Raw genomic sequence first — 70,178 nt, 5'->3', positions numbered from 1 at the left:
GCTCATGTTGTAATATTAAACTTTAATGAACTTGTATGTCTCTTTGGTTTGGACAGTCGTTCAACTTATATGTAATCGATGCTATTTATTAGTAGGACCATGAATCATGCTATTAATGTGTTGCTTTTCTCTTCCGATCCTTTTGTTGCATACTTATATATTGCTTATGTATTGTCTATGAATTGCTACTAATGTTTTGTTTGGCTAGTGCATATATAGAGATGTCGTCGTATGTCGTGTACAAGGGTAAGGTTTCCGGAGTCTACGACGACTGGGAGGAGTGTCGGAGACAGGTTCACCGTTTCAGCAGTAACTGTTACAAAGGGTACACCACTAGGGCGGAGGCGGAAGTTAGATACGCGCGCTATCTAGCGGGAGAGAGGAGGGAGCGTTGGAGGAACCGGATGAAGACCAGTTTCATCGCTATTATGCTCATCATGATGACCGCAGCTCTCTTCTATGTGATGGTAGTTTAGATGATCGATATCGACTTGTAATATGAAGACAAACTCGCTACTCGCGGTCTCGAGACTTGTAATGTTCTAACTTTGGCAGACTAAGGCATAGCCTAGTGGTGGGAAGGGGCTGATGCCTTCCCACCCACCCAGGTTCAAGGCATGATACTTGCAATTTGGGTTTGTTGCACCAATTATACTGTAAGGGGTTCCCTTACAGTCTTTCTGTTAAAAAAAATGTTCTAACTTTGTTCGGTATTTTAAATTCGGAGACTAATATGATGAATTGTATTCGGAGACTAATCTTCTATTGTATTCGATAAATCTGCTGTTTATATATTGTGCTGTCTATATTCTGTGCAGTAATATGTTTTGTAACCTGTGCAAATATCAGAAAAGAAAAAAAATTCCTAATATTCATACTAGTGGCGCACCACCCAGCACTTTAGTGGCGCACTGCAAAATGCACACTAGTGGCGCATCATCAACAAGTGCGCCATTAGTAAGCCAGAGCACATGGGTAAATATGGCCCCCTGGGAGGCATACTAATGGCGCACCGTATGATATACTAATGGCGCACTCCCTCGTGCGCCATTAGTATCCGGTATACTAATGGCGCACCAGGGGTGCGCCATTAGTATTAATTACTAATGGCGTGATGCTAGTGGCGCACATGTAGTGCGCCATTAGTAGCCAAAACAGGTGCGCCACTAGCAGGCCTTTTCCTAGTAGTGCACCACTCCGCCTTAGCCCTGTCGCCGCCCACCCGAGCTCGCCCATTGCCACTCATGCTCGTCGGCCACCCATGCCAACCATGCTTGCCCCTCGGCCGCTCGTGCTTCTGCGTTGATGGCTGTAGCTCTTCCACCGATCGGTTCCAGCGCGCGGTCACCGTGGTTGCAGCATCCCTGCGTCACCGCCTCCGCTCGCCACCATCGTCGGCCTGTACCACCTTGTTCCAAGCAAAAAAAAAAGTCAGCAAGCAAAAACTCCAATAGTTGTGATTTCACAGTAAATATCTTGCTTGTCGCATAAAAAATAATTACTAGTTCCAAAAATTATAGTTGATCCCAACCAGTTCCAGAACCGGTCAATAGTGGTTGCAGCTTTTCGTCAGTTGGTTCCAGCAAAAAAAGCTCCCCGATTGCAGCACCGGAGCCCGTCGTATCCACCGTCAGCAACTGCTGGTTGCAGCAACCATGGCCGCTAGTTCCAGCATCACCGGACTCTGGGTCGCAGCTCGCCGTGCACGGTCGCCCCTAGATGTGTTCCAAGCAACCGTCAGTTCCAGCCGGTCTCTTCCAGCAACTCCTGCGACAGTGTCATCGCCACCGCATCGCAACCATGCGCGCGGCAGGTGCTCGCAGTTGTATCATCCCAATGCTCGCATCCGGGGTGGGCCTCTGCTTCGAAGCACGCGGGCGGTCGTTCCCTCTTGAGCGTCAGAACAGAAGTGGGAAGATAGCGGGCACGAGTAGTGCGCCACTGAGCTTTGCAAAGGGTAACCTTATTTAGTCGTTTTGGTTTTTTTTAACCGAGAAGTTGCATGCTGGTTTTCCCAATGGGAATTAAAGGGGTTTTCGCCTGAGTAGTTGAGGGTCGTGGAGAGATACCGCGAACAGGCCCTACACTGAACAAGCCCTAACTATGAACTTTTTTTTTCTATTTTGCTTTTGTGTTTCTCGCACTCTGCTCTGGATTGTATCCGCGAGACTTTATATGACTTCACTGCATGATCAATAGAATGCCACGTTTCTAAAAAAACACTAGTGAAATCAAGATCAACGATTGGAAATTGCTAAGTGCTAACTAGTGAAATCAAGATCAACGATTGGAAATTGCTGGTTGATCCTGAGGTCTTGTGCATCCGGATAGTGAAACAAAAATAGCAAATAAAATAAATAAATTCTATTTTCCTTTTTGGGAACAAGTTTTCTGGGTGCCGTGCAAAATACCGTGAAGACTAGAATAGGAACAGAGGTTGATGTGTCTGAACGTATAGCTAGCGATGGAAAATCTCATGACCTACAATTAACGCCTTTTTTCTCTACCTTGTGTGTATGTTATAAATTCTATTCTAATTCTGAAGAGAGAGCATATATTAGATAGATAAAACACATATACATGAGAAAATAGCTATTCCCTGTGTGCCATATCCTATATACCTAAGAGATTCATCCCCACTATCCTTTGACATGCAACCTATCCACATCATCAAGTAGGTCCACCATTTAAAAACTTTCCCACTAACTCTTCATGCGCACACAACTTATCACAAAATAACCATTAATTTTTCTTTTGTGCACTCTCAAGCAGCCACGTCATTCTAGGTTTCTCTTGCTATCCAACAGTGGCCTCATGATTGATAAGCGACTTATTTATATAGAAAATCAAATTATGAGTTAACTCACATTTTTTCCTATGCGACCAACTCTTTTTTTATGAATGCACATCTGTATTTGCTACATTGTTTTAGGTTTAGTCAAGGGTGGAGATGTCACCACTGTCTCTACTCAACGTTGTTTTGTCAATAAATTAACCGAACAAAAATCACACTCATTTTTGTTTTTTCATCTAATATTCTTAGATGTTTAGAGTAAACAGTACTTCTTTCAAAAAAAATTGTCATCAAATTATACTATGTTTCATAAATTTTCTCATGTTTTAAGACATCATCAAATTATTTATTAACAGTTCCTGCAGTAATGCGCGAGGCATCATCTAGTTATTAAAGTGTTTTTGACACTCCCTCCGTCCCATATAAAAGCGATTTTGACACTAGTGTAGGGTAAAGAACGCTTTTATATTATGAAACGGGGAGTAGAAAATTCATGAAAATTTACAGTTTATACACTCATTTTGATGAACAGCTCCGCCACTGTAATCCTCTAACAGGAGGAGACTTTGTAGCTTGGGAAAATTTTAGGCAGAAGGAGCAAATAAGGACGACTTTGAGCGCAGAGCGTGCCATAGAACTTTTTTTTAAAAACAATGCAAACGCTTATATACACACGCATATACTCATCTTTATGAACGCACACACGTACACCCTACCTCTATGAGCACCTTCGAAAGACCAAGAAATAGGCATGCATATTATCACACAGACACACACCGAAGACACAATGCATGCATTTTCCTAAGTAGGTACTGCTGCCTACTACTTTCACATCATATATGATGTACAGGGCAACTTCATAGCAGCTCAAGCTGGAGATATACAAAAGAGATGAACCCACACTTGAACTTGGCTAACACTAGCTTGTTGGGTTACACGTACGTACCACAAAAGGCCACTTCTTGTAGCTACTCCTACTCGATCCAACTTACTACTTGCTGCTACATACTACTCCTATGCATTGATGCGACCACGAACGCGCAGACGCGGCCGGCCGGCAGGCGGGCGCGTTGCCTCCTCCCCTGCTCCGTAGTTAGCTAGCTAGCTAGCTAGGCGGCGAAGGCGGCAGCCGCCGCAGCAGCGCCGGCAGTGCGAAGCAGCTCGAAGTAGAGCTGGGGGTTGGCGAGGAACGCCGCGCGCGAGATCATGAACCCCGCCGCGCCAGGGGCCTTCATCATGGCCACCGCCGCCGGACCAGCGACGGGCCAGAGGAGGTACGCGCCCACGGCGCCCGCGCCGACCAGCACCGCCGCCTTGACCGCCCTCATGCTGAAGGCCGGCATGGATGATCTGATCTTCCGGTTCCTCCGCCTCTGAAGGCTGGCTTTGTTTGCGTGGACAGTGGTGGCGGTGCTCTGTATACGTGCGTGCGTGAGTGCTAGGCGAAGAGGGCTGGCGCGTTTATATAGAGGTGGAGAGGGCAGCGCCATTGCTCACCGGCCGCCGAGCTCATGCATGCAATGCATGCACCGCGCGCTTCCAGTGGCGTCCAGCTCTGTCCGTTGGGGACGCGTGGAGACCGGGGTGTACTTTCTTGTTTCCATTCGGTTTGAGAAACTACAGCGGCAAATATTATTTTCACTGGATTTTTCTCATTAATCGCAACGTGGATGGGAATGCACTCTCTAGCTGTATCTCGTGGATAAATTTACGTTTGAACTATGACACGGAGAACTCAAAACACCTCAACACGGCTCAACCACGATGACCCCATATGTGTACCGGATATGAACACCCAGAACCAGAGGTGTCGGTCATACCAAACATGACTTCCGTCCAAAAAACACGGAATAAGGACCCTTTTTACGTGGCTGCTATAGATTCCTTAGCAAGAACGTTTCTTATCTACGTCAAAACCACAACGTGATATGCCAATTTCTATTTACCCTTCATAAGAACTCTTTTCATCGAATCCGATCCGACTAAAGTGGGAAAGACAGACACCCGCTAGCCACCTTATGCAACTAGTGCATGTCAGTCAGTGGAACCTGTCTCACGTAAGCGTACGTGTAAGGTCGGTCCGGGCCGCTTCATCCCACGACGCCGCCGAATCAAGATAAGACTAGTAACGGCAAGTAAATTGACAAAATCGACGCCCACAACAACTTGTGTTCTACTCGTGCATAGTAACTACGCATAGACCTAGCTCATGATGCCACTGTTGGGGATCGTTGCAGAAATTAAAAAATTTCTACGCATCACCAAGATCAATCTATGGAGTTTATTAGCAACGAGAGGGGAGTGCATCTTCATACCTTTGAAGATCGCGACACGGAAGCGTTACAAGAACGCGGATGAGGGAGTCATACTCGTAGCGATTCAGATCGCGGTTGATTCCGATCTAAGCGTCGAACAACAGCGCTTCCGCGTTCAACACACGTGCAGCCCGGTGACGTCTCCCACGCCTTGATCCAGCAAGGAGAGAGGGAAGGTTGGGGAAGCCTCCGTCCAGCAGCAGCACGAGGGCGTGGTGGTGTTGGAGCAGCGTGGTACTCCGGCAGGGCTTCGCCAAGCTTCGCGGGAGGAGGAGGAGGTGTTGGGAGGGGGAGGGCTGCGCCTTGGATGTGGTGCGGCTGCCCTCCCTCTACCCCTCTATTTATAGGGTGAAGGGGAAGGGGGGCCGGCCCCCTCCAGATGGATCAAGAGGGGGGCGGCGGCCAAGGGGGAGGGGGCTTGCCCCCCAAGCCAAGGGGGCGCCACTTTTAGGGTTCCCCCCCAACCCTAGGCGCATGGGCCCTAGGGGGGATGGCGCCCAGCCCACTTAGGGGCTGGTTCCCTTCCACAAACAGCCCATAAGGCCCTCCGGGGCAGGTGGACCCTCCCGATGGACCCCTGGAACCCCTTCGGTGGTCCCGGTACAATACCGATAAACCACCGAACCCTTCCGGTGACCGTATGATGACTTCCCATATATAAATCTTCACCTCCGGACCAATCTGGAACTCCTCGTGACGTCCGAGATCTCATCCGGGACTCCGAACAACATTCGGTGACCACGTACAAACCTTCCCTATAACCCTAGCGTCATCGAACCTTAAGTGTGTAGACCCTACGGGTTCGGGAATCATGCAGACATGACCGAGACATCTCTCCGGCCAATAACCAACAACGGGATCTGGATATCCATGTTGGCTCCCACATGTTCCACGATGATCTCATCGGATGAACCACAATGTCGAGGATTCAATCAATCCCGTATACAATTCCTTTGTCAATCGGTACGTTACTTGCCCGAGATTCGATCGTCGGTATACCGATACCTTATTCAATCTCGTTACAGCAAGTCTCTTTACTCGTTCCGTAACACATCATCCCATGACCAACCCCTTAGTCACATTGAGCTCATTACGATGATGTCTTACCGAGTGGGCCCAGAGATACCTCTCCTGTTGGAAATATGCCCTAGAGGCAATAATAAATGGTTATTATTATATTTCTTTGTTCATGATAATTGTATATTGTTCATGCTATAATTGTGTTATCCGGAAATCGTAATACATGTGTGAATACATAGACCACAACATGTCCCTAGTGAGCCTCTAGTTGACTAGCTCGTTGATCAACAGATAGTCATGGTTTCCTGACTATGGACATTGGATGTCATTGATAACGGGATCACATCATTAGGAGAATGATGTGATGGACAAGACCCAATCCTAAGCATAGCGAAGATCGTGTAGTTCGTTTGCTAGAGCTTTTCCAATGTCAAGTATTTTTTCCTTATACCATGAGATCGTGTAACTCCCGGATGCCGTAGGAGTGCTTTGGGTGTGCCAAACGTCACAACATAACTGGGTGACTATAAAGGTACACTACGGGTATCTCCGGAAGTGTCTATTGGGTTGGCACGGATCGAGACTGGGATTTGTCACTCCGTATGACGGAGAGGTATCTCTGGGCCCACTCGGTAATGCATAATCATAATGAGCTCAATGTGACTAAGGAGTTAGCCACGGGATCATGCATTACGGTACGAGTAAAGAGACTTGCCGGTAACGAGATTGAACAAGGTATTGGGATACCGACGATCGAATCTCGGACAAGTAACATACCGATTGACAAAGGGAATTGAATACGGGATTGATTGAATCCTCGACATCGTGGTTCATCCGATGAGATCATCGTGGAACATGTGGGAGCCAACATGGGTATCCAGATCCCGCTGTTGGTTATTGACCGGAGAGGCGTCTCGGTCATGTCTGCATGTCTCCCGAACCCGTAGGGTCTACACACTTAAGGTTCGGTGACGCTAGGGTTGTAGAGATATTAGTATGCGGAAACCCGAAAGTTGTTCGGAGTCCCGGATGAGATCCCGGACGTCACGAGGAGTTCCGGAATGCTCCGGAGGTAAAGAATTATATATAGGAAGTCCAGTTTCGGCCACCGGGAAAGTTTCGGGGGTTATCGGTATTGTACCGGGACCACCGGAAGGGTCCCGGGGGTCCACCGGGTGGGGCCACCTATCCCGGAGGGTCCCATGGGCTGAAGTGGGAAGGGAACCAGCCCTTAGTGGGCTGGGGCGCCCCCCTTGGGCCTCCCCCTGCGCCTAGGGTTGGAAACCCTAGGGGTGGGGGGGGCGCCCCCCTTGGGCCTCCCCCTGCGCCTAGGGTTGGAAACCCTAGGGGTGGGGGGGGCGCCCCTTTGGCTTGTGGGGGAAGCCACCTTCCCCCCCCTTGGCCGCCGCCCCCCCCATGCAGTTGGGATCCCCAGGGCCGGCGCCCCCCCCAGGGGGCCTATATATAGTGGGGGGGGAGGGAGGGCAGCAGCACCACAACCTTTGGCGCCTCCCTCTCCCCCTGCAACACCTCTCCCTCCCGCTAGTGCTTGGCGAAGCCCTACCGGGATCCCGCTACATCCACCACCACGCCGTCGTGCTGCTGGATCTCCATCAACCTATCCTTTCCCCTTGCTGGATCAAGAAGGAGGAGACATCGCTGCTCCGTGCGTGTGTTGAACGCGGAGGTGCCGTCCGTTCGGCACTCGGTCATCGGTGATTTGGATCACGGCGAGTACGACTCCATCAACCCCGTTCACTTGAACGCTTCCGCTCGCGATCTACAAGGGTATGCAGATACACTCCTTTCCCCTCGTTGCTAGTATACTCCATAGATGGATCTTGGTGATGCGTAGGAAATTTTAAAATTCTGCTACAATCCCCAACAGTGGCATCATGAGCCAGGCCTATACGTAGTTACTATGCATGAGTAGAACACAAAGCAGTTGTGGGCGTAGATGTTGTCAATTTTTCTTGCCACTACTAGTCTTATCTTGTTTCGGCGGTATTGTGGGATGAAGCGGCCCGGACCGACCTTACACGTACGCTTACGTGAGACAGGTTCCACCGACTGACATGCACTAGTTGCATAAGGTGGCTAGCGGGTGTCTGTCTCTCCCACTCTAGTCGGAACGGATTCGATGAAAAGGGTCCTTATGAAGGGTAAATAGAAATTGGCATATCACGTTGTGGTTTTACGTAGGTAAGAAACGTTCTTGCTAGAAACCTATAGAAGCCACGTAAAAAACATGCAACAACAACTAGAGGACGTCTAACTTGTTTTTGCAGCATATGCCTTGTGATGTGATATGGCCAGAAGATGTGATGAATGATATATGTGATGTATGAGATTGATCATATTCTTGTAATAGGAATCACGACTTGCATGTCGATGAGTATGACAACCGGCAGGAGCCATAGGAGTTGTCTTTATTTTTTGTATGACCTGCGCGTCATTGAATAACGCCATGTAAATTACTTTACTTTATTGCTAAACGCGTTAGCCATAGAAGTAGAAGTAATCATTGGCGTGACAACTTCATGAAGACACGATGATGGAGATCATGGTGTCATGCCGGTGACGAAGATGATCATGACGCCCCGAAGATGGAGATCAAAGGAGCAGAATGATATTGGCCATATCATGTCACTATTTGATTGCATGTGATGTTTATCATGTTTTGCATCTTATTTGCTTAGAACGACGGTAGTAAGTAAGATGATCCCTTATAATAATTTCAAGAAAGTGTTCCCCCTAACTGTGCACCGTTGCGAAGGTTCGTTCTTTCGAAGGACCACGTGATGATCGGGTGTGATAGATTCCAACGTTCGCATACAACGGGTGTTGACGAGCCTAGCATGTACAGACATGGCCTCAGAACACACGCAAAACACTTAGGTTGACTTGACGAGCCTAGCATGTACAGACATGACCTCGGAACACGGAAGACCGAAAGGTCGAGCATGAGTCGTATAGAAGATACGATCAACATGGAGATGTTCACCGATCTTGACTAGTCCGTCTCACGTGATGATCGGACACGGCCTAGTTAACTCGGATCATGTTTCACTTAGATGACTAGAGGGATGTCTATCTGAGTGGGAGTTCATTGAATAATTTGATTAGATGAACTTAATTATCATGAACTTAGTCTAAAAATCTTTACAATATGTCTTGTAGATCAAATGGCCCACGTTGCCCTCAACTTCAACGCGTTCCTAGAGAAAACCAAGCTGAAAGATGATGGCAGCAACTATACGGACTGGGTCCGGAACCTGAGGATCATCCTCATAGCTGCCAAGAAAGATTATGTCCTAGAAGCACCGCTAGGTGAAGCACCCATCCCAGAGAACCAAGACGTTATGAACGCTTGGCAATCACGTGTTGATGATTACTCCCTCATTCAGTGCGGCATGCTTTACAGCTTAGAACCGGGGCTCCAAAAGCGTTTTGAGAAACATGGAGCATATGAGATGTTCGAAGAGCTGAAAATGGTTTTCCAAGCTCATGCCCGGGTCGAGAGATATGAAGTCTCCGACAAGTTCTTCAGCTGTAAAATGGAGGAAAATAGTTCTGTAAGTGAGCACATACTCAGAATGTCTGGGTTGCACAACCGCTTGTCTCAGCTGGGAGTTAATCTCCCGGATGACGCGGTCATTGACGAAATCCTTCAGTCGCTTCCACCGAGCTACAAGAGCTTTGTGATGAACTTCAATATGCAAGGGATGGAAAAGACCATTCCTGAGGTATATTCAATGCTGAAATCAACGGAGGTGGAGATCAGAAAGGAACATCAAGTGTTGATGGTGAATAAAACCACTAAGTTCAAGAAAGGCAAGGGTAAGAAGAACTTCAAGAAGGACGGCAAGGGAGTTGCCGCGCCCGGTAAGCCAGTTGCCGGGAAGAAGTCGAAGAATGGACCCAAGCCTGAGACTGAGTGCTTTTATTGCAAGGGAAGTGGTCACTAGAAGCGGAACTGCCCCAAATACTTAGCGGACAAGAAGGCCGGCAACACCAAAGGTATATGTGATATACATGTAATTGATGTGTACCTTACCAGTACTCGCAGTAGCTCTTGGGTATTTGATACCGGTGCGGTTGCTCATATTTGTAACTCAAAACAGGAACTGCGGAATAAGCGGAGACTGGCAAAGGACGAGGTGACGATGCGCGTCGGGAATGGTTCCAAGGTCGATGTGATCGCCGTCGGCACGCTACCTCTGCATTTACCTACGGGATTAGTTTTAAACCTCAATAATTGTTATTTAGTGCCAGCTTTGAGCATGGACATTGTATCTGGATCTCGTTTAATTCGAGATGGCTACTCATTTAAATCCGAGAATAATGGTTGTTCTATTTATATGAGAGATATGTTTTATGGTCATGCCCCGCTGGTCAATGGTTTATTCTTGATGAATCTCGAACGTGATGTTACACATATTCATAGTGTGAATACCAAAAGATGTAAAGTTGATAACGATAGTCCCACATACTTGTGGCACTGCCGCCTTGGTCACATTGGTGTCAAACGCATGAAGAAGCTCCATGCAGATGGACTTTTGGAGTCTCTTGATTACGAATCATTTGACACGTGCGAACCATGCCTCATGGGTAAGATGACCAAGACTCCGTTCTCCGGAACAATGGAGCGAGCAACCAACTTATTGGAAATCATACATACCGATGTGTGCGGTCCAATGAGTGTTGAGGCTCGCGGAGGATATCGTTATGTTCTCACTCTCACTGATGAGTTAAGTAGATATGGGTATGTCTACCTAATGAAACACAAGTCTGAAACCTTTGAAAAGTTCAAGGAATTTCAGAGTGAGGTTGAGAATCAACGTGACAGGAAAATAAAGTTCCTACGATCAGATCGTGGAGGAGAATATTTAAGTCACGAATTTGGTACACACTTAAGGAAATGTGGAATAGTTTCACAACCCACGCCGCCTGGAACACCTCAGCGAAACGGTGTGTCCGAACGTCGTAATCGCACTCTATTGGATATGGTGCGATCTATGATGTCTCTTACCGATGTACCGCTCTCGTTTTGGGGCTATGCTTTAGAGACTGCCGCATTCACTTTAAATAGGGCTCCGTCGAAATCCGTTGAAACGACACCGTATGAATTATGGTTTGGGAAGAAACCTAAGCTGTCGTTTCTAAAAGTTTGGGGATGCGATGCTTATGTCAAGAAACTTCAACCTGAAAAGCTCGAACCCAAGTCGGAAAAATGCATCTTCATAGGATACCCTAAGGAAACCATTGGGTATACCTTCTATCTCAGATCCGAAGGCAAGATCTTTGTTGCCAAGAACGGGTCCTTTCTGGAGAAAGAGTTTCTCTCGAAAGAATTAAGTGGGAGGGAAGTGGAACTTGATGAGGTGATAGTCACCCCTTCCGAACCGGAAAGTAGCGCAACGCGGGAAGATGTTCTTGTGGTGCCCACACCGACTGGGGAGGAAGTTAATGATGATGATCATGAAGCTTCGGATCAAGTTACTGCTGAACTTCGTAGGTCCACAAGGACACGTTCCGCACCAGAGTGGTACGGCAACCTGTCCTAGAAATCATGTTGTTAGACAACGGTGAACCTTCGAACTATGAAGAAGCGATGGCGGGCCCGGATTCCGACAAATGGCTAGAAGCCATGAAATCCGAGATAGGATCCATGTATGAAAATGAAGTATGGACTTTGACTGACTTGCCCAATGATCGGCGAGCCATAGAAAATAAATGGATCTTTAAGAAGAAGACGGACGCGGATGGTAATGTGACCATCTATAAGGCTCGACCAGTCGCTAAGGGTTATCGACAAGTTCAAGGGGTTGACTACGATGAGACTTTCTCACCCGTAGCGAAGCTGAAGTCCGTCCGAATCATGTTAGCAATTTCCGCATTCTATGATTATGAGATATGGCAAATGGACGTCAAAACGGCATTCCTTAACGGCTTTCTTAAGGAAGAATTGTATATGATGCAGCCAGAAGGTTTTGTCGATCCTAAGAATGCTAACAAGGTATGCAAGCTCTGTTGGGGATCGTAGCAGAATTTTAAAATTTTCCTACGCTCACCAAGATCCATCTATGGAGTATACTAGCAACGAGGGGAAAGGAGTGCATCTACATACCCTTGTAGATCGCGAGCGGAAGCGTTCCAATGAACGTGGATGACGGAGTCGTACTCGCCGTGATTCAAATCACCGATGACCGAGTGCCGAACGGACGGCACCTCCGCGTTCAACACACGTACGGTGCAGCGACGTCTCCTCCTTCTTGATCCAGCAAGGGGAAGGAGAGGTTGATGGAGATCCAGCAGCACGACGGCGTGGTGGTGGGTGTAGCGGGATCTCGACAGAGCTTCGCCGAGCTTCTGCGAGAGGGAGAGGTGTTGCAGGGGAGGAGGGAGGCGCCCAAGGCTGTAATCCTACTGCCCTCCCTCCCCGCCCCTTTATATAGGCCCCCTGGGAGGGGGGGCGTCGGCCAGGAGCCCATCTGGATGGGGGGGGGGCGACGGCCAGGGGGGATACTTGCCCCCCAAGGCAAGTGGGGCGCCCCCCACCCTAGGGTTTCTAACCCTAGGCGCAGGGGGAAGGCCCATGGGGGGCGCCCCAGCCCACTAAGGGCTGGTTGCCCTCCCACTTCAGCCCATGGGGCCCTCCGGGATAGGTGGCCCCACCCGGTGGACCCCCGGGACCCTTCCGGTGGTCCCGCTACAATACCGGTAACCCCCGAAACTTTCCCGGTGGCCGAAACTTGACTTCCTATATATAATTCTTCACCTCCGGACCATTCCGGAACTCCTCGTGACGTCCGGGATCTCATCCGGGACTCCGAACAACTTTCGGGTTTCCGCATACTCATATCTCTACAACCCTAGCGTCACCGAACCTTAAGTGTGTAGACCCTACGGGTTCGGGAGACATGCAGACATGACCGAGATGCCTCTCCGGTCAATAACCAACAGCGGGATCTGGATACCCATGTTGGCTCCCACATGTTCCACGATGATCTCATCGGATGAACCACGATGTCGAGGATTCAATCAATCCCGTATACAATTCCCTTTGTCAATCGGTATGTTACTTGCCCGAGATTCGATCGTCGGTATCCCAATACCTTGTTCAATCTCGTTACCGGCAAGTCTCTTTACTCGTACCGCAATGCATGATCCCGTGACTAACGCCTTAGTCACATTGAGCTCATTATGATGATGCATTACCGAGTGGGCCCCAGAGATACCTCTCCGTCACACGGAGTGACAAATCCCAGTCTCGATCCGTGCCAACCCAACAGACACTTTCGGAGATACCCATAGTGCACCTTTATAGTCACCCAGTTACGTTGTGACGTTTGGCACACCCAAAGTACTCCTACGGTATCCGGGAGTTGCACGATCTCATGGTCAAAGGAAAAGATACTTGACATTGGAAAAGCTCTAGCAAACGAACTACACGATCTTTGAGCTATGCTTAGGATTGGGTCTTGTCCATCACATCATTCTCCTAATGATGATCCCGTTATCAACGACATCCAATGTCCATAGTCAGGAAACCATGACTATCTGTTGATCAACGAGCTAGCCAACTAGAGGCTTACTAGGGACACATTGTGGTCTATGTATTCACACGTGTATTACGATTTCCGGATAACACAGTTATAGCATGAACAGTAGACAATTATCATGAACAAAGAAATATAATAATAACCATTTATTATTGCCTCTAGGGCATATTTCCAACAGTCTCCCACTTGCACTAGAGTCAATAATCTAGTTACATTGTGATGAATCGAACACGCATTGCGTCCTGGTGTTGATCATGTTTTGCTCTAGGGAGAGGTTTAGTCAACGGATCTGCTACATTCAGGTTCGTATGTACTTTACAAATATCTATGTCTCCATTCTGAACACTTTCACGAATGGAGTTGAAGCGACGCTTGATATGCCTGGTCTTCCTGTGAAACCTGGGCTCCTTCGCAAGGGCAATAGCTCTAGTGTTGTCACAGAAGAGAGTCATCGGGCCCGACGCATTGGGAATCACCCCTAGGTCGGTAATGAACTCCTTCATCCAGACTGCTTCCTGTGCTGCCTCTGAGGCCGCCATGTACTCCGCTTCACATGTAGATCCCGCCACGACGCTTTGCTTGCAACTGCACCAGCTTACTGCTCCTCCATTCAAAATATACACGTATCCGGTTTGTGACTTCGAGTCATCCAGATCTGTGTCGAAGCTAGCGTCGACGTAACCCTTTACGACGAGCTCTTCGTCACCTCCATAAACGAGAAACATATCCTGAGTCCTCTTCAGGTACTTCAGGATATTCTTGACCGCTGTCCAGTGTTCCATGCCGGGATTACTTTGGTACCTTCCTACCAAACTTACGGCAAGGTTTACATCAGGTCTGGTACACAGCATGGCATACATAATAGACCCAATGGCCGAGGCATAGGGGATGACACTCATCTTTTCTCTATCTTCTGCCGTGGTCGGGCATTGAGCCGTGCTCAATTGCACACCTTGCAATACAGGCAAGAACCCCTTCTTGGACTGATCCATATTGAACTTCTTCAATATCTTGTCAAGGTATGTACTATGTGAAAGACCAATGAGGCGTCTTGATCTATCTCTATAGATCTTGATGCCTAATATATAAGCAGCTTCTCCAAGGTCCTTCATTGAAAAACACTTATTCAAATAGGCCTTTATACTTTCCAAGAATTCTATATCATTTCCCATCAATAGTATGTCATCCACATATAATATGAGAAATGCTACAGAGCTCCCACTCACTTTCTTGTAAACACAGGCTTCTCCATAAGTCTGTGTAAACCCAAACGCTTTGATCATCTCATCAAAGCGAATGTTCCAACTCCGAGATGCTTGCACCAGCCCATAGATTGAGCGCTGGAGCTTGCATACTTTGTTAGCATTCTTAGGATCGACAAAACCTTCCAGCTGCATCATATACAACTCTTCCTTAAGGAAGCCGTTAAGGAATGCCGTTTTGACGTCCATCTGCCATATCTCATAATCATAGTATGCGGCAATTGCTAACATGATTCGGACGGACTTCAGCTTCGCTACGGGTGAGAAAGTTTCATCGTAGTCAACCCCTTGAACTTGTCGATAACCCTTAGCGACAAGTCGAGCCTTATAGATGGTCACATTACCATCCGCGTCTGTCTTCTTCTTAAAGATCCATTTATTTTCTATGGCTCGCCGATCATCGGGCAAGTCAGTCAAAGTCCATACTTCGTTTTCATACATGGATCCTATCTCGGATTTCATGGCTTCTAGCCATTTGTCGGAATCCGGGCCCGCCATCGCTTCTTCATAGTTCGAAGGTTCACCGTTGTCTAACAACATGATTTCCAGGACAGGGTTGCCGTACCACTCTGGTGCGGAACGTGTCCTTGTGGACCTACGAAGTTCAGCAGTAGCTTGATCCGAAGCTTCATGATCATCATCATTAACTTCCTCCCCAGTCGATGTAGGCACTACAGGAACATCTTCCCGCGCTGCGCTACTTTCCGGTACGGAAGGGGTGACTATCACCTCATCAAGTTCCATTTTTCTCCCACTTACTTCCTTCGAGAGAAACTCTTTCTCCAGAAAGGACCCGTTCTTGGCAACGAAGATCTTGCCTTCGGATCTGAGGTAGAAGGTATACCCAATAGTTTCCTTAGGGTATCCTATGAAGACGCATTTTTCCGACTTGGGTTCGAGCTTTTCAGGTTGAAGTTTCTTGACATAAGCATCGCATCCCCAAACTTTTAGAAACGACAGCTTACGTTTCTTCGCAAACCATAATTCATACGATGTCGTCTCAACAGATTTCGACGGAGCCCTATTTAAAGTGAATGCAGCAGTCTCTAAAGCATAGCCCCAAAATGATAGCGGTAAATCGGTAAGAGACATCATAGATCGCACCATATCCAATAGAGTGCGATTACGACGTTCGGACACACCGTTTCGCTGAGGTGTTCCAGGCGGCGTGGGTTGTGAAACTATTCCACATTTCCTTAAGTGTGTACCAAATTCGTGACTTAAATATTCTCCTCCACGATCTGATCGTAAGAACTTTATTTTCCTGTCACGTTGATTCTCAACCTCACTCTGAAATTCCTTGAACTTTTCAAAGGTTTCAGACTTGTGTTTCATTAGGTAGACATACCCATATCTACTTAATCATCAGTGAGAGTGAGAACATAACGATATCCTCCGCGAGCCTCAACACTCATTGGACCGCACACATCGGTATGTATGATTTCCAATAAGTTGGTTGCTCGCTCCATTGTTCCGGAGAACGGAGTCTTGGTCATCTTACCCATGAGGCATGGTTCGCACGTGTCAAATGATTCGTAATCAAGAGACTCCAAAAGTCCATCTGCATGGAGCTTCTTCATGCGCTTGACACCAATGTGACCAAGGCGGCAGTGCCACAAGTATGTGGGACTATCGTTATCAACTTTACATCTTTTGGTATTCACACTATGAATATGTGTAACATCACGTTCGAGATTCATCAAGAATAAACCATTGACCAGCGGGGCATGACCATAAAACATATCTCTCATATAAATAGAACAACCATTATTCTCGGATTTAAATGAGTAGCCATCTCGAATTAAACGAGATCCAGATACAATGTTCATGCTCAAAGCTGGCACTAAATAACAATTATTGAGGTTTAAAACTAATCCCGTAGGTAAATGCAGAGGTAGCGTGCCGACGGCGATCACATCGACCTTGGAACCATTCCCGACGCGCATCGTCACCTCGTCCTTTGCCAGTCTCCGCTTATTCCGCAGCTCCTGTTTTGAGTTACAAATATGAGCAACCGCACCGGTATCAAATACCCAGGAGCTACTACGAGTACTGGTAAGGTACACATCAATTACATGTATATCACATATACCTTTGGTGTTGCCGGCCTTCTTGTCCGCTAAGTATTTGGGGCAGTTCCGCTTCCAGTGACCACTTCCCTTGCAATAAAAGCACTCAGTCTCAGGCTTGGGTCCATTCTTCGACTTCTTCCCAGTAACTGGCTTACCGGGCGCGGCGACTCCCTTGCCTTCCTTCTTGAAGTTCTTCTTACCCTCGCCCTTCTTGAACTTAGTGGTTTTATTCACCATCAACACTTGATGTTCTTTTCTGATCTCCACCTCCGCTGATTTCAGCATTGAATATACCTCAGGAATGGTCTTTTCCATCCCCTGCATATTGAAGTTCATCACAAAGCTCTTGTAGCTTGGTGGAAGCGACTGGAGGATTCTGTCAATGACCGCGTCATCCGGGAGATTGACTCCCAGTTGAGACAAGCGGTTATGCAACCCAGACATTCTGAGTATGTGCTCACTAACAGAACTATTTTCCTCCATTTTACAGCTGAAGAACTTGTCGGAGACTTCATATCTCTCGACCCGGGCATGAGCTTGGAAAACCATTTTCAGCTCTTCGAACATCTCATATGCTCCATGTTTCTCAAAACGCTTTTGAAGACCCGGTTCTAAGCTGTAAAGCATGCCGCACTGAACGAGGGAGTAATCATCAGCACGTGCTGCCAAGCGTTCATAACGTCTTGGTTCTCTGGGATTGGTGCTTCACCTAGCGGTGCTTCTAAGACATAATCTTTCTTGGCTGCTATGAGGATGATCCTCAGGTTCCGGACCCAGTCCGTATAGTTACTGCCATCATCTTTCAGCTTGGTTTTCTCTAGGAACGCGTTGAAATTGAGGACAACGTGGGCCATTTGATCTACAAGACATAGTGTAAAGATTTTAGACTAAGTTCATGATAATTAAGTTCATCTAATCAAATTACTCAATGAACTCCCACTCAGATAGACATCCCTCTAGTCATCTAAGTGAAACATGATCCGAGTTAACTAGGCCGTGTCCGATCATCACGTGAGACGGACTAGTCAAGATCGGTGAACATCTCCATGTTGATCGTATCTTCTATACGACTCATGCTCGACCTTTCGGTCCTCCGTGTTCCGAGGCCATGTCTGTACATGCTAGGCTCGTCAAGTCAACCTAAGTGTATTGCGTGTGTTCCGAGGCCATGTCTGTACATGCTAGGCTCGTCAACACCCGTTGTATGCGAACGTTAGAATCTATCACACCCGATCATCACGTGGTGCTTCGAAACAACGAACCTTTGCAACGGTGCACAGTTAGGGTGAACACTTTCTTGAAATTATTATAAGGGATCATCTTACTTACTACCGTTGTTCTAAGCAAATAAGATGCAAAACATGATAAACATCACATGCAATCAAATAGTGACATGATATGGCCAATATCATTTGCTCCTTTGATCTCCATCTTCGGGGCACCATGATCATCTTCGTCACCGGCATGACACCATGATCTCCATCATCATGATCTCCATCATCGTGTCTTCATGAAGTTGTCACGCCAACGATTACTTCTACTTCTATGGCTAACGCGTTTAGCAATAAAGTAAAGTAATTTACATGGCGTTATTCAATGACACGCAGGTCATACAAAATAATAAAGACAACTCCTATGGCTCCTGCCGGTTGTCATACTCATCGACATGCAAGTCGTGATTCCTATTACAAGAATATGATCAATCTCATACATCACATATATCATTCATCACATCTTCTGGCCATATCACATCACATGGCACATGCTGCAAAAACAAGTTAGACGTCCTCTAATTGTTGTTGCAAGTTTTTACGTGGCTTGTATAGGTTTCTAGCAAGAACGTTTCTTACCTACGTAAAACCACAACGTGATGTGACAATTTCTATTTACCCTTCATAAGGACCCTTTTCATCGAATCCGTTCCGACTAAAGTAGGAGAGACAGACACCCGCTAGCCACCTTATGCAATAGTGCATGTCAGTCGGTGGAACCAGTCTCACGTAAGCGTACGTGTAAGGTCGGTCCGGGCCGCTTCATCCCACAATACCGCCGAAACAAGATAAGACTAGTAGCGGCAAGAAGAATTGGCAACATCTACGCCCACAACTGCTTTGTGTTCTACTCGTGCATAGTAACTACGCATAGGCCTGGCTCATGATGCCACTGTTGAGGATCGTAGCAGAATTTTAAAATTTTCCTACGCTCACCAAGATCCATCTATGGAGTATACTAGCAACGAGGGGAAAGGAGTGCATCTACATACCCTTGTAGATCGCGAGCGGAAGCGTTCCAATGAACGTGGATGACGGGGTCGTACTCGCCGTGATTCAAATCACCGATGACCGAGTGCCGAACGGACGGCACCTCCGCGTTCAACACACGTACGGTGCAGCGACGTCTCCTCCTTCTTGATCCAGCAAGGGGAAGGAGAGGTTGATGGAGATCCAGCAGCACGACGGCGTGGTGGTGGATGTAGCGGGATCTCGGCAGAGCTTCGCCGAGCTTCTGCGAGAGGGAGAGGTGTTGCAGGGGAGGAGGGAGGCGCCCAAGGCTGTAATCCTACTGCCCTCCCTCCCCCCCTTTATATAGGCCCCCTGGGAGGGGGGGGGCGTCGGCCAGGAGCCCATCTGGATGGGGGGGGGGGGGGCGACGGCCAGGGGGGATACTTGCCCCCCAAGGCAAGTGGGGCGCCCCCCACCCTAGGGTTTCTAACCCTAGGCGCAGGGGGAAGGCCCATGGGGGGCGCCCCAGCCCACTAAGGGCTGGTTGCCCTCCCACTTCAGCCCATGGGGCCCTTCCGGGATAGGTGGCCCCACCCGGTGGACCCCCGGGACCCTTCCGGTGGTCCCGCTACAATACCGGTAACCCCCGAAACTTTCCCGGTGGCCGAAACTTGACTTCCTATATATAATTCTTCACCTCCGGACCATTCCGGAACTCCTCGTGACGTCCGGGATCTCATCCGGGACTCCGAACAACTTTCGGGTTTCCGCATACTCATATCTCTACAACCCTAGCGTCACCGAACCTTAAGTGTGTAGACCCTACGGGTTCGGGAGACATGCAGACATGACCGAGATGCCTCTCCGGTCAATAACCAACAGCGGGATCTGGATACCCATGTTGGCTCCCACATGTTCCACGATGATCTCATCGGATGAACCACGATGTCGAGGATTCAATCAATCCCGTATACAATTCCCTTTGTCAATCGGTATGTTACTTGCCCGAGATTCGATCGTCGGTATCCCAATACCTTGTTCAATCTCGTTACCGGCAAGTCTCTTTACTCGTACCGCAATGCATGATCCCGTGACTAACGCCTTAGTCACATTGAGCTCATTATGATGATGCATTACCGAGTGGGCCCCAGAGATACCTCTCCGTCACACGGAGTGACAAATCCCAGTCTCGATCCGTGCCAACCCAACAGACACTTTCGGAGATACCCATAGTGCACCTTTATAGTCACCCAGTTACGTTGTGACGTTTGGCACACCCAAAGTACTCCTACGGTATCCGGGAGTTGCACGATCTCATGGTCAAAGGAAAAGATACTTGACATTGGAAAAGCTCTAGCAAACGAACTACACGATCTTTGAGCTATGCTTAGGATTGGGTCTTGTCCATCACATCATTCTCCTAATGATGATCCCGTTATCAACGACATCCAATGTCCATAGTCAGGAAACCATGACTATCTGTTGATCAACGAGCTAGTCAACTAGAGGCTTACTAGGGACACATTGTGGTCTATGTATTCACACGTGTATTACGATTTCCGGATAACACAGTTATAGCATGAACAATAGACAATTATCATAAACAAAGAAATATAATAATAACCATTTATTATCATGAACAACTCATGAGCAACGACACGGCCCGTTTATTTTTATTATTTTATGATTTTTTATATATCTAAAATATAGTCCAATAGGCCTAAAACACCGGCCCAACATGCTGAAAAATATGCAGCCAAGTTTGCAAAACGACCCACGTGCCGACCCATTTACTAACGAGCCCCCCCCCCCCCTGGACTGTCCGATGCCTGGCACGATTAGCATGGGCCGACCCATTTACTAACTAGGCAGTGCTTGGGCCTGTAGGCGCAACGTGCGGGTCGGCACGGCACGGCCCACCTACTAACTGTGCCTCCATGGGTCGTGCCGTGCCTGGCACGATTACTATGGGCCGGGCCAGGCCAGCCCGTTTGGCCAGCTCTGATTCCGGTCCACCACAAGCACTGGTGTAGCGGTAGGAGGGAGCGGGACAGTTTTTTCCCCTTGTTGAGAAATCAACGCTTCAGTCGTGAAGACGACGACTGGGCAAAAATCCCTCTCCCCCTCTCCGCCGGCCAGTCCAATGCCTCCCTCCGCCCTCCCCCTCCCGCTCCCCGCCGCCCTCCGCGGCGGCAGGCCGTCCGACGCCCGCCGCCGGGGCCGCCTCGCCACCCTCGCCCTGGCCCTCCTCCTCGCCGCCCTCGCCCTCGCCGCCTACCTCTCCTCCCCCGGCGCCGCGCGCGCGCTCGCCGCCGCCGCGGATGGCCGCTGCGGGGGAATCCAGGGCCTCGAGCTCTGGGGCCCCGCGGTCAACTGGGGCTCCAACCACCGCCTGCCCTCCGCCGCCGCCTGCTGCGCCTCCTGCAGGGCCCACCGCCGCTGCGACTCCTGGGTCTTCTGCGGGGACCGCCGCAGGTGCGGCAACCGCTTCGGAGAGGTACGCCCCGTCCCTCGCCGGCTCCCTACCCTGCACCTCTGTACATATTTCTGCGTCCTCGTCTTATCAAGCGCTTGCGCCAATTGCGACTGCAGTGCTGGCTGAAGAAGCAGAACGATGCCATGGTCCCTTCTGTAATCGCGAGGGGGGAGGATGTCATGTGGACCTCCGGCCTGGTCTTCGGGAAATCATCACAGGTCTGTTAACTGCAATCTTCGTCGGCATTGAGCCACAGAATTTCATTTCATAGTATGTCATGAGTTGTTCTGCCGATGAAATTTCGATTCAGCTGCCTGAGTATGTGGTGCAGCCCTACAATGTAGACAAATATTTGCATGGTATATTCTTTGCTTCAAAAGGAAAGAAGAATCAAACATCGCATGCTGGAATGCTTAAATAAGAAAGAAGAATCAGACATCATATGCTGGAATGATTAAAAAGAAAGAAGAACCAATTTTTTTTTTGTTTAGAAACTATGTCAGCTGATTCTTCTTATTATGATCTTCCCTGGTATGAATCTCATCGATAATCAAAGGTCTGCAACTTAATGTAGGGAATCGTGGGGCTGGAAACAAGTGCCGGCACGCTTCGCATTCAAGTAAGTTCTATTCTCTGTCTCTACAGCTGGCCCAAGAATATTTTGAATCTGTTAAAGTGTTGAAGGACCATTTCTAGAACACTTTCAGTGTTTAGGCCTTTCGATTATCCTTTGATAACAACCAGAAGATGCTAGAGTGGCATTCACACTTACAGTGTTTGATTACTTACGAGCATATTTTCAAGCCGCTAAAGTCGTATGTGCTAAACAGAGTTTACAGAATGCTGTTTCGGCTTATCGAGACAAATGCTTTGCCATACGGATTCCCTTTTTCTAAAATGGGGAAACAATTGTGGCAGAGCCCCACCAACTGATTTTTCTAAATATCATGAGATCAATGGCTTCTCTGGCTTGGACTTATATTCCTAAATATTCATTTATCGGTTGGCTCTTATTTTTACAAATAGTTTCCCAGCAAGAATATGCCAAGTAAACATCCATTCTAAGTGATTGTTCTGTTGCTAGCCTAGGCTCCTAACCAGTGTAGCTGATAATACATTTCGTTTTCTCACATACTTCCTCTGTCCCATAATGTAAGACGTTTTTTGACACTAGTTTAGTGTCAAAAAAAGGTCTTACATTATGGGACGGAGGGAGTAGCTAATTCTGTCTTCGTGATTCCCATCAATTCGTATTTAGTCATAATAAAAGCTTATTCCCCTGGATGAGCCATTTCAGTGCTTCATCTTAATACTGAAAAGGCAGCTTGTACTTTGAGCTGACTGGAAATATTCTGTAATTTGTTTTCCACGGTATCATATACTGCATTCTTGTCCCTTTCTCTAATACATATACTCCCATTGCACCCAGTTGCTGCCTGATTGTGCACCCCATTCTGTGGATTACTTCATCGAGCTATTGCGCCTGCACAACTGCGCCGGATGCAGATTCTACCGCGCCGAAGGCCGTGGGCACCTGTGGGATGCGAAAGGAGACCACGTAAAAAATGTATGGTGTCTATGGTTGTTTAGCCATCTTGATTCTTGCATAAGAGGGAGTCCAAAGTCACATCTGTGTTTCTGGACTTACGTGTTGGTAAGGACTGTAGGCCTAATGATGGATGGTTTTTCCTTTATGTGCGACTAGGCTGCATTTGGTCCACCTTATGCGTTGCTGCAAGGGACACTGGAAGTCGACGGCGTGGCCTTCAAGGAGATGCCGAAAGAAGGGTGCTTGACCGTGAGAAGGGGGTCCGTGGCGTGGATTGGGTCAGGGCCAGAGTTCCTGATCAGCCTAGCTGACCACGCGGAGTGGAGAGACGCCTACACGGTGTTCGGGTCCGTGGTGCCGGAGGACATGGCCATCGCCGAGGAGATGTCGATGCTCCCCGCCAGCACAGACGTCTGGAGCGGTGTGACCGTCAGGCTGCTGAAGGACCCGGTGTATATCAAGGTGAAGAGAAGAAGCAATGCGACTGCCTATTGAGCTCGCCAGCGATTTTGTTCTTCTTCTTCTTCTTCTTTCACATGATGTAGCAGTAGTGCCAAAAGATAAGAACACAAAATTACATGTCCAAACAAAGAAAGAAAGAAAATAGAGGAGGTTTGGAAGAGAACTGTTACACCTGTGGTTTCTGTGCCCGTCAGCAAGCCATTTTACAGAAGAAAATTTGCCTTTTTTTCTTGATGTTTTTTTTTCCTGTTGATGATGAATGTTTGGTTTGATGTTTTTTTGTGATAGAAAGCTTGAATGTTTTTTTGGGAATAGCTTGAATGTTGGTAAGTTTTGAGAAAAAAAAAGATATTTGAAGATGGGCCGGGGAGGCCCCAAATTTGAGGCGGCCCACGGGCCTTAGGCGGTAGGGAGAGAAAGGGGAAGGAAGGGGGGAGTCGCCGTGGAAGGGGAAGTAGAGAGGCGGTCAATAGTAGACGAACGGAACCAGCTCGCCGCCGCCGCCGCCGTCGCCGTCGATGCTGCCGTTCGAGGAGCAGGCGGTGGCGGACCTCCTGGAGGACCCCAACGGAGGGCTGCTGGTGGTCTCCTCCGGCATCCCGCTCGCCTCCCTCGCCGCCACGCTCCTCCACCTCCACCACCAATCCACATCCTCCTCCGGCGGCGGGGGCGGCGGATGCTTCCTCATCCTCTCCGCCCCGGACGCCCTCAAGGACCAAATCCGGCGCCGGCTCGTCGAATCCCAGCTCCTGCAGGTCCACGACGTGGCCTCCGACGTCCCCGCCGCCCACCGCCGCGCGCTCTACTCCTCCGGGGAGGGCGCGGCGCTCTTCCTCACCCCGCGCGTGCTCGCCGCCGACCTCCTCACCGCCCACCTCCTCCCGTCCCGCGTCCAGGCCCTGCTCCTCCTCGCCGCGCACCGCTCCTCCGACACCTCCGCCGACGCCTTCATCGCCCGCCTCCTGCGCCAGCACCGCCTCCTCCCCGTCTACGCCTTCTCCGACCGCCCCCACGCCATGGTCGCCGGCTTCGCCAAGGCCGAGCGCACCATGAAGAGCCTCTACATCCGCCGCCTCCACCTCTGGCCGCGCTTCCACGTCCTCGCCGCCGCCGACCTCGAGCGCTCCCCGCCGGAGGTCGTCGACGTCCGCGTCCCCATGACGCACCCCATGGTCGGCATCCAGGCCGCCATCCTCGACGCCATGGACGCCTGCCTCAAGGAGCTCCGGCGGACCTACAAGGTCGATGTCGAGGACCTCACCATTGACAAGGGCCTCTTCAAGTCCTTCGACGAGATTGTCAGGAGGCAGCTCGACCCCATCTGGCACACCCTCGGCAAGAAGACCAAGCAGCTCGTCGCCGACCTCAGGACGCTTCGGAAACTGCTCGATTACCTTGGCAGGTAGTAATCCACCCTCACCGTACCGCCATTTTTTGTTTGGTCTACACCATAAATTGTGCACACCAATGGATAGTCAGGCATCCTCTTTATGCTCTTTAGATGATGGCTAGGTATGATGCCGTGACATACTTGAAGTATCTGGACACTCTGAGAGTGTCTGAAGGCGTTCGATCGGTTTGGATGTTGGCTGAATCAAGCCACAAGATATTTGAGCTTGCAAAAAGGCGTGTTTACCAGATTGTGAGACCGGATGGCACAAGGGTTTCAATTGCCAAGGGCACGCCAACGAAGAAGAGGAAGGTGACACCCAGTAGTAGCAAGAAAGGAAAAGAAACTGGTAGCGATTATTAGTCCCTTGGTTTCCATTCATATACTCTGTTTTCCATTCTAAAGAAAACATTTAGTATAACAGATGGTCTATGCCCTGCAGAAAATGAGGATTCTGCTCCTAACAAGGATGACGCTCAGAAGGTAAATGCAGAGGCTTCCTATCTACTGGAGGAGGTTCTGGAGGAAGCACCAAAATGGAAAGTATTACGGGTGAGAGGTTCCGTTCTTGTTTCTCAGTTTTCTTTCAAGCAGCACTCAGAAGAAAACTCCTTTATATTTTAAACTCCCTACTTACTACATAGTTCAAGTAGATTATTTATCATCTAGGCACTCTTTACCTCTATTACAAATGTTTTTACCTGATATCCTACACACATCTTTGCAGGAACTGTTGCAAGAGATAGCCGAAGAACAGAGAAAGGGAGATGGTGTCGTACATGAAGATGAAAATAATGAATGTGGCATAGTCTTAGTAGCATGCAAAGATGAGCGCTCATGCTTGCAGCTGCAGGAATGCATATCGAGAAGTCCCCAGCAGGTAACTGCAGTGTGTCTTGAATGCAGTCAGATCAATCTAGTAGCACAGTTGCTATTTAATTTTCATTGCCTTTGTGCAGATGTGTATCTATTTCTTCTTAAATGCAAGCTTCTTTCTTACTAGCTAAAACTTATCAGGTTAACCATGTGAACCCTTCATGACACTTTAACTTGTTTTAACAAGGTTATGCGAGAAGAGTGGGAGAAGTACTTGCTTGGGAAAGCCGAGCTGTTTGGATTACATAAAAAGAAGAAGAAACGATCTCAGCAACCAAAAGGGTTTGGTATCCTGGATGGGGAATTTCCTACAGGGTCTAATGAGAACGAGAATGCAGGGCCAGTAAGCATTAGCAAGCTTGAGACTAATGCCTTACTTGCTGCCGCCTCTGGTATAAGTAATTTAACTAAGGAAGCAGATGCCAAGGAGGATTCAGTTCCCAGCTGCGGCAAGAAAGGTTCTGTAAAGGGAAAAGGAAAGAGGGTGCCAAAGAAAACCCTGACAAAGAGACAAGCCAGTAAAAGGAAAAATAGAAGTACTACAGAAAATGATAGCTGCCAAGGTACTGATGTGGAAGCATCAGGCAAAACAGATGAACAGTCTGACATTAATGTCTCTAAGGTGTCTGCCGAAGATGCTCCTGCTCCAGCCTCCACCCCTGACAATGCTGAAGACTTGATTGATGCCAAAATGCTACCTCCTGTGCAGTTTTATGCCCTAGACAGTGATCAACATGTACTAGACATATGGAAACCATCTGTAATTATTGTCTATCATCCAGACATGACCTTTGTCAGAGAAATTGAGGTTTACAAGGCAGAAAACCCATCAAAGAAGTTGAGAGTTTACTTTCTTTTTTATGAGGAATCTTCTGAGGTGCAAAAGTTCGAGTCCAGCATCCGCCGGGAAAATGAAGCATTTGAATCGTTGATCAGACAGAAGTCCCTGATGATGATACCTGTTGATCAGGTGGTGTTTCAGTTGAATCTCTCCATCAATAGAAGATTGTGTACCCTAGTAGTAACTTCTGCTTGGCCTTTTACCATGTGAATGATGCTGTATAATGGTTTGATGAAATGTCTCCTACGGTTTAATCAAGTAGATATGATGTTTATTTTAACTTCTAACCACCTTTGCATGGGCAGAAAATGCTGGCTTAGACTTTATGGAAGTTTCATACTCTTCTGCCAGTACATGACACGTCTGTCTTATTTCTCTTCAGAGTGGCCGTTGCATTGGACCAACTCCGGCAAATGAACCGGAGCCTCTTTTGTCTCAGAATTCACTGACAAGAAAGGCAGGTGGTAGAAAGCCAACAGGGAAGGATATGCAGGTGACACTACTGATCCCTATTTTGATTTTGATGAAGGAACCATATGTCGTGTTTTTACTGGCTGAATTCCTAAAATTTTAGCTCTGTATTCTTCCAGGTTATTGTAGACATGCGGGAGTTCATGAGCAGTCTTCCCAATGTACTGCACCAGAAGGGTATTCGGATCATTCCGGTGACCCTGGAAGTTGGCGACTATGTTCTTTCTCCCTTGATATGTGTTGAAAGAAAAAGTATCGCAGACTTGTACCAAAGCTTTGCTTCTGGTCGTCTCTACAACCAAGTTGAAACCATGATTAGGTATTACAAGATCCCAGTGCTTCTGATAGAGTTCTCGCAAGATAAGAGCTTCTCCTTTCAGGTATTTTTCATGCTAATTTGTCATATTCAGATGGTCTCCACAAAGGGTTGTCCTATTTGTATGAGCAAATCATAATTCATTTCCATGGGAAACAAAGTCCAGTATTCATTGTTGGTTTCACCTGATGGTCTGCTTACTACTGGTGTGCTCATTTTCTTGTAGTCTGCAAGCGAAGTTGGGGATGACGTGTCTCCGACAAACATAATCTCGAAGCTGTCACTGCTAGTCCTGCATTTCCCCCGGCTTCGCATCGTGTGGTCCCGCAGCCTGCACGCTACAGCGGATATATTCATGTCGCTGAAATCAAACCAGGATGAACCTGATGAGAACAAGGCGATGAGGGTGGGCGTGCCGTCGGAGGATGGGGTCGTGGAAGACGACGTGAGGTAAAACTAACTTGTGTATCTGGATGTGGCAAATCAGATATTATAGTTACTATTGATGATATGTTATGGTTAATGGTAAAAATTTGCGTTTTCAGGGCCGAGAACTACAACACATCCGCGATCGAGTTCCTGAGAAGGCTCCCTGGCGTGACGGACTCCAACTACAGAGCGGTAATGGACGGATGCAATAGCCTGGCGGAGCTCGCGCTGCTACCGGTAGAGAGGCTGGCGGAGCTGATGGGCAGCCAGAAGGGCGCGCGCACGCTCAAGGAGTTTCTGGATGCCAAGTGTCCAAGCATGATCTCATAGCATAGCATCAAACTCTACTGGTCTGGTGAAGTGAGCTCTTGGAAGAGGAGTTCTTGTGAACTATGGGTGTTCAGAGATTGTACTCGTTAGGTGAGTAGGGCTAGGTTATTTGGTAGTGTAATCAAGATCACATTGTAAGGAGGACTGACAATTGGGTAATTGAATTCCATCCAAATCCAATGGCAAATATGTCATCGCTCTTAGGAAAGCTGGCTTAATGATGCTGTAAATAAATTTGGCTTGAGCAGGTTAGAGTTGAATAAAAGCTCTGGAACAAAATGATCTGGTTCTCTCAAAACTTGTACTGTACTTTTAAATGGAAAAAATAGAACACGAAATGCATACAAATATTGAGACACTTATTTTGGGACGGAGGGAGTATATAATATGTCACAAGACAAAAAGAACGAGTCACTAGTTTTTGGGATTTCTTCTTACCTTTCATGAAGATTTTTTTTTCTCCAACAGTAGTTAATGATATTTGATTCACAATACAAAAGTGTATTGGTGTGGATATCAGATCAAATATTCCAACTCTTTTTTCAGATGGTTTAATCTTTTGTTTGTTTGCAAATATTTTTGAAACATGCTCCACCGTTCATGAAAATATATGTATTTCAGAAGACAAAGTTCAATACATGAAATTCAAAATCGGGCAAATTTGGCAGAAGTCTTTGTAACCTTTTTAGAGAGCTTTGGTACATTTAAGGGGAAATCTACAGAATTGTAGTTAAGAGGATGAGATTAGTATGTGTGTGTGGTGGTGGGGGATTAGCTGAGAAGAGTCTGTAAGGCCTTGTACAATGCAATATGCTTAAGGAGGATCAAACCCATGTTTGATGCTTTGATGTCTCATGAAGGTAGAATATTCTTTCAGGGGAGGCGATGTTCCCGTCGATAGCGAGGTGCTTCCAGTGACTTTGTTAATCTTAAGACCCACTGACTAGTCTCTCGAAGGTGCTCATATGGATAGAGTATGTGTGGATTCGTTCATATGAATGAGTGTGTAAAAGGTGTTTAGAGAAAAAAAAATCAGTTTTTTGCTTAAGCACCGGTGCTTATGCTTGCTTCGACACTCGTGAATCGTGATATATAGATAAACACTGGCTTAAGAAAAATACAATTAATTTTATTAAACATCTCTTTAAGCATCTTACATTGTACTTCCTCTGTCCCATATCGAATGTAATAACATCTTATATTTTGGGACGGGGGGAGTATATGGCATCGCCTGTAGGTGTAGATTTATTTGTAAGAAAAATACTCCTTTTGTAAAGAAATATAAGAACGTTTATAGATCATTAAAGTAATGATTTAGACGTTATTATATTTCTTTAGTATTTTTAAGAGAAAAGGTGTCTTTTTAGGGAAAGAAGTTTGTTTTAGGCAAATTTAGGGAAAGAGGTGTTTGTGACCGGAAGCAGCACGACAGTAGAGCAGCCGATTTTCCCGGCCCGGCCCAAACTCTCCAAAACCACCGCTTTTGGTTTGGTTTCTCCCTTCCCTCCGGCCGGCGCCGCCACCACCCACCCGCCATGGCGCTCGCCGCCCTCGAGAGCTGCTTCCGCGCCGTCCCGCCAGAGGCCGTCGCCGCCGTCGTCGACTGCGTCCTCGCCTCCTCCTCCCCCTCCTCCGCCTCGCCCTCCGAGCTCTTCCTCTCGCTCCTCGACTCTTTCCCCAAGGTACCGCTCACTTCCCCCAGCGTCTCTGTCTTCCGTCCCCACAAGCTTCCACTCAGCTCTCTTCCCCGTCTTCCTTGCAGGTGCAGGACGGCGGCCACGGCCATGCCGCCGCCCTCTCCCACGCCGCCGCGCTCTGCCATCTGCTCCCCCGCCTCGGCGACGACCCCAGGGACGCCCTGCGCACGCTGCTCTGGAGGGTCTTCCTGCCGCTCCTCCGCCGGGAGGACGCCCAGCCCAGCCGGCTCCAGCAGCAGGCGGCCGCGCTCATGTGCGACGCCGTCTCCCGCGCCCGGTCCTGGGACCTGCTCGGAGCCACCGTCCTGCCCTTCTGCGTCCGGTCCTGCGCTGCTGCGATGGCTTTGCCCACCACCCACCAGTATGACGGTGACGACTCCATTGTGTACTGCTACCACTGGGATGCTGTCGCCCCGGATGATGGGCTGTCAGGGGAGGCAGGGCTGCTGCCGCTCTCCAGGGCCACCGCGCTCCTGGCGTCGTTGCTGGGAGACGCGCTGAAGAGGAGAAGGGAGGCCCATGAGGAGGGCGCCGACGCTTCGCTTGATGCATTGGTGCGGAATTTGACCTGGGACATGTCTAGGCTGGTGCTCAAGATGTTTGACCTCTGCCAAGAGTATCGGTCCTGCGCCACCCGGGCCCTCCTGCAGCCTGTGCTGACTTCACTAGCAGATGTTTCTTGCGTCACCGTCGAGTTCGGTGCGGTCCAGCTTAAGCTATCTAGGTTGGCCTTCTTTCCAGTGCTGTGGGAACTTGTTAATTTGAATTGTTTGCTCACGCTAACCGTTCCCCTGCACGCAGGTCTGGTTTCTTGGAGTCCATTTGGAACTCCTGTGTCTCTCTGTTCTCTCTTGGCCGCCCTGAGCGGTTGGATGCGTACGATATACTCTCTCTGTACTTCTCGGTGTTGAAATCGGGACATCAGGGTGCTATCCCAGGAGCTGACGAGGTCCAGAACTTTGATCTAAGGAATGTCGCTGAATTTTGGGATGAACTACGCAGGGGGCTGGTAAGCCATTTACTCCCTCCATCCCACAATATAAGACGTTTTTGCAAGCTAAAACAGCTTGGAAAAACGTCTTATTGGTGGGACGGAGGGAGTAGTTAATTACATTGCTATTTGTACCAAAATTTGGATCTACGCTGTCAAGTTTCACATGGGGGGTAACACACTTGATTCTCCCTACACACCAGGTTGACAAGGATTCTTCAGTAAGGAAGCAGGCCTTTTACGTCTTGAAAACATCGCTAAGCATATTTTCTTTTGGAAATGATGGGAGCCAGCGATGCTCTGGCAGGAGCCCAGCTGCTTTGCCTGGTCAAGACAAATCAAATGCCGCTGTGACAAAAAAAGAAAGGTGGGCTAACAAAGAGGCCAAGTCCCTAGGTGTTGAAGAAATCAAGCAATCAGATGAACAATGTTCAAGTGGTCAAGACCGATGGAAGGTCTTTCTGTTACTCTATGAGATGCTCCAGGAGTTTGGGACACATTTGGTTGAGGCAGCCTGGACACACCAGGTTAGTTCCTTTCTGCATGTTTCTCTTATCAAACTATTCACAGCAAGATATGTTAATTGCCTGCGATACTTAATTTAATATCTGTTAAATCTTATAGGTAGCTAATTTTCACTCAGTAGTCAGTACTAGTGACAACACGACAATAGATTAATCAATTACTACACACTTCTTTGCTTCAACTGCCTAACATGTTTAAAAATAATGCTCAGGTACTGTTATTGTTTGAGTCTACCCCACAGAGTGACTATTTGAATCACACATCATACAGAGCTTTTCATGCTCAGATGGAATCCGTGGAAGGAATTTTCAACTGGATGACGGTACTGTGGGAGCGTGGGTTTACTCAGGATAATCCTCAAGGTCAGCACTGATATGTACATGGCATATATGTTTAGAATGTTGCTTAATCTGCTTTTATGAATGCCCTTTGCAGTGCGGTGCCTCGTAATGCAATCCTTTTTGGATATTGAATGGGAACGTTACAAAGGCTACGCCCAAATGGTCCCTAGAGGCTTTGTTCTTGGCCCTCTCATACGTGGTTTGAACGATGTAGTTCATCATAAGGATTTTGGTTAGTTCATTTGTTTTTCACTTCATTCAATAGTTATTCTGTTGAATTCAAATATGTGCTTTACTTTGCACTTTACAGTGCAGTTTACCTCTTGGTAAATTTTCAGGGACCTCCTTAGATACGGAAGTACAATTTTTTGAACGAAATAGATAAAATCATTGAAGAAGCATTTCTTTGTTTATGTTTTCCTTTGCAGCAGATTTGGATTAAAATTTTGTTAGCATTTTGGGTAACTTGATTGCATGTGATTAGTTCCTCTCTTCTTAGTTATGGATTTTGTCCTTGGGAAATTATTTTACATTTCACTGTTTGCATTGCAATACATCCCACATGCCTTGTTTAGTGATCCATGATGCTTATCAGATTTTTTTTTATGGCATATTTGCTTTCTTATGGCACACTGTTCAACAGATCATTCATGCTGAGCTGAGCTGTATGCTTAAATTATTTGTAGGTGTCGGTGGTGTCTATAATTCAGAAGCCATAAAAGGTGCAGAGAGGTTTTTCAGCAATTATGCCCGGAAATTGACGATACGGTACTACTTCTCGGATAACTACTGCCCTTTGTGCCTGTTTCAGGATTTGTCGTACTTTCTCTTATTGTATATATGAGAGCTGATAATTTGGACTCTGTAAATGAGTTTACTTGTGCAACACTTTCTGTTATAGTTTAACTTTTACATTAATTGAAGGGTGCCAACATGTATCATAATGAGTACTCTCTCCGTCCCAAAATAAGTGTCTCAACTTTGTACTAAAGTTGAGACACTTATTTTGGAACGGAGGGAGCATTAAACTTGACTTTTGCAGTATTGTGTATTTGTTTGGTACTAAAGTTGAGACACTTATTTTGGAACGGAGGGAGCATTAAACTTGACTTTTGCAGTATTGTGTATTTGTTTGGTTGAAAGGTTACTGTGTACTCAATATACATATGTGCAGTATAGTTCGGGCAACATAATTAGATAGAGCTTATGCTTAAATGCTACATCTGCAAGGATTCACATATGTTGAATCATATTGTGACCTATCTGAACTTGTTACTATATCAAATGGGACTATCTGTGTTATTGCGTGACCAAATGCTACACATAACTTTAGTTTAGTTTGTTTTCAATAGTTTCACTGGCTTCTGGCAGTGTCCTTCTGAAACCTTATTTTTCTCTTTCTTTTATTTGTCAGTGAGCGTTTACATCTGGTTTGGAGTCTGGCATCTGCTGCTAAACAAGATTCATTTGGCCGACCAGGACTAATGACTCTTGCATTCTGTATTGCGTCATGCGCTTGTCAGTCAGATACACATGACTTACCATGTGGGTCTGCTGTAAACGAATTGGCCAAATGCAACGGAGATACATCTATAGCAGTCAATACTGTGGATTTTTTAGATGCCTTATGGATTCTTAGTGAGAGGAGTAAACACCACTTTAATCCAAAGTATCGCCTAAAAGGTTGGAAATCTTTCTACTGGAAGAAATTTGGAAGTAGTGTTAAGCAATGCATTATCAAATTGTTAACTTGAAGTCAAATGCAGTTTGTGAACAGGTTATCAAAGCCGTAGCATCGTTGACAAGTGCAGCTGAAATTCCACTCAATCAGCTTTTTAATTTCATTTCTACAATACCTCGAGAGTGTACTGATTCTACTGGTAGGTACATACAAAATACAAAAATGGCAAACTGTTTGTCTGCAGCATCTGCTTTGAAATTATAATCCGTTGAGGATAACTAAACAGTTATATTTGCTTCTATTATCATCTTATTCTTTGTTTCGCATCGCGTTTTCATTGTAGGACCACTGAGGGGTACAGTCCAGAAATGGCTTCTTCAGAAAAAAGAATGTTCTGAGAGGAACACTTTGTTGGATGAGCTTATTGATTTCCCGACCACCTTCATGAAGCACACAGGCATAGAGGGGTCGTATTTATATGATGACGAGGATGTGGGTGCATGGGAAGCTGAAGCACGGAGGTGGGCTAGGACCCTTCTTCTTGTAACCTCAGAGGAACATCATTTCAAGCAAATATTTACGGTATATTTGGCTTGTCGCCTGCTTTTATGTCTCTAGAAAGCATACATTGCTATGGAGCAAATAGGTTCTTTTTGGGTATCTGTATTATGTCATTTCTGGAAGCTGAATGTATAGCTGGTCTGGTCTGTCGCCTATCAGTAGCCCATGATACTTACTTCTGCATTGAAGTTATGTTTTTCCTCTTGTGTAATTGAAATTAACTTTTGTTCCCCTTTTTTTGCAGTTCCTGGAGAAATGTGGTAACAAGCTTTCTGAACATTCTTCAACGAGAAAATGTGCTGACGTGAAGTTTTTTATCATCATTATATGCTTGATCGAGGAGCTTGAAGTTAGACAGAAAAAGCTTGTTCACCAAAATAACGCCATCGCCGGTGGAGGTTCAGATACGACAAATGGATTAGAGCACCGTGCTCTCACTCAGATGTTTGAAAAATCATTGCTTTCAGTTCTGGTAACCTGTTTTTCTATAAAATGTAACTGCTGACTCTTTCTATAATGGCCTTTATTTATATTATCTTTCCTGTGTCTTACTGTAGGAAAATATGGTGGCCTTCAGCAAGCAATCTTGCTCAGTTTTCTGGTTAAAAAATACAGACAACATGGATTTACCATGTTCTATTAAAGGAAGGCTTGGAGGTCCGAGTCAGCGTCGTTTAGCTACTTCTATAACCTCTTCAGTGTTGCAGTGTGTACGTCCCTTCCTAATAATTTTAGTTGAGATTATAGCATTTAGCTATCTGGCCGGTTATATTTATTGCTTGTAAAAGGCCCCATCTAGCATGTTTCATGTTGTCTTCCAGAGATAGTGTTACCTTATGCAGCAAATAAGATACAAAGATTTCTTTGCAGGGATATAATAGAATTTGCTGATTTGACAGGGGATTACCATGTCACTGTGCTAATCAAACACACATTTTTCTTGTACTGTTCTTTTGAACCATGCTAATGTCGTCAAACTTAACTCTTGCAAGTTGCAACTGTGGTGTGTATATTCTTCAATAGCTCATTTGATCAGAAACTGCGTTCATCTTCTCTGTATGAACCATGCAATAATATTACAACTGTTGATAATTCCCCCCCTCCCCCCCATGCCTGTATTCTGGAAAAAGTAATATAGGGGTGGCTAGATCTCCTGTTAGAGGCTCAGGGTACCACATTTACCTTCGCTTTAAAGTGCCCACCATTTAATCATATAACTTTGCTAACTTCTATTGTAACATTTCACAGATTTGGTCTATGAGGTGTGTTAGTTCTGTTGTCTCATGGTGTAACCACTACACCTCTGATGTTTCTTTTCATTCAGCATTTTCATTCCTCTGGGAATTCTGTTGGGAAGTGATCCAGCATTGTACTTATGCCACTGAGGTTGGTTGCTTTTTTAATGTTTGGCTGAATATTTATTCCTCAGTGTCTTGCAGTTTCTCTATGTAAGTTTTTATGCCTGATTAATGCTTTTCTCCTTGACAAGATTGGAGCTGAACTTCACTTGGCAGCTTATGAAGCTCTAGCTTATGTTCTAGCAGCTCTATCTACTGCTCCCTTTTCTCAGTTTCTGGATTTCATGGAAACAAAGCAAACAAACCAAACCATCATATTATCATTGGATCTTCTGGCGACCACTTTTCTTGGTAATATAAACAATCTCCTTACAAATGGAGTCCTAACACGAAGCAGACGAGCTGTTTTAATGTGTTGGAAGGTGAGAATAGCTCTTGCTTCCCTTTGTAATGTGCATGGCTCAGTTCTGTAGAAACTACATTAGTCAAACAACTCCTAATTATTGATTTTGATTTAGTGGCTTTGTGTAGACTCCCTTTTATCCATTTCTAGCTGCTGTGATGAGAATGAATCTCAGATGAAGACATCAGGTTCCTTTTATTCAGATTCAACCCTCCAGTCCATCTTTATTGATATTATTGAAAGGCGAGTATAACATTCCTTTGCAGCTTCTTTATTCTTTATGTATAGTTGGTAAACAATCATGGGAGTATTGCCTGTGGAAATGTTCAAAACCATACTCACTACTTCTTTACCTATAGCATGGTTGATAGTTGCAACATTTTCAGTACTTGTTTCCCGAGTCTAATTTCATGAATATTTATAGCACTTCTTTACTTATTCAGTACCCAAGTTATCTAAAGGAGTGCATAATAGCATTCAGTTGGCCTTTTTCTAATAGATACTGGTGTTATGTTTAAAGTCTGAACATGGTTATATTTTGCTTTGTTTCTTTTTATATTGTTTTCTGTAAATACTTCAACTTATTTTCTGAGGCACTTATTTATGTATCTTTTCATTTCTATTTCACTTATTTATTTTTAATCCTTGCAGTCTTGAAAATGCTGGCGAGAATTCTGTTGTATCCATCCTTAGATGCGTGAGGTCTGTTTTGGGGCTTATACACTTAAATAGGAGTCGCCAAAATTTATCCTCTCTGGGCATCAGTTATGAGGTACTATTTGTGGTGCCTTTTCCTTTTTGTGCAACTATAGCTATTTAATGTCTAAACCCTTGCTGCTTACACTAGAAGTTATCCACATGTTTTTTTTGGTTGGCTTTATGCATCACACCCAGTGGTACCATATTTTCATGAACAATCTTAATAGTTTTTAACATATCAACAGTCAAAGTTAGGAAGTTGGAATGTTTGACAGCTCGAGTTTTAAAATGTGAAACGCCATAGAATTTTGGATGTATGGGGCAAGTTTTCTTTTGGCAACTTCTGCTTGTTTTTATGGCATTGATACCCCATGTTTATTTGCTGCAGATGATGATGCAATTGGTAAAGTCTTCCTGGCTCTTGCACCTTAGCTGCAATAAACGCAGGGTCGCACCAATTGCTGCACTGCTGTCCGCAATATTGCACCCATCAATCTTTCCCAATTTGGAAATGCACCAGACAAATGAAAAAGGGCCAGGACCTTTGAAATGGGTCAGTTCTGACATGCGTTCTGCATTACGTCACTCTCTTTTTACTTAACGCATTCTTTTTGTTCCTTTCCCCCCCCGCTGAAAACTATAGAGGAGGCCTTGACAGTATATTCTTGTTCTTTAATTAGGGGCTCGCAGAAATAAAAATGCCTACTTGCTGCTGCTGCTGCTGCTGTGTGTCTTTTCGTTGCCTGTTCTGCTAAAGTAGCACTGTTTTGTTATGCGTGACCTGTGTATAATACTTAGGCACGCTTTTAGTTATTTTTCACTGGCAAGCCTTCTCTTCATATGATTCTTGTTATATATTTTATGAATGGCTAAATGAAACCTAACGACTGCAAAGCCTGGCCTGTGCTAGAGGGAATCAGGAGAACACCAGAATGCTTTGTAACAGAAGTGGTGGTCAACAAATTTCATCACCTCAATTTCACCTGTTCCCCAGCTTGGCCTTGTTCTGTTCTGTAACAAAGATTACATTAGATCTTTATGTAATTTGTCAATGGATAATTACGTTGTTCTTTTTAGTACTACTTTTTTGCATGTTATAACTCATAAGGCGTGATGTACCACTGTAACTCTTTTTTTGGTTTCCAGTTTGTCGAGACTCTTCTTAATGAAGGCTCAAAGAGTCCTCGAACTATTCGCCTGGCAGCTTTGCACCTGAGTGGTCTATGGTTGATGTACCCCCAAACTCTTAGATTTTACATGGAGGAACTTAAGCTATTAGCATTATATGGATCTGGTATGTTATACAATATATTTTCTAGTAGTTTTTTTTAAGTTCGTCTTCTTCTTCCCGCTCGTGCCTTTGTAATAAGGCCTGGTGATATGCTGTTGTATATTCTAACTTTCTTTACAACTTAAAATAGTGGCATTCGATGAAGATTTTGAAGCTGAACTGTCTGAAAATCACGAGGCAAGATTTGAAGTTTCCATGCTAGCGCAAAGTCCAGACTGTGAATTCACAGAGGTAAACCTTGAAACCTGGGGTACAAGACATACATATATTACCTTCATAAGTTAATCAGTATAATTACTGTGCTTTTCTCAACTGTTGTTCATTTCTTAACTGTTATAGTACTAATGGCGTGAAATAATTTGAACCTTTTCCTTTCTTTTAAATCGCCAACCTAGCAGTTAACTTACAGTTTAAATGTGTTGCCAATGTTATTGCAGGTGTTCATTAATACAGAATTGTATGCCCGTGTTTCAGTTGCTGCTCTATTTCATCAGCTATGGAAGCAAATCAAAGAAAAGAGCAAATTGGAGACAGAAGAAGCTCTTCAATGTGGCAAACTATTTTTACTTAAACTTCTGGATTCAGCGGTACCGTTTTCAGACTTAAGTTCTATCTATGGGCCAGGATTTGCCATCTTATGCAATGCTGTCTCAAGTTTCTGTATGCTGTCATTGTTTCTTACTTGATAACCAGTATGGTTATACCGTGTCGAAGTCATTGGATGCCTTTGTACATATTTCCAATGAATTTTGATGTGTCAAATACCACTTTAGCAACTGTACAACATACAACCAGATTCTGAAACTTGTCTGATGTTACAAACTTTCCGATCATACTTACTTCTGAAGTCCTACTTAAATGAGTGATTTCTGATGCTTTGTATTTGCTCTGTTTCTACAGGTGAATGACAATGATCTCTCGAAAGAACTTTACAAGAAATACAGCAGTGTAAGCATGTTTCTTTGTATCGAAAACCTTGCTGTTTTGTGCCATATTTCTGAAACATCCATCTTATCAGGTACATAGGCGCAAAGTTCGTGTGTGGCAGATGATATGTGTTTTGTCACACTATGTAGAGGAAGACATAGTTGAGGAAGTGACATCTACTGTTCACACCTGTCTTTACGTAAGGATATTCTTAATCTTATGTGCTTTGCACTTTTGCTTTATGCAATTGTATATAATATATATATCTAGACTTTCTGTAGGTTGCTTCAAACAGGTCGAATAGTCTTAGTTTTCTCTTTAGAGTTCAAATTCTTAAGGATTTAGCACATTTAGATATCTACTTGGAGATCTAGAACATTTAGAGATCAATTTATTTTCCATGGATAATTTCTATTTTATGCAATTGTATATAATCAAACCTGTCTCGAGTTTAAATTCTTAAGGATCTAGAACATTTAGAGATCAATTTATTTTCCATGCATAATTGCTATTTTACTGCAGTGCAAGGTCAAATGACACACTTTTGTCTGTGCAGAGAAATAACCTACCTGCTGTCCGGCAGTACTTGGAGACGTTTGCTATACTTATTTACTTAAAATTTCCAACACTGGTGAGAGCTCCTTCATGTCAATGCTTGTTGATCTGTGTGACCATTACACACTTCTTTAGATGTCAGTACAATCTCCTTGTCTGTAATTATTGACCTTTCTGATGATTATTATTTGCAGGCTGAAGCACAGCTTGTTCCTATTTTTCATGACCACGGAATGCGACAACAGGTGAACATTTAGTGAGATGTCTTTCCATTTTGGTATGTATATTTATGCATCTCCTCTTTGCAGGCACTATCTTCATATGTTTTTATAGCAGCAAACGTAATCCTCCATTCAGGGGAGCTGGTTGTCCAGAGAAACCATCTTAATCAACTGCTTCCTCCAATAATTTCATTTTTAACATCCCATCATCACAGTCTACGTAGTTTCACTCAGGTAAAACTATGTACTTAAAAATTATGCGGGGCTACATTTTTCTCAAGCGTTATATTGTACTAGTCGACTGAAGATCTATATTGTACCACAGCTACTTGTCCACACTGTTTTTTCCAAGTTGTGGCATATTTTGCAACTAGAAAGCTCAGAAAATCCATCCATCGAGAGGAGGTGCTTTCAAGATTTGAAAAAGTATCTGGCAGAGAATACCGACTGCGCAAGGTACATCCACATACTCTGTTTTCTTTTGTTTATTAGCTAAGCTATATACTGGGCATCACCCTATTAAAACTTCTCTCAATGTACCATCAGGAGTTCTAGTGAGGAACTTTCCTCCCATACCTGTACTGTCAACTCATATACCCTACTTGATTTCCTTTTCTAAATCTAGAAAAGATCCTCAAGGTGTTAATATAATTTTCATCTTGAATGTCTGCATCATTCATATGTTTTGATTTCAGGCTAAGAGTTTCAATCGAAGGTTTCCTTGATGTTTTTGATCCTGATATATCTGGGACTCCACCGGGAATATTTACAGCTCGCATTGAGGTTCGTGTATTCTCTGTCCCCAAGAAATTTAAGGCCACTGTTCATTTTGTCAAGAAATGAGTAACATGGAGGATTCTAGGGACGTTATTATGTTTTTTTATGCAGCACTGAACCTTTCGGCATTTCTGTTATAATTCTGAATATGCTGTATTTTTATGCAGTCGTCTGGCTTTGAATGTGTTCCAGTGTCGGTGTTGGAGCGAGTAAATAACTTTTTGAATGTAAGCACTTTGAACTTGAGGTATCTTCTTGTGTTGCTTGAAACTGCATCCCCCTAATTATTTCGCTGTATGTACCATCAGGACGTGAGGGAGGAGCTGAGGCATTCTATGATAAAGGATTCAGCAACAATCAAGAACGAGGGTCTGGCGGTGAGCAAACACGAGGAGGGCACCGAAGAGAAGATAGTAGCCAGTCAAGATTTCCAGAAGAAGATCATACCCCACCGGGACTCGGAGCAAGCAGCGAGCAGCAACGGTGCGGTCATGGGCAACAATGACATCTCGCGACTGCTCTTCGAGATGGAGGAAGACGACGACACGTTCAACCTTGCGGTGGAATCAAGGAAGGAGGCGGCGGAGACTGTGAGGCAGAGCCGGCAGGATCTGATCGTGGTGGCGTCGTTGGTGGAGCGGATCCCGAACCTGGCGGGGCTGACCCGGACGTGCGAGATATTCAGGGCTGGCGGGCTGGCGGTGGGGGACATGGGGGTGGTCCAGGACAAGCAGTTCCGGCTGATCAGCGTGACTGCGGAGAAGTGGGTGCCGATGGTGGAGGTGCCGGCGGAGAGCGTGAGGGCGTTTTTACAGAGGAAGCGGGCGGAGGGGTACACGGTGGTGGGGCTGGAGCAGACGGCCAACAGCGTGGCGCTAGACGAGTTTGTGTTCCCGGCCAAGACGGTGGTTGTGCTAGGGCGGGAGAAGGAAGGGATCCCGGTGGACATCATCCAGGAGGCGGTGGACGTGTGTGTCGAGATCCCGCAGCTTGGCGTCGTCCGGTCACTCAACGTACATGTCAGCGCCGCCATCGCCATCTGGGACTACACCCGTCAGCAGCGCTCCCGCTCCTCCTCCTCGCGGTAGGTAGCTTCCGGTTCTCCTTCCTGTTGGAGTAAACCAGAGAAGGCTGCCATGTCTGTTGTGTAACATGCATGGACCTGAACATCCATGACAAAACTGGTCATGAACCTTCCTCACTCAGGACTAGATTGTTAGATTTATGCACTGAACTGGTCATGCATGATGAAAACTCTTTGCAAGAAGATGTCAACCACTCTAGTTAAGATCAGATGAAAAGTTCCTGCTCTCCATCGCCGTGTCGTCGTCGTCGCTTCTTGCTGCAAGTACTCGACCACTTGGAGAGAAATTTGACCAGGCATGATACATATCTGATTGACTTGATCATAACAGGGGCTGCTACATATAATAGTTGTGTTAGGTGCACTCATGCATGGATTGACGTGCCCAGTTTTCAAATTTGACCAGGCATACTTGACACAATCCAGACTGTTACTCATACCTATTCCTTCTTTATGTATGAATTATTAAAGGGGAAATGTGTCCCTTAGGCATACTAAAAGGGAACTTGATGGCAATATATCAAAGATTTGAGTATGGCTGACCACGTCTCAAAAGTTTATGCAAAATAATCTAGTAGTCACCAGCTAGAGACCATTTCTATGGGTTGCTCCTTTCCACTTGACTATGTCCATTGCCCACTGGTTCTCACTGCTCGTTGCGCCAATATAAACACACGCTTCCCCTGCATACTCAAACCATCACTCACACACAGGAAAACAAGAGAAGAAGAGCGAAAGAAGCTCAAATCAAATGGCATCCTCCCCTTCCTTCCTTCTCCTCGCCGCTCTTCTTGCCTTGGTCTCATGGCAGGCCGTTGCCTCCGACCCTGGCCCTCTCCAGGACTTTTGTGTCGCCGACATGCTTTCACCAGGTACTGCTTCCTTCCTGCTTTCTCGTCCTGCCACCACCAAATACATATGTTGAAATGAATTTCTGAAAATTATATGCATGTTCAAACCACTTTCTAATACCTAAGCTTACATTATAAATCTCTTCTATGCACCAGTACGTGTCAATGGGTTTGTTTGCAAGAACCCAATGGAGGTCAACGCTGATGACTTCTTCAAGGCAGCCGCCCTCGACAAGCCTAGGGTGACCAACAAGGTTGGATCCAACGTCACTTTGATCAACGTCATGCAGATTGCTGGACTCAACACCCTCGGCATCTCAATTGCGCGCATCGACTATGCTCCCTTGGGTCAAAACCCACCACATACGCACCCTCGCGCCACTGAGATCCTCACGGTGCTCGAGGGGACACTGTACGTTGGCTTTGTCACATCCAACCAGCCCGCCCCAAACAGAAACAAGTTCCTCTCGAAGGTGCTCAACAAAGGTGATGTGTTCGTCTTCCCCGTGGGGCTCATCCACTTCCAATTCAACCCCAACCCCCACAAGCCCGCCGTTGCAATTGCCGCGCTCAGCAGCCAGAACCCAGGGGCTATCACAATTGCCAATGCGGTGTTTGGGTCAGACCCACAAATATCCGATGATGTTCTTGCCAAGGCATTTCAGGTGGAAAAGAATACAATAGATTGGCTCCAGGCTCAGTTCTGGGAGAACAACCACAACTAAGTGAAATGTTGGCTGATTACACGGCAGTGAGCAAATTAAGGACATGTTTGAGTTTGTAGATATGCATCCTAATCTATAAAATAAATGGGTCATATGTCATCCCATTGTTGTGTCTGTAATGAGTGAATGTATATATACCTTCTGAATAATTGACAATATCATTTTTATCACACTGATATGATCTGATATGCTTTTTTGGTTCTAATGTTTCGTATTTCTCTTTGAAAAATCAATATTTTGGGTTCTTTTCCCCTTGTTCTGAAACAAGAGATTATTAGGTAAAAAAGGAAACAATACATGATTATCTGGTAATGCAGTATATGTTTGATGCTAGGGTTGAACACTTAGGATTATGTTGCAATACATGCGAAGTATGCGATGGTTGGAGCCCGATTGTGATGGTTGGAGCCCGATTGTGCACAGGATTTAAATGTGAAAGTTGAATGTGCAAAAGTAGCTTCCTGGAGTCGTTGGTCTGCTCTGTTGCTTTCTGGTGTGTGCTATAAGAAATTTGCGGCTCATGCTTGTAATATTTTAGCTTCCTTTTGGTTCAAAACTCTTGTAAGTTCAATTGCCGGTTGCTTTAATGGAAATTTGATGAGGTGGCTTGTTTTATCAAAATACTTACGAGCATTATTTTCGTTTTTATTAAGTTGAGAACTAAAAATAAGATTTTTACTAAGTTTTAGAAACTGGACACACCAGAGACCAGATTCCAAAAATTTGCTCCAACATACATATAGAAAACATGCAAAAATATACGAAAGAAAAGATTATTACCTAACCCCCCTCCCCCCCGGAAATGAATATTATTTGAGTTGTTTCTTCGTAACAAGCCTGTCATAGAAGCATTTTATCACAAATCGGACTTCGGCCGCTTGGCTGAACGATCTATGGTGTTGAGGAAATCCTCATACAAGATGATCAAAGAAAGCATGGAAAACCAAGCCAAACACTCTAACAAGCACCGGAAGTGCCCAATTAGACGCCTCCAGCATGCAGCCGAGAGGAAGCACAGGAGAGGCTGGACCACCTGAAGACTCAACCAGGACCAATGACGACATTCAACCATAGGCCACCTTAAAGAAAACACTGGACTTCGTCACATCGACACCACCCAACTGCTATTAGAGGGGACCCTCTGCCTAAACCAAGGAGTGTTGACCCTACCAGCGAGTAGAGATGATGAAAGGAGGATATTACTGCATGTACAAGATAGGTGCAAGCAACACGGTGAGTCACCAGATTTGAGGTTGGGTCGATTGGATCGGCATACCATTCTGAACACGCCACTTCGACTAAAAGGCGACTACACTCACCGATGACGAACCCAAGAGGGTCATGACGCATTGCCACCACCACCACATCCAATGGGGGTGGGAGATAAAGGTTTCCACCCTGAGCTAGGAGGGCGGGAGAACAATGACGACGACCCCAATAGGTGCGTGACTACCAAGACATCGCCTCCAACGGCGTTGAGGCGCCGAAATTTCGCTTGGACCTCCCCGCACCCTTGCCAGATGTCCAGCCTGCCATCCAGGGCCATCGCCTCAACGTAAGACAGCCCAAACCCATGCCCCGACACCAAGCTGTTGGTACGAGGTCACTGGAGAAAGACATCAAACCATAGTGAGGCTCGAGCTGGCCCAAGTCCACGACCCTGACCAGATCCGGTCGGGCCTAAGACCGCCAACAGACCCACCTGACCACTCCGGGTAGGGGCATGGAGTACCTCACCTGCGGTGGAACCTCACACATCAGAGGCTATGGGCAACCACATCCCGTCTGACCGCAACCACCCCTCACAGGTCAAAGATCACGATGCTGTCTGATCTGGGAGAGTACTGGCTCCAGCCAGAGTTCCCTGATCCACGCACGAACCAAGTGAACCATGACACCACTAGACATGCCACAAAATCTCAGGTCAGCGGCCCACATCCAGAGGCAGGGGATAGCAGTGGTGGTGGTGCGAGGTGCTAGGGTTAGCCCACAGAGACCAGGGGGTGGAGCAGAGAGAAGGGACATCCCACTGCCGCCTACCACCGTTCGGGGCTTTTCTCTATGTGGTGCCGATCGATGGCTACCAGGGAGGTGGAGAGTGTGTAGGTCTAGGGCGGATGGTGGAGATAGGCACTCATGTCGTCCACCAGGATGATGTTGGGGCCTGTCTTCTTCTTTCTCGATGCATTTTATTTGTCTGAGGGAAACATCTTTTCTGTATCAAAACGACACACACACACACACACACACACACACACACACACACACACACACACACACACCTCCAAGAAATTAATCAGTTTATGAGTGGCCACCCAGCCCATTCATTGGGTGTGCTGTTTACTCTAACAAAAGAGGCATGCGAGGTGTGTCATGAGCCTACTCAAGAAAGGACGACTAGATTGTCAGATTTTTCCATTGAAATGATCATGATAAACCTCTTAGCAAGAGGACGTTAACTACTCTTACTAAGATCACATGAATTGTTTCTGCTCCCTATCGTCATTGTTATGCGTGCGTGGATTAATGTAATTAACCATTTTGAGAAAATTTTGACCAAGTAAATATCTTATTGATGTGATGATAACAGGAGCTGCTACATATAATTGTTGTGTATTAGTTGCATTCATGCATGGAATAACGCACCTCAATTTCTTCCTCATTGACACAATGCGTTAACTACAACGTCATCTTACAACCTAATATTATGTATATCACTAGGTGACTCATATTGCAAAGTTTCTCTGTTTATTTTTCCCTTGGTTTTGGAGGACGGTAAGATATTCCATTATATCTCTAACAATGCTTTTTAATCATATGTAAGCTGCTAACACACATCTATCAATGTATAATTATGCGTATGTTATTTTTATCCCATGCCATATCTTGTGCACAGTATTGTTCGCGACAAATCCGGTGACAAATATATAGTTTGCTTATGTTAGTGGCCACAGCTTGAAAAGCTTGATTGCACGCATTCTTTAGCAACTGAAAAGAAGAGAGGGAGTAGATAAAGCTAAGCAGGTGACTTTGTCTACCTAGAAAACGATTTCTTTACGTCACTTGGCTTTTATCAGCTCCTCTTTGACCTCGTGAGGACCAGTTCTCACCATGACCAAGTATATGATATCTAATAAACTATGGTGGTGGGTGGTGACATTTCATGGAACCAGCCCTGCAAGCATTGTGCCGACTTGGGTGAGATGGATAAATAATCATAATATACTACTCAGCCGTACAACAGATGATGCAGTAACGCTTAGGTATATTAAAAGGAAACTTGAGGAGTTTAGGCAAAATTTTAATCAGAAGCGAATATATGACCATATGATTATATGGTAATGTGCTCGGAGGTTGCAATGTGCATGTTGAATGTGCAAAAGTTGCTTCCTGGAGTCGTTCTTCTGGTCTGTCTTTCCGGTGATGAAAGATGTAGTTTACGTTTCCATTGCCCCGAAACTTGCTGTTTTGGTTGCCGTTAGTTCTATTTTTCCTGGATGTATTGTTTTAGCTTCCTTTTGGTTCAAAACTCTTGTAAGTTTGATTGATCATTCCCCAGCAAAACTATTGTAGATAGTTGAGTCCGAAAAACAATTATTATTTGAGTTGTTTCTTTGTAAGATGCTTGTGATAGAAGCAATTAAATCATCTAATGGAAACTTCTTTCTACACTAAAACTGCCAACACACACCTCCAAGAAATTAATCTATTTATGACTTGGCCGCCTGGCCTAGTCTTGTCATTGGATGTATTCCCTCCGTAAACAAATATAAGAGCATTTAGATCACTACTTTAGTGATCTAAAAGCTTTGATATTTCTTTACAAAGGAAGTACTATTTAAGATAGCAAAAGAAGCAGGTGAGGTCTGGTGCCATGAACCTAGTCAGGAAGGCTAACCAGATTGTTAGATTTATAAACTGAACTGGTCACACATGATAAAACTCTTCGCAAGAAGATGTTAACTAGTCTTGCTAAGATCATATGGAAACTTCCTGCTCTCCATCGTCATGGCATTTGTATCAGCTCTCCTTTTTGTTGGGCACTTCGTCCATTAATGTCGGCGCTTCTTCCTGCAAGTACTCAAGCACTTCGAGAGACATCTGACCAAGTAAATATCCGACTGACATGATAATAACGTATAGGTGCTGCTACAAACGTATAGGTGGTTGCCGTTAGTTCTATTTTTCCTGGATTTATTGTTTTAGCTTCCTTTTGGTTCAAAACTCTTGTAAGTTTGATTGATCATTCCCCAGCAAAACTATTGCAGATATCCGAGTCCCAAAAACAATTATTATTTGAGTTGTTCCTTTGTAAGATGCTTGTGATAGAAGCAATTAAATCATCTAATGGAAACTTCTTTCTACACTAAAACTGCCAACACACACCTCCAAGAAATTAATCCGTTTATGACTTGGCCGCCTGGCCTAGTCTTGTCATTGGATGTACAACCTCCGTAAACAAATATAAGAGCGTTTAGATCACTACCTTAGTGATCTGAAAGCTCTTATATTTCTTTACAGAGGGAGTACTATTTACAATAGCAAAAGAAGCAGGTGAGGTGTGGTGCCACGAACCTAGTCAGGAAGGCTAACCAGATTGTTAGATTTATACACTGAACTGGTCATGCATGATAAAACTCTTCGCAAGAAGATGTTAACTAGTCTTGCTAAGATCATATGGAAACTTCCTGCTCTCCATCGTCATGGCATTTGTATCAGCTCTCCTTTTGTTTGGTCACTTCGTCCATTAATGTCGTCGCTTCTTACTGCAAGTACTCAACCACTTCGAGAGATATCTGACCAAGTAAATATCCGACTGACATGACGATAACGTATAGGGGCTGCTACAAATCCGCTAACAACTCTGTCACCCTATGTTACTGGATTTCATGAAAAATCTATTGGCAAATATATAATTTCATAGTTTGAAAAGGTAGATTGCACACATGATTCTGTATCAACTACTGAAAAGAACAGGGGTAGTAGTCATGCGCCCATGAGTCAAGCCTACGCGTGAGTAGGTGACTTCATCTATGTCGGCATCGAGCTAGAAAACGATTGATTGACTTACATGACTTGGCTCCTCAACTGCTCTTTGACTGGTTTTGTCCGCACCGGTTCCGACTATGACCAAGTATATGATATCTAATTAAACTAGTGCCGGATGTTTCTTGTCTTAAAAATCTTTTCATTAATAGTGATGGGTGGTGAATTTTCCTGGAATCGACCCTGCATGCATTGTGGTGACTCGGGTGAGATGGAGAAACATTCATAATTACTAGTCAGCCGTACACATCACCATATAATAGCTTTATATGGCTGTATACGCTGCATTGCTTCTTTGAAGGGAAAACGTGTCTTAAATGGGCGTATATGCAGTAGTTTAATTAGCAGCAAGAGACCAGTTCAATTGGCTGGTTGGTTTCACTTGACTAAGTCTATAATTGCTAACGATTTCAGGCGCTGCTCGCTGCACCTATATAAACTCATACATCCCTGCATGTTCAAACCATCACTCACGCCACAATCACAGACAGAAACACAGGAGAGAGAAAAAGATCAGATGGCATCATCCTCTTCCTTCCTTCTCCTTGCTGTTCTTCTTGCGTTGGTCTCATGGCAGGCCACTGCCTCCGATCCTAGCCCCCTCCAGGACTTTTGTGTCGCCGACATGAATTCACCAGGTACTATCCGGTTTCTCATCACGTTCTCACCAAATAAATTTGTTGAAATGAATTTCTAGAAATTATATGCAAGTCGAAACAAGTTTGTAAGGCCTAAGCTTACACCAAATACATATGTTGAAATGAATTTCTGAAAATTATATGCTTGTTCAAACTACTTTGTAAGACCTAAGCTTACATTATAAATCTTTTCTATGCACCAGTACGTGTCAATGGGTTTGTTTGCAAGAACCCAATGGAGGTCAACGCTGATGACTTCTTCAAGGCAGCCGCCCTCGACAAGCCTAGGGTGACCAACAAGGTTGGATCCAACGTCACTTTGATCAACGTCATGCAGATTGCTGGACTCAACACCCTCGGCATCTCAATTGCGCGCATCGACTATGCTCCCTTGGGTCAAAACCCACCACATACGCACCCTCGCGCCACTGAGATCCTCACGGTGCTCGAGGGGACACTGTACGTTGGCTTTGTCACATCCAACCAGCCCGCCCCAAACAGAAACAAGTTCCTCTCGAAGGTGCTCAACAAAGGTGATGTGTTCGTCTTCCCCGTGGGGCTCATCCACTTCCAATTCAACCCCAACCCCCACAAGCCCGCCGTTGCAATTGCCGCGCTCAGCAGCCAGAACCCAGGGGCTATCACAATTGCCAATGCGGTGTTTGGGTCAGACCCACAAATATCCGATGATGTTCTTGCCAAGGCGTTTCAGGTGGAAAAGAATACAATAGACTGGCTCCAGGCTCAGTTCTGGGAGAACAACCACAACTAAGTAAAACGTTGGCTGATTACATGGAGGACCAGTGCGCAAATTAGGGACATGTTTGAGTTTGTAGATATGCATCCTAATCTATAAAATAAATGGAGCATATGTCATCCCATTGTTGTGTCTGTAATGAGTGAATTTATTTCTACCTTCTGAATAATTGACAATATCATTTTTTTATCACACTGATATGATCTCATATGCTTTTTTGGTTCTAATGTTTCGTATTTCTCATTAAAAAATCAATATTTTGGGTTCTTTTCCCCTTGTTCCGAAACAAGAGATGATTAGGTCAAAAAAGGAAACAATACACGATTATCTGGTAATCCAGTATATGTTTGATGCTAGGGTTGAACACCTAGGATTATGTTGCAATACATGCGAAGTATGCGATGGTTGGAGCCCGATTGTGCTCAGGATTTAAATGTGAAGTTGAATGTGCAAAAGTAGCTTCCTGGAGTCGTTGTTATGCTCTCTTGCTTTCTGGTGTATGCTATAAGAAATTTGCGGTTCCTGCTTGTAATATTTTAGCTTCCTTTTGGTTCAAAACTCTTGTAAGTTCAATTGATGATTGCTTTAATGGAAATTTGATGAGGTGGCTCATTTTATCAAAATACTTATGAGCATTATTTTTGTTTTTCTTAAGTTGACAACTAAAAATAAGATTTTTACTAAGTTTTAGAAACTGGACACACCAGAGACCAGATTCCAAAAATTTGCTCCAACATACATATAGAAAACATGCAAACATATACAAAAGAAAAGATTATTACCTAACCCCCCCGAAATGAATATTATTTGAGTTGTTTCTTTGTAACAAGCCTGTCATAGAAGCATTTTATCACAACACGGACTTCGGCCGCTTGGCTAAACGATATATGGTGTCGAGGAAATCCTCATACAAGATGATCAAAGAAAGCATGGAAAACCAAGCCAAACACGCTAACAAGCACAGGAAGTGCCCAATTAGACGCCTCCAGCACGCGGCCGAGAGGAAGCACATGAGAGGCTGGACCACCTAAAGACTCAACCAGGACCGACGACGACATTCAACCACATGCCACCTAGAAGAAAACACTGGACTTCGTCACATCGACACCACCCAACTGCTGTTAGAGAGAACCATCTGCCTAAACCAAGGAGCGTTGACCCTACCAGCGAGCAGAGATGATGAAAGGAGGATATTTCTGCATGTACAAGATAGGTGCAAGCAATATGGTGAGTCACCAAATTTGAGGTTGGTTCGATTGGATTGCCATACCATTCTGAACACGCCACTGCGACTGAAAGGCGACTACACTCACCGATGACGAACCCAAGAGGGTTATGACGCACTGCCACCACCACCGCATCCGTCGGGGTGTGGGGGGGACAAAGGTTTTCAGCCTGAGCTAGGAGGGCGGGAGAACAATGGCGACGACCCCAAGAGGTGCGTGACTACCAAGACATCGCCCCCAACAGCATTGAGGCGCCGAAATTTCGCTTGGACCGCCCCACACCCTTGCCAGACGTCCAACCTGCCATCCAGGGCCATCGCCTCCACATATGACACACCAAACCAATGCCTCGCCACCAAGTTTTAGGTACGGGGTCACAGGAGAAAGACATCAAACCATAGTGAGGCTCGAGCTGGCCCAAGTCCACGACCATGACCATATCCGGTTGGGCCTAAGACCGCCAACAAACCCACCTGACCATTCCGGGTAGGGGCATGGAGTACCTCACCTGCGGTGGAACCTCACCCATCAGAGGCTATGGGCAACCACATCCCGTCTGACCGCAATCACCCCTCACAGGTCGATGATCACGATGCTGCCTGATCTGGGAGAGCACCGGCTCCAGGCAGAGTTCCCTGATCCACGCACGAACCAAGTGAACCATGACACCACTAGACATGCCACGAAATCTCAGGTCAGCGGCCCACATCCGGAGGCAGGGGATAGCAGTGGTGGTGGTGTGAGGTGCTAGGGTTAGCCCACAGAGACCAGTGGGTGGAGCGGAGAGAAGGGACATCCCACTGCCGCCTGCCATCGCTCGGGGCTTTGCTCTATGTGGTGCCGATGGATGGCTACCAGGGAGGTGGAGAGTGTGTAGGTCTAGGGCGGGTGGAGGAGATAGGCACTCATGTCGTCCACCAGGATGATGTTGGGGCCTGTATTCTTATTTCTGGATGCATTTTAATTGTATGAGGGAAACATCTTTTCTGTATCAGAACGACACACACACACTGTTGGGGAACGTAGCAATAATTCAAAATTTTCTACGCATCACCAAGATCAATCTATGGAGTCATCTAGCAATGAGAGAGAGGAGTGCATCTACATACCCTTGTAGATCGCGAGCGGAAGCGTTCAAGAGAACGGGGTTGATGGAGTCGTACTCGTCGTGATCCAAATCAACAATGATCCTAGCGCCGAACGGACGGCACCTCCGCGTTCAACACACGTACGGAGCAGCGACGTCTCCTCCTTCTTGATCCAGCAAGGGGGGAGGAGAGGTTGATGGAGATCCAGCAGCACGACGGCGTGGTGGTGGAAGTAGCGGGATCCCGGCAGGCTTCGCCAAGCGCAAGCGGGGAGGAAGAGGTGTCACGGGAGGGAGAGGGAGGCGCCAGGGCTTAGGTTGTTGCTGCCCTCCCTCCCCCCACTATATATAGGGCCAAGGGAGAGGGGGGGGGGGCGCAGCCTTGGCCCTTCCTCCAAGGAAGGGTGCGGCCAGGGAGGAGTCCTTTCTCCCCAAGGCACCTCGGAGGTGCCTTCCCCCTTTAGGACTCTCCGTTTTTCTTATCTCTTGGCGCATGGGCCTCTTGGGGCTGGTGCCCTTGGCCCATATAGGCCAAGGTGCACCCCCTACAGTCCATGTGGCCCCCCGGGGCTGGTGGACCCCCTTGGTGGACCCCCGGACCCCTTTCGGCACTCCCGGTACAATACCGATAAAGTGCGAAACTTTTCCGGCGACCAAAACAAGACTTCCCATATATAAATCTTTACCTCCGAACCATTCCGGAACTCCTCGTGACGTCCGGGATCTCATCCGGGACTCCGAACAACTTTCGGGTTACCGCATACTAATATCTCTACAACCCTAGCGTCACCGAACCTTAAGTGTGTAGACCCTACGGGTTCGGGAGACATGCAGACATGACCGAGACGACTCTCCGGTCAATAACCAACAGCGGGATCTGGATACCCATGTTGGCTCCCACATGCTCCTCGATGATCTCATCGTATGAACCACGATGTCGAGGATTCAATCAATCCCGTATGCAATTCCCTTTGTCTATCGGTATGGTACTTGCCCGAGATTCGATCGTCGGTATCCCGATACCTTGTTCAATCTCGTTACCGGCAAGTCTCTTTACTCGTTTCGTAACTCACATCATCCCGTGATCAACTCCTTGGTCACATTGTGCACATTATGATGATGTCCTACCGAGTGGGCCCAGAGATACCTCTCTGTTTACACGGAGTGACAAATCCCAGTCTCGATTCGTGCCAACCCAACAGACACTTTCGGAGATACCTGTAGTGCACCTTTATAGCCACCCAGTTACGTTGTGACGTTTGGTACACCCAAAGCATTCCTACGGTATCCGGGAGTTGCACAATCTCATGGTCTAAGGAAGTGATACTTGACATTAGAAAAGCTCTGAGCAAACGAACTACACGATCTTGTGCTAGGCTTAGGATTGGGTCTTGTCCATCACATCATTCTCCTAATGGTGTGATCCCGTTATCAACGACATCCAATGTCCATGGTCAGGAAACCGTAACCATCTATTGATCAACGAGCTAGTCTCCTAGAGGCTTACTAGGGACATGGTGTTGTCTATGTATCCACACATGTATATGAGTTTCCTATCAATACAATTCTAGCATGGATAATAAACGATTATCATGAACAAGGAAATATAATAATAACCTATTTATTATTGCCTCTAGGGCATATTTCCAACAGTCTCCCACTTGCACTAGAGTCAATAATCTAGTTCACATCACCATGTGATTAACACTCATAGGTCACATCACCATGTGACCAACATCCAAAGAGTTTACTAGAGTCAACAATCTAGTTCACATCACTATGTGATTAACACTCAATGAGTTCTGGTTTGATCATGTTATGCCTGTGAGAGAGGTTATTAGTCAACGGGTCTGAATCTTTCAGATCCGTGTGTGCTTTACGAATATCTATGTCATCTTGTGGATGCTACCACGCGCTATTTGGAGCCATTTCAAATAATTGCTCTACTATACGAATCCGGTTTACTACTCAGAGTCATCCGGATTAGTGTCAAAGTTCGCATCGACGTAACCCTTTACGACGAACTCCTTTTCACCTCCATAATCGAGAAAATTCCTTAGTCCACTAGATACTAAGGATAAATTCGACCGCTGTCATGTGATCCATTCCCGGATCACTATTGTACCCCTTGACCAACTCATGGCAAGGCACATTACGTGTGCGGTACACAGCATAGCATACTGTAGAGCCTACGTCTAAAGCATAGGGGACGACCTTCGTCCTTTCTCTCTCTTCTGCTGTGGTCAGGTCTTGAGTCTTACTCAATACTCACACCTTGTAACACAGCCAAGAACTCCTTCTTTGCTGATCTATTTTGAACTCTTTCAAAATCATGTCAAGGTGTGTGTTCTTTGAAAGTATCATCGGGCGTCTTGATCTATCTCTATAGATCTTGATGCCCATTATGTAAGCAGCTTTATACAGGTCTTCCTTTGAAAAACTCCTTTCAAACAACCCTTTATGCTTTCCAGAAATTTTACATCATTTCGGATCAACAATATGTCATTCACATATACTTATCAGAAATGTTGTAGCGCTCCCACTCACTTTATTGTAAATACAAGTTTCTAACAAACTTTGTATAAACCCAAAAACTTTGATCACTCTATCAAAGCGTATATTCTGACTCCGAGATGCTTGCTCTAATCCATGGAAGGATCGCTGGAGCTAGCATACCTTTTTAGCATCCTTAGGATCGACAAAACCTTTCTGATTGTATCACATACAACCTTTCCTTACGAAAACTGGTCAGGAAACTTGTTTTGACATCCATCTGCCAGATTTCATAAATGCAGCTAATGCTAACATGATTCCGACGGACTTAAGCATCGCTACGGATGAGAAAATCTCATCGTAGTCAACTCCTTGAACTTGTGGAAATACTCTTTGCCACAAGTCGAGCTTCATAGACGGTAACATTACCGTTCACGTCCGTCTTCTTCTCAAAGATCCATTTATCTCGGATTTCATGGCTTCTAACCATTTGTCGGAATATGGGCCCACCATCGCTTCTCCATAGCTCGTAGGTTCATTGTTGTCTAACAACATGACTTTCAAGACAGGATCATGTATTACTCTGAAGTAGTACGCATCCTGGTCGTCCTACGAGGTTTGGTAGTGACTTGATCCGAAGTTTCATGATCACTATCATAAGCTTCCACTTCAATTGGTGTAGGTGCCACAGGAACAACTTCCTGTGCCCTGCTACACACTAGTTGAAGTTATGGTTCAATAACCTTATCAAGTTTCCACCATCCTCCCACTCAATTCTTTCGAGAGAAACTTTTCCTCGAGAAAGGACCTGTTTCTAGAAGCAATTACTTTTGCTTCCAGATCTGAAATAGGAGGTATACCCAACTGTTTTGGGTATTCTATGAAGATGCATTTATCCGCTTTGGGTTCGAGCTTATCAGCCTGAAACTTTTTCACATAAGCATCGCAGCCCCAAACTTTTAAGAAACGACAACTTAGGTTTCTCTAAACGGTGTCGTCTCAACGGAATTGCGTGGTGCCCCTTTTAAAGTGAATGGGTTTGTCTCTAATGCCTAACCCATAAACGATAGTGGTAATTCGATAAGAGACATCATGGTATGCACCATATCCAATAGGGTGTAGTTATGATGTTCGGACACACCAACACACTATGGTGTTCCAGGCGGTATTAGTTGTGAAATACTTTCCACAATGTCTTAATTGTGTGCCAAACTCGTAACTCAGATACTCATCTCTATGATCATATCACAGGCATTTTATCCTCTTGTCACGACGACCTTCAACTTCACTCTGAAATTACTTGAACCTTTCAATAATTCAGACTTGTGTTTCATCAAGTAAATACACTTAGCATCTACTCAAATCATCTGTGAAGTAAGAACATAACGATATCCACTGCATGCCTCAGCACTCATTGGACTGCATACATCAAAATGTATTACTTCCAATAAGTTGCTCTCTTGTTCCATCTTACTGAAAACGAGGCTTTTCAGTCATCTTGCCCATGTGGTATGATTTGCATGTCTCAAGTGATTCAAAATCAAGTGAGTCCAAACGATCCATCTGCATGGAGTTTCTTCATGCATATATACCAATAGACATGGTTTGCATGTCTCAATCTTTTCAAAAAACGAGTGAGTCCAAAGATCCATCTACATGGAGCTTCTTCATGCGTTTTATCCCAATAAGACTCAAATAGCAGTGCCACAAGTATGTGGTACTATCATTACTTTTGGCATGAACATGTGTATCACTACGATCGAGATTCATTTTAGGTGCAAGACCATTGAAGGTATTATTCAAATAAACAGAGTAACCATTATTCTCCTTAAATGAATAATCGTATTGCGATAAACATAATCCAATCATGCTCAACGCAAACACCAAATCTCGATGGTAGAGGGAGCATGCGATGCTTGATCACATCAACCTTGGAAACACTTCCAACACATATCGTCATCTCACCTTTAGCTAGTCTCCGTTTATTTCGCAGCTTTTATTCCGAGTTACTAACACTTAGCAACCGAACCGGTATCTAATACCCTGGTGCTGCTAGGAGTACTAGTAAAGTACACATTCATATAATGTATATCCAATATACTTCTGTCGACCTTGCCTGCCTTCTCATCTACCAAGTATCTAGGGTAGTCCCGCTTCAGTGTCCGTTCCCCTCATTACAGAAGCACTTAGTCTCGGGTTTGGGTTTAACCTTGGGATTCTTCAGTAGAGCAGCAAATGATTTGCTGTTTCATGAAGTATCCCTTTTGCCCTTGCCCTTCTAGAAACTAGTGGTTTTACTAACCATCAACAATTGATGCTCCTTCTTGATTTCTACTTTCGCGGTGTCAAACATCGCGAATAGCTCAAGGATCATCATAACTATCCCTGATATGTTATAGTTCATCACGAAGCTCTACTAGCTTGGTGGCAGTGACTATGGAGAACCATCACTATCTCATCTGGAAGATAAACTCCCACTCGATTCAAGCGATTGTGGCACTCAGACAATCTGAGCACATGCTCAACGATTGAGCTTTTCTCCCTTAGTCTTCAGGCTTAAGAAACTTGTCAGAGGTCTCATACCTCTTGACGTGGGCACTAGTCTGAAATCCCAATTTCAGTCTTCGGAACATCTCATATGTTCTGCGACGTTTCAAAAATGTCTTTGGTGCCACAATTCTAAACCGTTAGCATTACGCACTGAACTATCACATAGTTATCAAAACGTGTATGTCAGATGTTCCGCAACATCTACAGACGACGCTGAGGTTCAGCACACCGAGCGGTGCATTAAGGACATAAGCCTTCTGTGCAGCAATGAGGACAATCCTCAGTTTACGGACCCAGTCCGCATAATTGCTACTACCAACTTTCAACTAAATTTTCTCTAGGAACATATCTTAAACAGTAGAACTAAAGCGTATGACATAATTTGCAAAGATCTTTTGACTATGTTCATGATAATGAAGTTCATCTGATTATTGAACTCCCACTCAGATAAACATCCCTCTAGTCATCTAAGTGATACATGATCCGAGTCAAACTAGGCCGTGTCCGATCATCACGTGAGACGGACTAGTCATCATCGGTGAACATCTCCATGTTGATCGTATCTGCTATACGACTCATGTTCGACCTTTCGGTCTCTTGTGTTCCGAGGCCATGTCTGTACATGCTAGGCTCGTCAAGTCAACCTAAGTGTTTCACATGTGTTCTGAGGCCATGTCTGTACATGCTAGGCTCGTCAACACCCGTTGTATTCGAACGTTAGAATCTATCACACCCGATCATCACGTGGTGCTTCGAAACAACGAACTTTCGCAACGGTGCACAGTTAGGGGGAACACTTTCTTGAAATTATTATAAGGGATCATCTTACTTACTACCGTCGTTCTAAGCAAATAAGATGCATAACATGATAAACATCACATGCAATCAAATAGTGACATGATATGGCCAATATCATTTTGCTCCTTTGATCTCCATCTTCGGGGCACCATGATCATCTTTGTCACCGGCATGACACCATGATCTCCATCATCATGATCTCCATCATTGTGTCTTCATGAAGTTGTCACGCCAACGATTACTTCTACTTCTATGGCTAATGCGCTTAGCAATAAAGTAAAGTAATTTACATGGCGTTATTCAATGACACGCAGGTCATGCAAAAAATAAAGACAACTCCTATGGCTCCTGCCGGTTGTCATACTCATCGACATGCAAGTCGTGATTCCTATTACAAGAATATGATCAATCTCATACATCACATATATCATTCATCACATCTTCTGGCCATATCACATCACATAGCACATGCTGCAAAAACAAGTTAGACGTCTAATTGTTGTTGCAAGTTTTTACGTGGCTTGTATAGGTTTCTAGCAAGAACGTTTCTTACCTACGTAAAACCACAACGTGATATGCCAATTTCTATTTACCCTTCATAAGGACCCTTTTCATCGAATCCGTTCTGACTAAAGTGGGAGAGACAGACACCCGCTAGCCACCTTATGCAACTAGTGCATGTCAGTCGGTGGAACCTGTCTCACGTAAGCGTACGTGTAAGGTCGGTCCGGGCCGCTTCATCCCACAATACCGCCGAAACAAGATAGGACTAGTAGCGGCAAGAAGAATTGACAACATCGACGCCCACAACTACTTTGTGTTCTACTCATGCATAGAAACTACGCATAGACCTAGCTCATGATGCCACTGTTGGGGAACGTAGCAATAATTCAAAATTTTCTACGCATCACCAAGATCAATCTATGGAGTCATCTAGCAATGAGAGAGAGGAGTGCATCTACATACCCTTGTAGATCGCGAGCGGAAGCGTTCAAGAGAACGGGGTTGATGGAGTCGTACTCGTCGTGATCCAAATCAACGATGATCCTAGCGCCGAACGGACGGCACCTCCGCGTTCAACACACGTACGGAGCAGCGACGTCTCCTCCTTCTTGATCCAGCAAGGGGGGAGGAGAGGTTGATGGAGATCCAGTAGCACGACGGCGTGGTGGTGGAAGTAGCGGGATCCCGGCAGGGCTTCGCCAAGCGCAAGCGGGGAGGAAGAGGTGTCACGGGAGGGAGAGGGAGGCGCCAGGGCTTAGGTTGTTGCTGCCCTCCCTACCCCCCACTATATATAGGGCCAAGGGAGAGGGGTGGGGGGCGCAGCCTTGGCCCTTCCTCCAAGGAAGGGTGCGGCCAGGGAGGAGTCCTTCCTCCCCAAGGCACCTCGGAGGTGCCTTCCCCCTTTAGGACTCTCCGTTTTTCTTATCTCTTGGCGCATGGGCCTCTTGGGGCTGGTGCCCTTGGCCCATATAGGCCAAGACGCACCCCCTACAGTCCATGTGCCCCCCCGGGGCTGGTGGACCCCCTTGGTGGACCCCCGGACCCCTTTCGGCACTCCCGGTACAATACCGATAAAGTGCGAAACTTTTCCGGCGACCAAAACAAGACTTCCCATATATAAATCTTTACCTCCGGACCATTCCGGAACTCCTCATGACGTCCGGGATCTCATCCGGGACTCCGAACAACTTTCGGGTTACCGCATACTAATATCTCTACAACCCTAGCGTCACCGAACCTTAAGTGTGTAGACTCTACGGGTTCGGGAGACATGCAGACATGACCGAGACGACTCTCCGGTCAATAACCAACAGCGGGATCTGGATACCCATGTTGGCTCCCACATGCTCCTCGATGATCTCATCGGATGAACCACGATGTCGAGGATTAAATCAATCCCGTATGCAATTCCCTTTGTCTATCGGTATGGTACTTGCCCGAGATTCGATCGTCGGTATCCCGATACCTTGTTCAATCTCGTTACCGGCAAGTCTCTTTACTCGTTCCGTAACTCACATCATCCCGTGATCAACTCCTTGGTCACATTGTGCACATTATGATGATGTCCTACCGAGTGGGCCCAGAGATACCTCTCCGTTTACACGGAGTGACAAATCCCAGTCTCGATTCGTGCCAACCCAACAGACACTTTCGGAGATACCTGTAGTGCACCTTTATAGCCACCCAGTTACGTTGTGACGTTTGGTACACCCAAAGCATTCCTACGGTATCCGGGAGTTGCACAATCTCATGGTCTAAGGAAGTGATACTTGACATTAGAAAAGCTCTGAGCAAACGAACTACACGATCTTGTGCTAGGCTTAGGATTGGGTCTTGTCCATCACATCATTCTCCTAATGGTGTGATCCCGTTATCAACGACATCCAATGTCCATGGTCAGGAAACCGTAACCATCTATTGATCAACGAGCTAGTCTCCTAGAGGCTTACTAGGGACATGGTGTTGTCAATGTATCCACACATGTATATGAGTTTCCTATCAATACAATTCTAGCATGGATAATAAATGATTATCATGAACAAGGAAATATAATAATAACCTATTTATTATTGCCTCTAGGGCATATTTCAAACACACACACCTCCAAGAAATTAATCAGTTTATGAGTGGCCACCCAGCCAATTCATTGGGTGTGCTGTTTACTCTAACAAAAGAGGCATGCGAGGTGTGTCATGAGCCTACTCAAGAAAGGACGACTAGATTGTCAGATTTTTCCATTGAAATGATCATGATAAACCTCTTAGCAAGAGGACGTTAACTACTCTTACTAAGATCACATGAATTGTTTCTGCTCCCTATCGTCATTGTTATGCGTGCGTGGATTAATGTAAGTAACCATTCTGAGAAAATTTTGACCAAGTAAATATCTTATTGATGTGATGATAACAGGGGCTGCTACATATAATTGTTGTGTATTAGTTGCATTCATGCATGGAATGACGCACCTCGATTTCTTCCTCATTGACACAATGCGTTAACTACAACGTCATCTTCCAACCTAATATTTTGTATATCACTAGGTGACCCATATTGCAAAGTATCTATGTTAATTTTTCCCTTGGTTTAGGAGGACGGTAAGATATTCCATTACATCTCCAACCATGCATTTTAATCATATGTATGTTAAGCTGCTAACACACATCTATCAATGTATAATTATGTGTATGTTATTTTTATCCCATGCCATATCTTGTGCACAGTATTGTTCGTGACAAATTCGGTGACAAATATATAGTTTGCTTATGTTAGTGGCCACAGCTTGAAAAGCTTGATTGCATGCATTCTGTAGCAACTGAAAAGTAGCGAGGGAGTAGATAAAGCTAAGCAGGTGACTTTGTCTAGGTAGAAAACGATTGCTTTACGTCACTAGGCTTTTATCAGCTGCTCTTTGACCTTGTGAGGACCAATTCTCACCAATGACCAAGTATATGATATGTAATAAACTATGGTGGTGGGTGGTGACTTTTCATGGAACCAGCCCTGCAAGCATTGTGCCGACTAGGGTGAGATGGATAAATAATTATAATATACTACTCAGCCGTACATCAGATGATGCAGTAACGCTTAGGCTTATTAAAAGGAAACTTGAGGAGTTTATGCAAAAATTTAATCAAAAGCGAATAGATGACCATATGATTATATGGTAATGTCCTCGGAGGTTGCAATGTGCATGTTGAATGTGCAAAAGTTGCTTCCTGGAGTCCTTCTTGTGGTCTGTCTTTCCGGTGATGAAAGATGTTTCCATTGCCACGAAACTTGCTATTTTGGTTGCCGTTAGTTCTATTTTTCCTGGATTGATTGTTTTAGCTTCCTTTTGGTTCAAAACTCTTGTAAGTTTGATTGATCATTCCCCAGCAAAACTATTGCAGATATCCGAGTCCCAAAAACAATTATTATTTGAGTTGTTTCTTTGTAAGATGCTTGTCATAGAAGCAATTAAATCATCTAATGGAAACTTCTTTCTACACTAAAACTGCCAACACACACCTCCAAGAAATTAATCCGTTTATGACTTGGCTGCCTGGCCTAGTCTTGTCATTGGATGTACTCCTTCCGTAAACAAATATAAGAGCGTCTAGATCACTACTTTAGTGATCTGAAAGCTCTTATATTTCTTTACAGAGGGAGTACTATTTACAATAGCAAAAGAAGCAGGTGAGGTGTGGTGCCACGAACCTAGTCAGGAAGGCTAACCAGATTGTTAGATTTATACACTGAACTGGTCATGCATGATAAAACTCTTCGCAAGAAGATGTTAACTAGTCTTGCTAAGATCATATGGAAACTTCCTGCTCTCCATCGTCATGGCATTTGTATCAGCTCTCCTTTTGTTTGGTCACTTCGTCCATTAATGTCGTCGCTTCTTACTGCAAGTACTCAACCACTTCGAGAGATATCTGACCAAGTAAATATCCGACTGACATGACGATAACGTATAGGGGCTGCTACAAATCCGCTAACAACTCTGTCACCCTATGTTACTGGATTTCATGAAAAATCTATTGGCAAATATATAATTTCATAGTTTGAAAAGGTAGATTGCACACATGATTCTGTATCAACTACTGAAAAGAACAGGGGTAGTAGTCATGCGCCCATGAGTCAAGCCTACGCGTGAGTAGGTGACTTCATCTATGTCGGCATCGAGCTAGAAAACGATTGATTGCCTTACATGACTTGGCTCCTCAACTGCTCTTTGACTGGTTTCATCCGCACCGGTTCCGACTATGACCAAGTATATGATATCTAATTAAACTAGTGCCGGATGTTTCTTGTCTTAAAAATCTTTTCCTTAATAGTGATGGGTGGTGAATTTTCCTGGAATCGACCCTGCATGCATTGTGGTGACTCAGGTGAGATGGAGAAACATTCATAATTACTAGTCAGCCGTACACATCACCATATAATAGCTTTATATGGCTGTATACGCTGCATTGCTTCTTTGAAGGGAAAACGTGTCTTAAATGGGCGTATATGCAGTAGTTTAATTAGCAGCAAGAGACCAGTTCAATTGGTTGGTTGGTTTCACTTGACTAAGTCTATAATTGCTAACGATTTCAGGCGCTGCTCGCTGCACCTATATAAACTCATACATCCCTGCATGTTCAAACCATCACTCACGCCACAATCACAAACAGAAACACAGGAGAGAGAAAAAGATCAGATGGCATCATCCTCTTCCTTCCTTCTCCTTGCTGTTCTTCTTGCGTTGGTCTCATGGCAGGCCACTGCCTCCGATCCTAGCCCCCTCCAGGACTTTTGTGTCGCCGACATGAATTCACCAGGTACTATCCGGTTTCTCATCACGTTCTCACCAAATAAATTTGTTGAAATGAATTTCTAGAAATTATATGCAAGTCGAAACAACTTTGTAAGACCTAAGCTTACACCAAATACATATGTTGAAATGAATTTCTGAAAATTATATGCATGTTCAAACTACTTTGTAAGACCTAGGCTTACATTATAAATCTTTTCTATGCACCAGTACGTGTCAATGGGTTTGTTTGCAAGAACCCAATGAAGGTCAACGCTGATGACTTCTTCAAGGCAGCCGCCCTCGACAAGCCTAGGGTGACCAACAAGGTTGGATCCAACGTCACTTTGATCAACGTCATGCAGATTGCTGGACTCAACACCCTCGGCATCTCAATTGCGCGCATCGACTATGCTCCCTTGGGTCAAAACCCACCACATACGCACCCTCGCGCCACTGAGATCCTCACGGTGCTCGAGGGGACACTGTACGTTGGCTTTGTCACATCCAACCAGCCCGCCCCAAACAGAAACAAGTTCCTCTCGAAGGTGCTCAACAAAGGTGATGTGTTCGTCTTCCCCGTGGGGCTCATCCACTTCCAATTCAACCCCAACCCCCACAAGCCCGCCGTTGCAATTGCCGCGCTCAGCAGCCAGAACCCAGGGGCTATCACAATTGCCAATGCGGTGTTTGGGTCAGACCCACAAATATCCGATGATGTTCTTGCCAAGGCGTTTCAGGTGGAAAAGAATACAATAGACTGGCTCCAGGCTCAGTTCTGGGAGAACAACCACAACTAAGTGAAACGTTGGCTGATTACACGGAGGACCAGTGCGCAAATTAGGGAGATGTTTGAGTTTGTAGATATGCATCCTAATCTATAAAATAAATGGAGCATATGTCATCCCATTGTTGTGTCTGTAATGAGTGAATTTATTTCTACCTTCTGAATAATTGACAATATCATTTTTTATCACACTGATATGATCTCATATGCTTTTTTGGTTCTAATGTTTCGTATTTCTCATTAAAAAATCAATATTTTGGGTTCTTTTCCCCTTGTTCCGAAACAAGAGATGATTAGGTCAAAAAAGGAAACAATACACGATTATCTTGTAATCCAGTATATGTTTGATGCTAGGGTTGAACACCTAGGATTATGTTGCAATACATGCGAAGTATGCGATGGTTGGAGCCCGATTGTGCTCAGGATTTAAATGTGAAGTTGAATGTGCAAAAGTAGCTTCCTGGAGTCGTTGTTCTGCTCTCTTGCTTTCTGGTGTATGCTATAAGAAATTTGCGGTTCCTGCTTGTACTATTTTAGCTTCCTTTTGGTTCAAAACTCTTGTAAGTTCAATTGATGGTTGCTTTAATGGAAATTTGATGAGGTGGATCGTTTTATCAAAATACTTATGAGCATTATTTTTGTTTTTCTTAAGTTGACAACTAAAAATAAGACTGTTACTAAGTTTTAGAAACTGGACACACCAGAGACCAGATTCCAAAAATTTGCTCCAACATACATATAGAAAACATGCAAAAATATACAAAAGAAAAGACTATTACCTAAACCCCCCCGAAATGAATATTATTTGAGTTGTTTCTTTGTAACAAGCCTGTTATAGAAGCATTTTATCACAAAAAGGACTTCGGCCGCTTGGCTGAACGATATATGGTGTCGAGGAAATCCTCATACAAGATGATCAAAGAAAGCATGGAAAACCAAGCCAAACGCGCTAACAAGCACCGGAAGTGCCTAATTAGACGCCTCCAGCATGCAGCCGAGAGGAAGCACATGAGAGGCTGGACCACCTAAAGACTCAACCAGGACCGACGACGACATTAACCGACAGGCCACCTAGAAGAAAACACTGGACTTCGTCACATCGACACCACCCAACTGCTGTTAGAGAGAACCCTCTGCCTAAACCAAGGAGCGTTGACCCTACCAGCGAGCAGAGATGATGAAAGGAGGATATTTCTGCATGTACAAGATAGGTGCAAGCAATACGGTGAGTCACCAAGAGGTTGGTTCGATTGGATTGCCATACCATTCTGAACACGCCACTGCGACTGAAAGGCGACTACACTCACCGATGACGAACCCAAGAGGGTTATGACGCACTGCCACCACCACCGCATCCGTCGGGGGGTGGGGGGGGGGCAAAGGTTTTCAGCCTGAGCTAGGAGGGCGGGAGAACAATGGCGACGACCCAAAGAGGTGCGTGACTACCAAGACATCGCCCCCAACAGCATTGAGGCGCCGAAATTTCGCTTGGACCGCCCCACACCCTTGCCAGACGTCCAACCTGCCATCCAGGGCCATCGCCTCAACATATGACACACCAAACCAATGCCTCGCCACCAAGTTTTAGGTACGGGGTCACAGGAGAAAGACATCAAACCATAGTGAGGCTCGAGCTGGCCCAAGTCCACGACCATGACCATATCCGGTCGGGCCTAAGACCGCCAACAAACCCACCTGACCATTCCGGGTAGGGGCATGGAGTACCTCACCTGCGGTGGAACCTCACCCATCAGAGGCTATGGGCAACCACATCCCGTCTGACCGCAATCACCCCTCACAGGTCGATGATCACGATGCTGCCTGATCTGGGAGAGCACCGGCTCCAGGCAGAGTTCCCTGATCCACGCACGAACCAAGTGAACCATGACACCACTAGACATGCCACGAAATCTCAGGTCAGCGGCCCACATCCGGAGGCAGGGGATAGCAGTGGTGGTGGTGTGAGGAGCTAGGGTTAGCCCACAGAGACCAGGGGGTGGAGCGGAGAGAAGGGACATCCCACTGCCGCCTGCCATCGCTCGGGGCTTTGCTCTATGTGGTGCCGATGGATGGCTACCAGGGAGGTGGAGAGTGTGTAGGTGTAGGGCGGGTGGAGGAGATAGGCACTCATGTCGTCCACCAGGATGATGTTGGGGCCTGTATTCTTATTTCTGGATGCATTTTAATTGTATGAGGGAAACATCTTTTCTGTATCAAAATGACACACACACACACCTCCAAGAAATTAATCAGTTTATGAGTGGCCACCCAGCCAATTCATTGGGTGTGCTGTTTACTCTAACAAAAGAGGCATGCGAGGTGTGTCATGAGCCTACTCAAGAAAGGACGACTAGATTGTCAGATTTTTCCATTGAAATGATCATGATAAACCTCTTAGCAAGAGGACGTTAACTACTCTTACTAGGATCACATGAATTGTTTCTGCTCCCTATCGTCAGTGTTATGCGTGCGTGGATTAATGTAATTAACCATTCTGAGAAAATTTTGACCAAGTAAATATCTTATTGATGTGATGATAACAGGGGCTGCTACATATAATTGTTGTGTATTAGTTGCATTCATGCATGGAATGATGCACCTCGATTTCTTCCTCATTGACACAATGCGTTAACTACAACGTCATCTTCCAACCTAATATTTTGTATATCACTAGGTGACCCATATTGCAAAGTATCTCTGTTAATTTTTCCCTTGGTTTAGGAGGACGGTAAGATATTCCATTACATCTCCAACCATGCATTTTAATCATATGTATGTTAAGCTGCTAACACACATCTATCAATGTATAATTATGTGTATGTTATTTTTATCCCATGCCATATCTTGTGCACAGTATTGTTCGTGACAAATCCGGTGACAAATATATAGTTTGCTTATGTTAGTGGCCACAGCTTGAAAAGCTTGATTGCACGCATTCTGTAGCAACTGAAAAGTAGCGAGGGAGTAGATAAAGCTAAGCAGGTGACTTTGTCTAGGTAGCAAACGATTGCTTTACGTCACTTGGCTTTTATCAGCTGCTCTTTGACCTCGTGAGGACCAATTCTCACCAATGACCAAGTATATGATATGTAATAAACTATGGTGGTGGGTGGTGACTTTTCATGGAACCAGCCCTGCAAGCATTGTGCCGACTTGGGTGAGATGGATAAATAATTATAATATACTACTCAGCCGTACATCAGATGATGCAGTAACGCTTAGGCTTATTAAAAGGAAACTTGAGGAGTTTATGCAAAAATTTAATCAGAAGCGAATAGATGACCATATGATTATATGGTAATGTGCTCGGAGGTTGCAATGTGCATGTTGAATGTGCAAAAGTTGCTTCCTGGAGTCGTTCTTGTGGTCTGTCTTTCCGGTGATGAAAGATGTTTCCATTGCCACGAAACTTGCTATTTTGGTTGCCGTTATTTCTATTTTTCCTGGATTTATTGTTTTAGCTTCCTTTTGGTTCAAAACTCTTGTAAGTTTGATTGATCATTCCCCAGCAAAACTATTGCAGATATCCGAGTCCCAAAAACAATTATTATTTGAGTTGTTTCTTTGTAAGATGCTTGTGATAGAAGCAATTAAATCATCTAACGGAAACTTCTTTCTACACTAAAACTGCCAACACACACCTCCAAGAAATTAATCCGTTTATGACTTAGCCGCCAGGCCTAGTCTTGTCATTGGATGTACTCCCTCCGTAAACAAATATAAGAACATTTAGATCACTACTTTAGTGATCTGAAAGCTCTTATATATCTTTACAGAGGGAGTACTATTTACAATAGCAAAAGAAGCAGGTGAGGTGTGGTGCGACAAACCTAGTCAGGAAGGCTAACCAGATTGTTAGATTTATACACTGAATTGGTCATGCATGATAAAACTCTTCGCAAGAAGATGTTAACTAGTCTTGCTAAGATCATATGGAAACTTCCTGCTCTCCATCGTCATGGCATTTGTATCAGCTCTCCTTTTGTTTGGTCACTTCGTCCATTAATGTCGTCGCTTCTTCCTGCAAGTACTCAACCACTTCGAGAGATATCTGACCAAGTAAATATCCGACCGACATGATGATAACGTATAGGGGCTGCTAAAAATCCGCTAACAACTCTGTCGCCCTATGTTACTGGATTTCATGAAAAATCTATTGGCAAATATATAATTTCATAGTTTGAAAAGGTAGATTGCACACATGATTCTGTATCAACTACTGAAAAGAACAGGGTAGTAGTCATGCGCCCATGAATCAAGCCTACACGTGAGTAGGTGACTTCATCTATGTCGGCATCGAGCTAGAAAACGATTGATTGCCTTACATGACTTGGCTCCTCAACTGCTCTTTGACTGGTTTCGTCTGCACCGGTTCCGACTATGACCAAGTATATGATATCTAATTAAACTAGTGCCGGATGTTTCTTGTCTTAAAAATCTTTTCCTTAATAGTGATGGGTGGTGAATTTTCCTGGAATCGACCCTGCTTGCATTGTGGTGACTCGGGTGAGATGGAGAAACATTCATAATTACTAGTCAGCCGTACACATCACCATATAATAGCTTTATATAGCTGTATACGCTGCATTGCTTCTTTGAAGGGAAAACATGTCTTAAATTGGCGTATATGCAGTAGTTTAATTAGCAGCAAGAGACCAGTTCAATTGGTTGGTTGGTTTCACTTGACTAAGTCTATAATTGCTAACGATTTCAGGCGCTGCTCGCTGGACCTATATAAACTCATACATCCCTGCATGTCCAAACCATCACCCACGCCACAATCACAAACAGAAAAACAGGAGAGAGAAAAAATCAGATGGCATCACCCTCTTCCTTCCTTCTCCTCGCTGTTCTTCTCGCGCTGGTCTCATGGCAGGCCACTGCCTCCGATCCTAGCCCCCTCCAGGACTTTTGTGTCGCCGACATGAATTCACCAGGTACTATCCGGTTTCTCATCACGTTCTCACCAAATAAATTTGTTGAAATGAATTTCTAGAAATTATATGCAAGTCGAAACAACTTTGTAAGACCTAAGCTTACACCAAATACATATGTTGAAATGAATTTCTGAAAATTATATGCATGTTCAAACTACTTTGTAAGACCTAAGCTTACATTATAAATCTTTTCTATGCACCAGTACGTGTCAATGGGTTTGTTTGCAAGAACCCAATGGAGGTCAACGCTGACAACTTCTTCAAGGCAGCCGCCCTCGACAAGCCTAGGGTGACCAACAAGGTTGGATCCAACGTCACTTTGATCAACGTCATGCAGATTGCTGGACTCAACACCCTCGGCATCTCAATTGCGCGCATCGACTATGCTCCCTTGGGTCAAAACCCACCACATACGCACCCTCGCGCCACTGAGATCCTCACGGTGCTCGAGGGGACACTGTACGTTGGCTTTGTCACATCCAACCAGCCCGCCCCAAACAGAAACAAGTTCCTCTCGAAGGTGCTCAACAAAGGTGATGTGTTCGTCTTCCCCGCGGGGCTCATCCACTTCCAATTCAACCCCAACCCCCACAAGCCTGCCGTTGCAATTGCCGCACTCAGCAGCCAGAACCCAGGGGCTATCACAATTGCCAATGCGGTGTTTGGGTCAGACCCACAAATATCCGATGATGTTCTTGCCAAGGCGTTTCAGGTGGAAAAGAATACAATAGACTGGCTCCAGGCTCAGTTCTGGGAGAACAACCACAACTAAGTGAAACGTTGGCTGATTACACGGAAGACCAGTGCGCAAATTAGGGACATGTTTGAGTTTGTACATATGCATCCTAATCTATAAAAGAAATGGAGCATATGTCATCCCATTGTTGTGTCTGTAATGAGTGAATGTATTTCTACCTTCTGAATAATTGACAATATCATTTTTATCACACTTATATGATCTCATATGCTTTTTTGGTTCTAGTGTTTCGTATTTCTCATTAAAAAATCAATATTTTGGGTTCTTTTCCCCTTGTTCCGAAACAAGAGATGATTAGGTCAAAAAAGGAAACAATACACGATTATGTGGTAATCCAGTATATGTTTGATGCTAGGGTTGAACACCTAGGATTATGTTGCAATACATGCGAAGTATGCGATGGTTGGAGCCCGATTGTGCTCAGGATTTAAATGTGAAGTTGAATGTGCAAAATTAGCTTCCTGGAGTCGTTGTTCTGCTCTCTTGCTTTCTGGTGTATGCTATAAGAAATTTGCGGTTCCTGCTTGTAATATTTTAGCTTCCTTTTGGTTCAAAACTCTTGTAAGTTCAATTGATGGTTGCTTTAATGGAAATTTGATGAGGTGGATCATTTTATCAAAATACTTATGAGCATTATTTTTGTTTTTCTTAAGTTGACAACTAAAAATAAGATTTTTTACTAAGTTTTAGAAACTGGACACACCAGAGACCAGATTCCAAAATTTTGCTCCAACATACATATAGAAAACATGCAAAAATATACAAAAGAAAAGATTATTACCTAAACCCCCCCGAAATGAATAT

At 45.3% G+C, this 70,178-nt stretch overlaps 7 protein-coding genes across 7 annotated transcripts; all 7 read left to right on the top strand.

The window, feature by feature from the left end:
* The first annotated feature begins 21,372 nt into the window (after nt 1-21,372).
* On the top strand, nt 21,373-23,971 carry LOC123099176 (uncharacterized). The gene is made up of 5 exons (XM_044521339.1): nt 21,373-21,747; nt 21,843-21,944; nt 22,301-22,345; nt 23,156-23,293; nt 23,432-23,971. The coding sequence occupies exons 1-5, from the start codon at nt 21,394-21,396 to the stop codon at nt 23,768-23,770; spliced, it is 978 nt and encodes a 325-aa protein (XP_044377274.1). The 5' UTR covers nt 21,373-21,393; the 3' UTR covers nt 23,771-23,971.
* A 193-nt stretch (nt 23,972-24,164) lies between these two features.
* LOC123099175 (DNA repair endonuclease UVH1) lies at nt 24,165-28,577 on the top strand. Its single transcript, XM_044521338.1, has 9 exons — nt 24,165-25,139; nt 25,250-25,476; nt 25,570-25,679; nt 25,855-26,007; nt 26,191-26,973; nt 27,227-27,337; nt 27,435-27,695; nt 27,858-28,081; nt 28,177-28,577. The coding sequence occupies exons 1-9, from the start codon at nt 24,256-24,258 to the stop codon at nt 28,388-28,390; spliced, it is 2,967 nt and encodes a 988-aa protein (XP_044377273.1). The 5' UTR covers nt 24,165-24,255; the 3' UTR covers nt 28,391-28,577.
* Nucleotides 28,578-29,823: 1,246 nt separating this feature from the next.
* On the top strand, nt 29,824-41,976 carry LOC123099174 (uncharacterized). Its single transcript, XM_044521337.1, has 29 exons — nt 29,824-30,072; nt 30,153-30,811; nt 30,889-31,096; nt 31,282-31,605; nt 31,815-31,965; nt 32,039-32,176; nt 32,631-32,712; nt 33,359-33,627; nt 33,711-33,824; nt 33,969-34,207; nt 34,431-34,658; nt 34,744-34,896; nt 35,435-35,572; nt 35,676-35,906; nt 36,003-36,130; nt 36,539-36,659; nt 36,975-37,139; nt 37,733-37,880; nt 38,008-38,108; nt 38,315-38,464; nt 38,778-38,825; nt 38,896-39,003; nt 39,361-39,435; nt 39,554-39,604; nt 39,668-39,814; nt 39,906-40,036; nt 40,276-40,363; nt 40,525-40,584; nt 40,666-41,976. The coding sequence occupies exons 1-29, from the start codon at nt 29,926-29,928 to the stop codon at nt 41,443-41,445; spliced, it is 5,382 nt and encodes a 1,793-aa protein (XP_044377272.1). The 5' UTR covers nt 29,824-29,925; the 3' UTR covers nt 41,446-41,976.
* Nucleotides 41,977-42,114: 138 nt separating this feature from the next.
* On the top strand, nt 42,115-43,193 carry LOC123099173 (germin-like protein 8-11). Its single transcript, XM_044521336.1, has 2 exons — nt 42,115-42,313; nt 42,449-43,193. Exons 1-2 carry the CDS (start codon nt 42,193-42,195, stop codon nt 43,015-43,017), a joined length of 690 nt encoding a protein of 229 aa, XP_044377271.1. The 5' UTR covers nt 42,115-42,192; the 3' UTR covers nt 43,018-43,193.
* Nucleotides 43,194-48,532: 5,339 nt separating this feature from the next.
* On the top strand, nt 48,533-49,652 carry LOC123100715 (germin-like protein 8-11). Its single transcript, XM_044522600.1, has 2 exons — nt 48,533-48,701; nt 48,905-49,652. Exons 1-2 carry the CDS (start codon nt 48,581-48,583, stop codon nt 49,471-49,473), a joined length of 690 nt encoding a protein of 229 aa, XP_044378535.1. The 5' UTR covers nt 48,533-48,580; the 3' UTR covers nt 49,474-49,652.
* Nucleotides 49,653-62,736: 13,084 nt separating this feature from the next.
* On the top strand, nt 62,737-63,854 carry LOC123100714 (germin-like protein 8-11). Its single transcript, XM_044522599.1, has 2 exons — nt 62,737-62,921; nt 63,125-63,854. The coding sequence occupies exons 1-2, from the start codon at nt 62,738-62,740 to the stop codon at nt 63,691-63,693; spliced, it is 753 nt and encodes a 250-aa protein (XP_044378534.1). The 5' UTR covers nt 62,737; the 3' UTR covers nt 63,694-63,854.
* Nucleotides 63,855-68,451: 4,597 nt separating this feature from the next.
* On the top strand, nt 68,452-69,558 carry LOC123100713 (germin-like protein 8-5). The gene is made up of 2 exons (XM_044522598.1): nt 68,452-68,617; nt 68,821-69,558. Exons 1-2 carry the CDS (start codon nt 68,497-68,499, stop codon nt 69,387-69,389), a joined length of 690 nt encoding a protein of 229 aa, XP_044378533.1. The 5' UTR covers nt 68,452-68,496; the 3' UTR covers nt 69,390-69,558.
* The last annotated feature ends 620 nt before the right edge of the window (nt 69,559-70,178 follow it).

Source organism: Triticum aestivum, chromosome 4D (genome assembly GCF_018294505.1).
Source record: "Triticum aestivum cultivar Chinese Spring chromosome 4D, IWGSC CS RefSeq v2.1, whole genome shotgun sequence".
In the NCBI taxonomy this organism is placed as follows: Eukaryota; Viridiplantae; Streptophyta; class Magnoliopsida; order Poales; family Poaceae; genus Triticum; species Triticum aestivum.
Note: the sequence above shows the minus strand (reverse complement) of the source record. Positions and strands in the feature narration are given on the sequence as shown.

What these genes read in the sequence shown, in the direction of transcription:
- LOC123100714 (XM_044522599.1), top strand. Translation starts at nt 62,738, where the DNA reads ATGTTCAAACCATCACTCACGCCACAATCACAAACAGAAACACAGGAG. An exon ending in CGCCGACATGAATTCACCAG is followed by an intron (nt 62,922 to 63,124) that starts GTACTATCCGGT and finishes TCTATGCACCAG; the next exon opens with TACGTGTCAATGGGTTTGTT.
- LOC123099174 (XM_044521337.1), top strand. Translation starts at nt 29,926, where the DNA reads ATGGCGCTCGCCGCCCTCGAGAGCTGCTTCCGCGCCGTCCCGCCAGAG. An exon ending in TACTCAGGATAATCCTCAAG is followed by an intron (nt 31,966 to 32,038) that starts GTCAGCACTGAT and finishes TGCCCTTTGCAG; the next exon opens with TGCGGTGCCTCGTAATGCAA. An exon ending in ATTAGCATTATATGGATCTG is followed by an intron (nt 37,881 to 38,007) that starts GTATGTTATACA and finishes AACTTAAAATAG; the next exon opens with TGGCATTCGATGAAGATTTT.
- LOC123099175 (XM_044521338.1), top strand. Translation starts at nt 24,256, where the DNA reads ATGCTGCCGTTCGAGGAGCAGGCGGTGGCGGACCTCCTGGAGGACCCC. An exon ending in CAAGAAAGGAAAAGAAACTG is followed by an intron (nt 25,477 to 25,569) that starts GTAGCGATTATT and finishes TATGCCCTGCAG; the next exon opens with AAAATGAGGATTCTGCTCCT. An exon ending in GTCGTGGAAGACGACGTGAG is followed by an intron (nt 28,082 to 28,176) that starts GTAAAACTAACT and finishes TTGCGTTTTCAG; the next exon opens with GGCCGAGAACTACAACACAT.
- LOC123100713 (XM_044522598.1), top strand. Translation starts at nt 68,497, where the DNA reads ATGGCATCACCCTCTTCCTTCCTTCTCCTCGCTGTTCTTCTCGCGCTG. An exon ending in CGCCGACATGAATTCACCAG is followed by an intron (nt 68,618 to 68,820) that starts GTACTATCCGGT and finishes TCTATGCACCAG; the next exon opens with TACGTGTCAATGGGTTTGTT.
- LOC123099176 (XM_044521339.1), top strand. Translation starts at nt 21,394, where the DNA reads ATGCCTCCCTCCGCCCTCCCCCTCCCGCTCCCCGCCGCCCTCCGCGGC. An exon ending in CCGGCACGCTTCGCATTCAA is followed by an intron (nt 22,346 to 23,155) that starts GTAAGTTCTATT and finishes CATTGCACCCAG; the next exon opens with TTGCTGCCTGATTGTGCACC. An exon ending in AAGGAGACCACGTAAAAAAT is followed by an intron (nt 23,294 to 23,431) that starts GTATGGTGTCTA and finishes ATGTGCGACTAG; the next exon opens with GCTGCATTTGGTCCACCTTA.
- LOC123099173 (XM_044521336.1), top strand. Translation starts at nt 42,193, where the DNA reads ATGGCATCCTCCCCTTCCTTCCTTCTCCTCGCCGCTCTTCTTGCCTTG. An exon ending in CGCCGACATGCTTTCACCAG is followed by an intron (nt 42,314 to 42,448) that starts GTACTGCTTCCT and finishes TCTATGCACCAG; the next exon opens with TACGTGTCAATGGGTTTGTT.
- LOC123100715 (XM_044522600.1), top strand. Translation starts at nt 48,581, where the DNA reads ATGGCATCATCCTCTTCCTTCCTTCTCCTTGCTGTTCTTCTTGCGTTG. An exon ending in CGCCGACATGAATTCACCAG is followed by an intron (nt 48,702 to 48,904) that starts GTACTATCCGGT and finishes TCTATGCACCAG; the next exon opens with TACGTGTCAATGGGTTTGTT.